The sequence below is a fragment of the Rhinolophus sinicus genome, linkage group LG02 (assembly GCF_036562045.2).
Source record: "Rhinolophus sinicus isolate RSC01 linkage group LG02, ASM3656204v1, whole genome shotgun sequence".
In the NCBI taxonomy this organism is placed as follows: domain Eukaryota; kingdom Metazoa; phylum Chordata; class Mammalia; order Chiroptera; family Rhinolophidae; genus Rhinolophus; species Rhinolophus sinicus.
The window spans coordinates 68,748,594-68,820,307 of record NC_133752.1 but is presented as its reverse complement, the minus strand read 5'-3'; the positions used below and the strand labels follow the sequence as shown (position 1 = coordinate 68,820,307).

At 41.4% G+C, this 71,714-nt stretch overlaps 1 protein-coding gene, 1 long non-coding RNA gene and 1 pseudogene across 12 annotated transcripts; 2 read left to right on the top strand and 1 right to left on the bottom strand.

The window, feature by feature from the left end:
- Positions 1–11,997: 11,997 nt before the first annotated feature.
- Positions 11,998–13,758, top strand: LOC141570002 (small ribosomal subunit protein eS12-like; annotated as a pseudogene).
- Positions 13,759–15,373: 1,615 nt separating this feature from the next.
- HOPX (HOP homeobox) lies at positions 15,374–44,185 on the bottom strand. 4 transcript variants are annotated; one of them, XM_019740139.2, is made up of 3 exons: positions 43,796–44,185; positions 22,534–22,690; positions 15,374–16,187 (listed from the first exon to the last, which is right to left on the bottom strand). In XM_019740139.2, the coding sequence occupies exons 2-3, from the start codon at positions 22,675–22,677 to the stop codon at positions 16,110–16,112; spliced, it is 222 nt and encodes a 73-aa protein (XP_019595698.1). In that variant the 5' UTR covers positions 22,678–22,690; positions 43,796–44,185; the 3' UTR covers positions 15,374–16,109. The 4 variants fall into 4 exon arrangements, with proteins under 4 accessions (XP_019595698.1, XP_019595702.1, XP_019595699.1 ...); XM_019740143.2 differs by lacking the exon at positions 43,796–44,185 and adding an exon at positions 43,536–43,685; XM_019740140.2 differs by lacking the exon at positions 43,796–44,185 and adding an exon at positions 40,096–40,250.
- LOC109451704 (uncharacterized) lies at positions 44,078–66,723 on the top strand. Of its 8 annotated transcripts, none has more exons than XR_012493711.1 (5): positions 44,079–44,217; positions 49,933–50,088; positions 55,743–56,006; positions 56,585–56,665; positions 66,182–66,723. It is a non-coding gene; the product is annotated as an uncharacterized LOC109451704 (long non-coding RNA). The 8 variants fall into 8 exon arrangements; XR_012493709.1 differs by lacking the exon at positions 66,182–66,723 and adding an exon at positions 61,675–66,174 and having other exon boundaries at positions 55,845–56,006; XR_012493712.1 differs by lacking the exon at positions 66,182–66,723 and adding an exon at positions 61,678–66,174.
- Positions 66,724–71,714: the final 4,991 nt, after the last annotated feature.

Sequence of the window (71,714 nt, the reverse complement as noted above, 5' to 3'; positions counted from 1 at the left end):
ATTACCACCAAACCAGTATTACAAAAAATGTTAGAGGGACTTCTTTAAGATGGAAAAATATCAAAAATATGAATAATAAAATGGCAATAACTACATATCTATCAATAATTGCTTTCAATGTAAATGGATTAAATGTTTCAATCAAAAACATAAGGTGGCAGCAATGGCAACTGGACCTGGAGCTGAGCTGCGCCCTCCACAACTAAGATTGAAAGGACAACAACTTGACTTGGAAAAAAGTCCTGGAAGTACACACTGTTCCCCAATAAAGTCCTGTTCCCCTTCCCCAATAAAATCTTAAAAAAAAAAAAAAATAAGGTGGCAGAATGGATAAGAAAACAATACTCTACAGATGTTGCCTACAGAAGACTCACTTCAGATTGGAAGACACACACAGATTGAAAGTAAAGGGATGGAAAAAGATATTCCATGAAAATGGAAATGGAAGAAAAAAAAGCTAAGATAGCAATACTTACACCAGACAAAATAGATTTTAAAACAAAGGCTGTAACAAGAGACAAAGAAGGACCCAGTAATCCTACTTCTGGGTATTTATCTGAAGAAACCCAAAACACTACTTTGAGGGGACATGTGCAGCTATATGTTCATTGCAGCATTGTTTACAGTGACCAACATGTAGAGGCAGCCTGGGTGTCCATTAATGGAAGAATGGGTAAAGAGGAGGTGGTACATATATACAATGGAATATTGCTCAGCCATGGATGGGAATGGGTTCTTGCCATTTGCGGTGGTATGGATAGACCTGAAGGCTATGGTGCTGAGTAGAATATGTCAGACAGAGAGAGATGCAAAGACAGATTTCACTTATATGTGGAATCTAAAAAACAAAACAAACAAACAAAACAGAAGCAAACTCATAGATGCAGAGAATGTTTTGATGGTTGCCAGATGGGAAGGGGTTAGGGGGTATGGGTGAAAAACAGGAAGGGATTAAGAAGTACAAATTGGTTGTTACAAAATAGTCATGGGAATGTTGGGTATAGCGAAAGGAATATAATCAATAATATTTTAATAACTGTGTGTGTTGTCGGATGGGTAGTAGATTTATCGGAGTGATAGATGGGAGGGAGTTTGGGGGACAGGGTATAAAAAGTGAAGAGATTAAGTACAAACTGGTAGTTACAAAATAGTCACAGGGATGTAAAGTAAAGCATAGGGAATACAGTCAATATTATGGTAATAACTATGTATAGTGCCAGGTGAGTACTAGACTAGTCAGGGAGATCATTTCTTAAATTATACAAATGTCTAACCACTATGCTGTACACTTGAAATTAATACAAAATGATACTGAATGTTAAGTGTCATTGAAAAATTTAAAAAGGGGGCAGAAAGGTGAGGGGAAATAAGATTTTCAAATTTCCAGGTATACAACAAATAAATCATGGGCATATAACATACAGCATGGGGAATATAGTCAATAATATTGTGATAGCATGGTACGGTGTCAGACGGTTACTGGACTTATCATGGTGATCACTTCTTTAAGTACATAAATGTTGAACAACAATGGTGTACACCTGAAACTGATACAATATTGTATGTTAGCTATATTTTTAATAAAAATCTTTAAATAAATAAATAAGCAACTGCTCACACTGGGAAAAAAACAACCCAATGAGTAACACTCCATACACACTATAATTAAAACAAATAAAAAATAATTTTTGACAAGAATATAGAAAAAATTGAAATCCTCAGACACTTGCTGATGTAAAATGGTGCAGCCATTGGGAAAGAGTTTGGCAGTCCTCAAAAAGTTAAAAATAGCACATGGCCCAGAAATGCCATTCCTATATACCCAAGAAAAATGAAATTATACATTTACAAAAAAACTTGTATGAGAATTTCATAGCCACATTATTCGTAATAGCCAAAACGTGAAAATAATGCAACTGTCCATCAAGTGATGAATGGGGAAAAAAAAAATGTGGTATTTTCATACAAGGGAATATTATGCAGGCATAAAAAGGAATGAAGTACTGTTACATGCTACAAGATGGATGGACCTTGAAAACATTATGCTAAGTGAAAAAAGCCTGACACAAAAGGCCACATATACTATGATTCCATTTATATGAAATGTCCAGAATAGGTAAATCCATAAAGACATGAAATAAGTTAGTGTTTGCCAGTGGCTTGGAGGAAGGGGGAATAGAGACTGGCTGTTAATAGGTATGGAGATTCTTTTTGGCGATGATGTAAAATTCTGGAATTACATAGTGTTGCTGGTTACACAACTATAAATATACCAAAAATCACTGAATTGTACACGTTAAAATGGTGAATTTTGTATGTCAATTATATCTCAATAAACATCTTTTTCTAGATCACTATAACCTATAGCAACAAATATTTATTGAGTGTTTGGGAACCTGCTAAGTATCCTGCTAGGTTCTAAAACCTCAGTCAGTGGTTTTTAACCTTGGTTGCACATTAAAATCACGTGAAAACTTAAAAAAAAAAATGCTCATACCCAGGCCACATCCCAGGCCAATTAAATCAGAATCTCTGGGGTGGGATCCAGACTTCAGTGGTTTTTAAAGCTCCACACACAATTCCAATGTGCAGCTAAGGTTGAGAACCACTAACCTAGAGCATCATGACTCCTTAGCAAGTTGGATTCATTCAAGAAGTAACCACTATCACTCCCTGTCTGCTTTCTTTCCATTAACAGCAACCAGCAAGGAAAGCTGTATGCCCTGAAGGCTCGAAGAATAGGCTACTCTTCCAAGTCAAGATGCTGCCGTAATTTCTCCTAGTTCACTGCTGTTTTCTCTTCTGTGGGTGACTAGGAATGTTCAGTACTTTAAAGAGAGTATATTTTATGCTTTACAGTTTTTTTTTCTTTCTCTCATTTTGGATTAGGTTGCTGTGATTCAACTGTTGGCCGAGAATCATTTGTTCCACTTTGGAACAAAAGTTGGATTCTGTTCAAATGGGTTGGCACTTTTGCCCTGAAAAATCTGGAGTTTATAGTTTGTGAAGTTCTGAGCAAAAATAACTAAGATACAAGGAATTAGAAATGTGAGGACTTCTACTCTGGGCCTGCGCACTCTCTTTTGTCTTTATCATCTAATTGTAACACTCGGGTTTATTACCCATCTTTGATTTTGCCCTCCCGGAGACGTGGCCTCTGAGATTGTAAGCCCTTCATTTACAGCAGCTCACCAAGCTGCTCTGGCACCACATTCACTCTTGTTGGCAACCCTATCAGGGCTTACGTCCCAAACCACAGTGGTCCTAATTAAATCCACCAACCAAAGTATTAACTTGTTTTCATTCATCCCCAGAAGCTGGAGACAATTTGTGAAAACGATAGAAATGGGTGAAGAAATAGAAATTAGAAGACTTAAAAGAACCATAAAGAAAGGATTGGTAACGGCTACATTAGGTTACAGAAGAGTCAGGCCTGCGAGGTTCTAGCTAGGCACTCTCCCGGGTGGTAGGTGATGGGAGCAAATACGCAGGCTCAGCTGTGGCCCCACTTACAGCAAGAGCAGTGAGGGAAAACTCTAGAAGGAAGACTAGGCTGAGACGGACAACTGCAGGAAACTTCTGGTAAGTAAAACACAAAAAATTGCAGGGGCCTGTGGAGTAGAGGAAGCCCAGACAAGAAAGGGGAGGGAAGTAACAAGCAGAGGCATATGGACCAGTAGTAATCAGCCATCTTTCTAGAATAAAATAAAATAGAATGCACAAGTCTTAAGTAGATAGCTCGGTTAATTTTTATATGTATATACCTGTGAAACCACCAGCCAAATCAATACTGAGAACATTTCCGTCTTCCCAGAAAATTATCGCATGCCATTTTCAGGTCAAGAGCCCCCCTCATCTCACTCAAAAGTAGTCTTGTTCTTATTTATGTCACTACAGATTGGTTTTGCCTGTTCTCAGACTTCATATGAATGAAGTCATACAGCATATATTCATTTGTGTATGGAGTCTTTTGCATGGCATACTGTTTTTGAGGTCCATCCCTATTGTTATGTGTGTCAATAGTTGATTCCTGTATTATTCCTGTGTAGTATTTCATGACATAAATATGCCATTATGCTTATCCATTCTCCTGTTAATGGACATTTGGGTTGTCTCAAGTTTGGGGCTATTATAAGTAAAGCTGTTATGAACATTGCACACATGCCTTTTTGTGAACATACATCTTCATTTTTTGTGAGGATAGATCTAAGAGTGAACTTGCCGGGTCACGAGTTAGGTGTCTGTTTAATGTTAGTAGATACTGCCGAACAGTTTTTCTGAAGTGGTTGTATCATTTTACACTTAACACCAACAGTGAGCATTCCATTGGTCATTTTTGAGATAACAAGGAAGTCAGCAATGACCTTAACCTGGGCCAAGGTCCTAGCAGCATGAAATTTGCAAGGATCTGTAAGATAGGGAACCAGCAATGCTTTGCAGCTGAGTGATGAAAGAAAAACAATAAAAACAGAGGCCAGAGAGAGCACCTGTAACTGTCCCACACCAGTTAGTGCCAGCAGGAAGGAAAACCTGCAGCTATTTTTGATCGCTTCCTAACATAGATATTAGCTAGTTAATGGGGAGAGATTTGGTGGAGAGATTTGGTGGAATGGGAGACGTTAAATTGTTTCCAGTCAACTTACTAAAAAACAATAATACAAAGAAAAAGCAGGATAGATAGCAATGTTTCTCATAGTTCACTGAGCAGGAGAGCTGGTTAAAAATACAGATTTTGCATTTTTAAAGAGATACCCTAGGTGATGTCATTGGTTTTCAAAAACCACTAAAAAGTTTAAGAAGTTGAGCAAGGCTTGCACATGTATACTGTGAGCAATAGCAAGAATATTCCTATTTCACTTGACTTTACATCATAGCACCTTGTTGACACTGTCCTTTTTGACCTTTAAATGTTTAAAAAGTGAGAGGCATCTTTTTCCTTCCTTCTTTGTTGCTACGGCGGACAATCACCACAGGTCACCCCTGCCTTCTTTTAAAGGGATTTACTGTTCATTTCAATGTTGAGCTATGAAGAGATAACAAAAATTACCAATATAGCATTACAAAGTTAAAGCTATTTTGGGACATAATAGGTACATGTTGAGAGAATTACACTTATTTCATTTAAAATGTATTAAGTGCCTATTATGTGACACTATGCTAGGACAAGGAATACCATGGTGAATAAGATGAAAGAGGCTTCTATTCTCAAGAGATTTTCATTCTAATGGGCAACAGTGTTAGAATGGGATAACTGCTGTAACACACACACACACACACACACACACACACACACACACACACACACCTAATTCTCAGTGGTTTAGCATAATAAAGAATGTGCTCTTCACACATTTCATCCCAATCTAATTCAGACTGGGAAGAGGACAGGTATTCTGCTCAATGTAGTCATTTTGGGTCCCAGGCTCCTTCCACATTCTTTTCTGTCTACAAAACCCTCCATTCAGCCAGAAGATTAAAAAGAGGGAGCTAGGATATTAGCTAGCCTTTAGGGCCCAGTCCGGAACTGGCATACATCACTTTACCAACACTGCATTGACCAGACTCAATCAGATGGCCACACCTAACTGCAAAGGCAGTTGGGAAACGTGGCTCAGTACATGGAAGGAAAAGAAAACAGACGTTAGTGAGCACATAACAGTCTCTACTACAGGGGAGAAGAATAACCTGGTGTGGTAAATGCTGTACTGCCGAGAGGTAGAGAGTGCTTGATAACAGATTGACAGACACCTACCCAAGACTGGGTTTGGTCAGAAAGAGAATATCCTGAAGGAACTAATATTCTGCTGGGGCAGAAAGAAAAAAAGGTTCATTTCTCTTTAGAATATAGTAACTTGTCCACTACTGATATACCCCCTTGCATGAACAATTTGTTTAAATCCCAAAACATTTCTTTTCAAAGTTACCATTAGAAAATAATAAGCCCTTACTTGGGTTGCTGTCATTCACTGCTTTAAGAAGAGCGTAATGTGGCATACACTATGGACTGACTGCCCAACAGCCATTCCTTCCTTCTTCCTGGATAAGAAAATACCAAGTTTCTTGAGCCATCAAGCGACATCTGTTCTAGGAAAATGGGTTCTAGGAAATGGATTGGAATTAGTCTAAGGTAACCATGGTAATCCAATTCACCTTTTATTCATTCAACAAAATTTAATGATCTCCTGCTCTGTGTCAGTCTGTTCTAAGTGATGATTATCTTTGCCAGTTCTAGGAATGGGGTGGGCCATGGGGCCCAATTCCAGACAATGGAGAGTAAGGAGAAGGCTACTGGGGGCTTCTGGGAAAAGGGTTTCCTCCCTGATAAAATAAAATGAAAGTTGTCTGAAGAGAAAGCCAGGGCTTTTCCTTCCGACATTTGGATGATGTTATGTGGGATGTGATGTTTGAAACTGAAGCAGTAATCCTGCTACCATAAGAAGACAGAGAAGACAATCTCAATGAGGATAACCTAGAGCCATGGCCTAGTTAGGTGGCTGAATTATCCAAGCCTGGAATCACCTACATTTGTTATATGAGAAAATAGAAAGCCACTTTCAGTTGGGTATTCTGTCACTTATAGCCAAAAGCATCCAAACACATACACATGGTTTTGTTGGCGCTGTTTATTTTGGATTAGGATGGGTGAATATTTTAATAAATGGATGAAGACTCTGATATTTTTCATTTTCTTCTCAGCTGTGTTGTTTGATCAAAGAGGAATTCCTATCCCAAGTAGCTCTATGGATAAATATCATCTTCCATGGTCTTATTGGTTCCTCCTTTGGCCATTGCAGATCCCCCATAAGAAGGTGACGTGTTTGAAAGCAAAAGCACAGTTTCTTCTAGGTCTCCTACCTGGATATCCCTTGGGGAGAGCTCCCAACTGAAGGTATTTTTTTTTTTTTAGAGTTTGTTTTTAATGTAGAAGAGGCAGTTCCTCATTTGAAAAATCATCTTTCTTTCCATGAACTAAAAGGTAGGTTTAGCTCTCCCTTCCTCTCCCCACCCACACCCTTCATTCTCTCTATTTTTTCCCTCTTTCACCATGAAATGAGTTGAGCTATAGGCTGTACTCCTGATGGACTATGAAACTTTCGGAGTCTCCCTGAATCTTGTTCAAACAGAAACTTGGCAAACTCCATGTTTTAATTCAGAGCTTCCTGGCTGAAACCAATGGAACTCCAGCTAAGGAATTAAGTTGGTAAGCCAGTGATATTTGAAATGAATAATGGAGCTATTTGGGAATAAGCTTTAATTCTTGGATAGTTATGTCAACTAACTTTTCCTGGAATGATTTGACATAAAGTCACAAATATTTAAGATGCCACTTGGCCTCTTATCATCTAGACAATGCCAATAAAGGGGATTTCTTTCCCATGCTCTGTAAGATAATGCCCGTTTGCTAATGCCCATTTGCTTTGATTATTACACTGTTGATTTAAAAGGTCATCATCATCCTTTTGGGTCTTTCACGTCTGCCCATTTCTTATGTCATTGGTTGTTTTGACTAACAGCTGTAATTTGAGGGAGAAGTATTGTATTGCTCAGGGTATGACAAGAAATAGATGGCAGAGGTAACTGAAGACAATTTAATGAAAGAACTCTACAAAGATGTGGGGAAATGAACAAAGGGTAGAGAAACATTGGAGCCAATAACAGGCTCAGAATGGGTCAGAATGGGTCAAGGAGAGGGAAAGTTATTGGAAGCTGGAGAGACCGATAGCTGTGCAGAAGTCCTGACTGAGGCTGTGGTCTTGGCTAGAAGAACATAACCACTGTCAAAGCGTGACATCTGTTTGGACATCAACAGGGAAAAAAACACCCCAACCTTATTCTACTCTTATTCCCCAACCTCCTGCTAATGACTGTCATTGGCTAAACACAACCAGAATTCAGAGGGCGAGGGAGTCTGGTTGAGGCAATCTGAAAATGTCACCTTCCTTGGCCACAGTGGAGGGTAGAAAAGTATGGAGAGTGGCTATGGAAGGGCAAATGGGACTATCCATTTATATGCCTTCATTTTCCTGGTGAATATTAATAATAACTGTAGAACCAGTTTGTAGGTAGGCAGGTCCTAGATCCATTCTTTTATCTAGATTCCTTTATTGCTCAGGATATAGGCTAGGCTCTAAATTAAGAGATCCCCAAACCCTGTGACTTACCCAAGATTGAAGTTCATTTCTCTATTGGGTATCTTCCTGTAGAGAAGTCCAGGGCTGGTGTGATGACTTGGTGTGGAGTACTTTGGTAGAAATTAGTTCTGCTAAAAAAATATTTCCAGTCTCCTTCCTCTGGGAATAAGGAAGGATTGTTCTTCTCTGTCCCCTTTGGGTTAGATAGGATCATGCAACTTGGTTTGGCCAGAAATGTGAGTGTGAGATGTGTCACAGAAGCATTTAGTGGCTACTACATGGCTGTCTGCTCTCACTTTCTCTTTCACTGAACTTTGTGGAAGCACTATTGATATGAAGGACATCCATCTTGAGAAATTTCTCAGAGCTGCAACCGACTTGTGGGTGTAAGAGGGGGCTTAAAAGCCACTGAGATTGCAGGATGGTTGTTAGAGCAGCTAAACTTGGTATTTCCTGACTAACAGAGACCCAGGCTCTTTTATTTGTTGCCCTCCAAACCCTAAGGTGTTATCATCTACATGATCTAAGACAGTTCACCGCCATAGTCACATTCTAGTTTAGGAGATGTGGGAAGAGAAACAAGAGAGCACACTTACTCTTTTGAGGGGCATGACCCAGAAGAGCAGCTCAGCTGGGTTGTTGTTTCACTTATGTGAAGGCTGGGGCGGGGCGGGAGGTGTTGGCAGAACTTTGTTCTCACTGGCTGTTGTCAGGAGGCCTTGGTTCCTTGCCACGTGGATCTCTCCATAAGGCTGTTCCACATGGCAGCTGATCTCCTCCAGAGCAACTCATTTCAGACACACATGGAGAGAAAAGCTGCAGTCTTTTAGAACCTAACCTCAGGAGTGACACACCATCATTTCTGTTTTTTTGCTGGTCACACAGACCCACCCTAGTACAATGTGAGAAGGGACTATGAAAAGGTGTAAATACCAGGGGATAGAGATGATTGGAGGCTGGCTAAAAAAAACCTAACTATATGAGAGGTGAGAAAACTTAGTCTTTAGGGGAGCAGCAATCTTTTCAGATAAAACTACAGGAAGTAGGAGAGACTGAGTAAGGGACAAACAGAATGCTCTGCTTCGGCTTTCCCCTCTGGCCATATAAACATACATGTGCACTTTCCTTCTCATATGTGAATACACATTCTGTATCCTGAAAAGATTCTAGGCTTTTTTTTTTTAAATTAAAGTTTATTGGAGTGACAATGGTTAATAAAGTTACATAGGTTTAAGGTGCACAATTCTGTAATACATCATCTATTTATCACATTGTGTGTTCACCAGCCAGAGTCAGTTCTCCTTCTATCACCATATATTTGATCCCGTTTACACTTATCTACCACCCCCCACCCCCTTACCCTCTGGTAACCACTAAACTATTGTCTGTGCCTATCAGTTTTTGTTTCTTTGTTTGTTTGTCTTGTTCCTTTGTTGTTTTCAAACAACAAAGATTCTAGGCTTTTGATTCGAGTTCCTATGCCCCTGAGGATTCTTATCTTTAGGGTCACTGTCCCCAGAAATTTGCCTTCTTCACTCCCACACAATGCCAAATTCCCGTTTAAAAAGCTTTTTAAAAAAGGAGTGAGGAGAGGGAGCTTTCATTTGAAAGAGAGAGGAAGAAAATCCTCTGTACTACTAATCTGGAACTCTAAGGATGAATCAGATGAACTATGAGTCAGTTTGTCATTGTATTTAAGTAGTTAGATGAGTTACATAAAACTGAAATTCAAACCCAATGTTTCTTATGTTTTCCTAAGTGTAAGTGGTACACTCTTATCAGAAGCCACATTGAATTTAGGTGTACACAAGTGCAGCAGAGCTCAGGTAGTTGTCAGGGTACAACTGATGATGAAGGTGAAAAAGAGAAGGTCTCTAGAAAACTTCACTTCTTCATGCCTATAATTGTTTTTATTATAGACCACAGCATCAATAGCACCAGGCTTCCTAAAACCAAACAATCTTCTTCTCCTGCCTTGCCATCGTAAACAGTGGCTGCTGTCCCAGATCCTTGCTTGACTTAGGAGTGCATCACTACCTCTTAGTATTTCTGCCATGGAAAAAGAATGTGAAGTTTCCAATTATTTTTCTTATTACCATTGTTATTGATAGTTACTTTGGCATTGAGTTTGGGCAGAGATATGTTTGAAACAGTTGGAATGAGGTTTTTTAATGACTTTTTAGTGGACAGTGGAATAATGTGGAACGCGATTTCTAAATGGAGATGGTAAGGGTGAAGAGAGGGTAACAAAATGTCCTCACAAAAGTGACAAACTCCTATCTACCACATATTTGCACTTAATTAAAAAAAGTATGTATTTGAGAATACTTGAGATCTTGCATCCCGGCATATATCATCATGTTGGCTCAAATAAACTCTTATAAAAGAAAAAAAGTATGTACTTGATGTCCATAAATTATCTACTTGTCATCTTTTCCTTTACTATGCAAAAATATTTTTTCTCAAGTCTCCATCTAGAAAGAAAAGTCTGGTTCTCTGGTTCTCTGCCCATCTATTTTCAAGATTTGTTAGCTTATATATTCCTGGCTGTCTTTTGCTCTGAATTTCTGCTTCTCCTGGATTCTTAATTACTCCAGTGGCTGATATTCCTCCTTCTATACACTCATCTCTTCCTTTCTTCGCTCTGCCATTAGTCAGGACTCTTTTTGCTACAAATGACAGATATACACCATGAAGTGAATTCACTGGTTCCCAGAGCCAGGAAGGCTGGGGTAGCCCAAGGGAAGAGTGAGAACCAGAGCCTCAGGACCTGGCTTCTGTGTCTTTTTGTCTCCAACTCCCATTTCTGCCTGGCTTCATTCTCTCACATTACAGAGTGGCCTTCTCTATGTTGGCTGGATAGATGGCTGCCTGCAACCCCCCTCCATGCATGAGTGAAATAGAGAACTAACTCTTACTCCTCCAGCTACAATTGGGAAAACCCTGGTAAAGGACTTTGGCTCAGCTGAGGTCAAGGGCCCATTCCTTGGTTCCATCCCTGTGTGCAAAGGGATATGGCATTTTGATTGGCCAGCCTGGGTCACGTGTCTAACTCTGAATAGGGTGGGGAATCTGGGGCACTCTGATTAACTGCTCTTCCAGGACCACATGAAGCAGAAGGAGTTCCCCAAATGTAAAGGGGTGCTGTTACCCTTTTACACGAAGAAGACAGCAGACAGAAACAAATGCTTCTGCAGTCCACTGCATGCCACATGCATAGCTCAAGCAGCTCCTTCCCCATCCCACCAATGCTAGGCCATTTTGTGTCATAGAGCTTTCCTGAAGGCTGAGGAAAACAAAGAACAATGGCAGCACGACAACTGCAGGCCCAGCGCTGCACAAATATTAATTTGAAATAGAACATTTGATACTTTACAGTTCCTGAGCCAACTCCACCAGCCCTCTGGGGCAGCTGACATGTCGACCCACGACCTCTGGAGCCTGCTCTCCCTTACCAGATCATCTTCCTCCGAGTGGCTGAGGATCTCAGGTATCCTCCTACCTGAGTTTCCATGGGACACAATTCCTTCTACTTTACCATGTACAGCCACTGAATTCTTTTTTTATCTCCTTCTAGACCTGTTTCATAGAAGAAACAAACAAACAAACAACTCATCAAGGTGTTTTCAAAAACAAAAAAGAAAATTTTCTCCTTAGGAAGAATCTGTCCATCCTGTGATATTGTGATTTAAAATAAGAAATATATATATCTGCTTTTTTTTCTGTTCCTGGCACACAGCTCCTAAAACCCTTGTAATTTCCTAAATAAGAGCAATGGGAGCATCTTTTATTATAATGTTTGGTCTTTTATCCAGATATTATATATTATCCAAATAGCTCCAGTTTCTGAAATAGCTTTAGAATGATGAAGGTAAAAGGAGTGACTTGTTATTCATAACAAGTCCTTTCAACCACACCTGACTTTATGGTAACAAGGTGATTTTTGGAAAGCCCCTAGACAAGATGGGGACCTGTTGCCAGGAGAACCAACCATGTGATTAGAGGGTTGGAATTTTCAGCCCCACCTCTGTCACCCACAGCCTCCAGGGAGGCGAGCCAGGGGCTGGAGATTGAATTTAACCCTGAAAGGTAGACGATTTAATCAGCCATGCCTACATAATGAAACGTCCATAAAAACCCCTAAAGTACAGGATTCCAAGAGCTTCCAGGTTGGTGAACACATGGAGGTGTGGGGAGGGTGGCTGCCCAGAGAGGGCATGGAAATTCCACACCCCTCCCCCCATATCTTCCATCTGGCTGTTCTTGAGTTATATCCTTTATAATAAACTGGTAATCAAGTAAATAAATTGTTTTCCTGAGTTCTGTGAGCTGTTCTAGCAAATTAATGAAACCCAAGGAGGGAGTCATGAGACCCTCTGATTAAAAAAATAAAAATAAAAAACATGCCTCCCCTCAGTATGGTATATATTAATATATTAAGATTAATATTAAGGTTACCTCTGAGTGGTGGGATCTTGGGTAATTTTTATGGGTTTTATTGGTTTTACAGTCTTTCTATCTTTCTTTCTTTTTGCTTATGGCTATTTCTACAATTAACAAATGAAACTAGTTCAAGGTAAGACAGGAGAAAAGTACAGAGCCTACTGCCTCTGTACCTTTTACCAAGAAAGGCAAAACCCTTTCCAAAAGGCTCCACCACCACCACCACCACCACCAACACCCAAGTCTTCAACCTAAACCTCCTTGGCCAGACCATGTCACATGACCACCACAGCTTCCTGTGATGATGAAGAAGGGAGTATTCCAGCTTTCCAGCTTCTATAGCCTTGATAGAGAAAGGTGGTAACAGAGAAAGGGGTTGGGAATAAATATCAGTCTAAGCAACCAACAATGTCTGCAATAGCAGAATTGGGACACAAGGCAAAGAAAGAGAGATTGTGCAGTTTTTCTCATTCTGGGGTGGGTATTATCACGTTGGTGTATGACCCTAGGTATCCAGAAGAGACTACTGAAAATAAAACTAGAAGACCTCTGGGATCAAAATGAACCTTGCCCTGTCCTCATTAGTACTTTGTAGCAGTAGTAATATTATTACTCTTTACGAAGTGCTTTTTTTTAGAATATTGCTATTGTTGTATTACAGTTGAAAAAGTAAACTCAAGAAGGTTAGTATTGGTAACAAATTCACATTTAAAAGACACTAATTCTTTCACTGCTGCTGTCCAGCCACACAGACGTGGAAGCTCGGGGACATTCGATTAGGCTCCATCTGTAACCCACTGTCAAGGCTGAGGAAAGCATTGTAGCTGGTGATATAATGGATCTTAAAACTGCTTTATAAAAGGTGCTGACCAGACTCACCCATGATGGCCTAATGTGGAATTTGCTGCCAAAGCCTTCGACAAGTACCAAGCCCATCTTTGTGAGCGTGCATCCATCTGTGATGAATCTGTGTATGTCAAGTTGGTGGAGACCCTCTGTGCTAAACACCAAATCCACCTCATTAAGGCCGATGACAACAAGAAACTAGGGGGATGGGTAGGCCTCTTTGAAATTGACAGAGAGGGAGAACCCCTTAGAGCAGCTGGTTGCAGTTTGTGAGGTAGTTAAGGACTGTGGCAAAGATTCTTAAGCTAATGATGTCATCAAGGAGTACTTCAAATGAAACAAATGAACAAATACAAAACTTGACTCTTATTTAAATAAATAAAATAAAATGGACACAAATCCTCATTTCCTCCCAGCACGTGCCATTCAACGACTGACTGTTGGGCTTAATATGCACAGGAAATGATCCTTCTGTCATAAATGGTTCTTTTCAGCATCCAGCTAAGGTCACACTCTCTGCCCAGCTGGTTAACTCTTCTTGTCCTGGATGGATTGTTCTTGAATCATGTCTCTAGTGTGTTAGAAGGACTTCTGATCTCAGTCTTAGTCCTGGTTTAGCATCTCTCTCATTGCCTGACATGGGCAAATCACCAACCTCTGTGTCCACTTTGCCCACAGTCAGATTAGCAGCACACTTTTTCCATCCTATCTGTTCACCAGTGTCTATTACATGCACATATTCCTGCCTCATCCTCACCTTCTCCCTTCTTCCTTTCCAGAAAGTGATGTCAGCATCCAGCCCTGGGTGCTGACAGATGCTCAGACCACCATTAACGACAACGCAGGGGAGTGTGCCAGATAAGGCTGTTCTGTCCAGATCCTGGTTCACTGTGTATTGTTTATAGAAGAAATGTTTTAAGGTAGAGGAAGAGGAAGCTTGCCAAGGATGTTTAATGGGATCTTGTAAACATTTGTATTCTGGATAACTGTTAGTGTTTCTTATTTTGGACTCTTTATTTTAAAGAACTGAGAAGACTGTAGGTAAGAATTCTGAAGTATACGCCAGCATCATTCCAGGGTATGTTGACAGACACTGCTTAGGTAAAGACTCCAATTTCCATAGCCCACCTTCTTTCTTACCAACAGAACCGTGATTTTGCTCAAGGCAGAAATATGCCCAATTTAAAATACCTTCCCAGATGCCCTTGCAGTTAGGAGTAGCCATGTGACTCAATTCTGGCTAATGAGATGTAGGTGGAAGTTGCTGGGTGGGAAGGCTCCCAGGAAACCTTTTCTAAAGGGAAGAGTCTTAGCTGGTATTTGCCTTTTTCTCTTTCCCTCCTCTTCCTTCCTCCTCTTCCTCCTTCTTTTCTTGAAATGCAGATTCCGTGCCTAAGCATCCATCTTGCATCCATGAACACAACAGTTATGCTGAAGATAGCAAAGTAGGAAGATAAAATGACTGTGGTTCCTTGACAACATTAGGAGCTTCCTACCTGCTGATGTCTTACGTAAAAATAATGGATCAATTAAACAAATAGACAAAAAGGTCTATTTGGTTAATCTATTGTAATCAAGTTACTGTTCCATGCAATCAAACACAATCTTAATTGATAGACTATTAAGACGCTTAATGTGCCATGAGAGAAAAGGACACAAATTGATTGCAGAGTCCTTTAGAAATGTGCTGCTCAAACTTTCATGTGCATATACACTGCTTGGGGACCTTGTTAAAAATGCAAGTTCTGATTTAGTGGGTCTGGATTGTTGTCTGAGAGTCTGCATTTCTCACAAGCTTGCAGCTCGTGCTGATAATGCCAATCCTGAATCACATCTTGAGTAGAATTTAGGAAATGACAGCCCTTTTGTCAGTCTGTTCCTATGTTGTGGCTAGTCTGTTTTTCTTTGATATAATTGTTATTCAATTAAAAATCTGCAGAGGACTCATTCAGTACATTTTCAACAAAAAGTTAAGGTTTTATTTAGAATATCATTTTAGAGACAAAAAGCAGTTTGTTTTGTTTAGCAAAATAAATTTATCAAATGCATTTAAATAAGGTAAATTCAAGACTTCTGTGGATGTTTTTCTTGGTTTCTTGCTTTTCTGTCTTGTCACTTGCAGTTTCTACCTTCTAACCTAACTGGATTCTTTCTAAGTTAACACAGCTTTAATCCAAGAAATTACTTTATGAAATCTGAATGACTCAAATATTCATCTGTATTCTCATTCAACCTCAATGTATTAAATGAAACACAAGGAAAACAAGTTAGAGAAGTAGATTCAGAAAGAAGTGTGTCTCCCGCTTGGTCAGGCTCTCTTTTCAACAGTTGCTTTGCCTGCTCTGAAATGGATGTTGAAAGTAAATTGTTATCGGGAGGTGATGATCAAAAGCAGACTTCAGTGGTTTTCACACTATCTGTCATTAAGACCCAAAGGGAAATACAAGTCACACCACTTCCTTAGCCAAGCCACTGCTTTACACAGAAGCTGCATGTAGCTTCATATTGTTATTTTCATTAGTTATGTACATTAAAAAAATACAACATTGTGTTAAATAGCAGGACAGCTAACAATGGAATATACAACACTGAACTGAAAACAAAACAAAACAAAATAGCTTGGTTAAGCTGAGGTGAGAAACAGCAGATGGTCTTCATGGAGCGAAGCCACCAATGCCCACCATCTCCTTAGTCAGTAACGGATCTGCATTCTGAGGGTAGTCCTTCCGACTTCCGCCACTGGGCCAGGCGCTGCTTAAACCATTTCTGGAGGAGGGAAAGGTGCAAAATTACCTGCCACATACTGAAAAAAAACAAAAAGTCCATTCTCTTCGGAAAGGTAGTCTCTGTGGCCCAAATGGAAAGGAGGAGAGCAAGGAGTGTATCCAGGGGGATGGTTCTTCTCACTGTCACACTTAAATCTTTCCTGCCTCAGGACCTTTGCCCACGCTGTTTAGAATGTTCTGTCTTCATTCTTTATCTGATGATCTCCCTTTCATCCTCAGGCATCAGTATAAATAGAACCTTCTCAATGAAGACTTCTCTGACCATTTTATCTAAAGTAGGTTCTCCACTCATTTTAGTACTTTATTATCATCACAAGACTTTTAAAATCTGTAATTGTTTATTTGTGTATTCATCTTTTAATCTGCATTTCCCTCTGGAATATAAGATTCATGAAAGCAGTGACTGTATTCATGTTGTCATCCTTTCATCCTTAGCCCTTAGCACAGGGTTTAACAGTTAGAGTGTAATCAATGTTTACTAAATGAACAAATTGAAGCATCTCTTCAATGGCCCACATAGATCTCTATGCTGCTACATCTCATCAATGTGTGCTGATCTCACCAAGGACCTTCCTTACTCATCAGTAGTGCTTAGTAAGTATTTGTCGAATAAATGGAATGGATAACTGAGCGCTGGACAACCTCGAAGAACTCCATGAAATAGGCTAACTCAAATCTCTCCTGCTCCAGGGCGGCTGGGCAATGAGAGAAGATAAAGTGGGCCTACCAGTTTACTCAGAATTTTCTAGTTTTTTGTGACCCAAATATTTATACCTCACAAAAGTGACTATGGATTTAGGAAAGGCCCCAGATGGGATGTTTCTATACATGGTACCACGTGAGGGCTAAAATATTTTTATATGCTGAAAAGCAGTGGCTGCCTTTATTATGCTACTGCAGGGGTGGGGAACCATGCAAAGAGGAGATAGAGACTCATGCTGGGGAAAAGACTGGAGTATGGACCAAGTTCACCAGGAGGAAACTGGGATTTAAAAAAAGAAACAAACAACATCGAAGAAGGACTGGTGAGAAATAGAAGCAGCAAGCACCGATCCACATGGGATCGGATGAGTTAGAGGGCTCTATGAGAGGCTGGGATCTCCAGACTTTATTCTCCTTCTCACCTTTCACATATCATGGTATACATTGAGAATGATAATATTATGTTGGTGCAAAAGTAATTGCGGTTTATTTTCATGTCCCACTGGTATTACTGGGCAAGCTGCTTGGATAGGTGACCAGTGGGGGCTCCACAGTCCTGGGCCCTGCCAACGGGAAGCTCTATTGTATCTCATATTGTCTATGAGAACATGAGGAAGTCCATACAAATAGAGCACCAGTCAGCTCAACTGTAAATGAAGAGGTAATCTCAGGGGATCGCTATTGTCCCTTCTGGGTTTCCTAAAATTTACTTCTTTTAGGGGTAAGTAGATGAAGGGACAGAAAGGAAGCAGAAAGAGCACAGCTATGGGATGCCAGACCTGGGATGTGCTGATGGAGATGATGCGGTGAGAAATGTCTAGAGGGTTCTGACTTAGCATAGGTGGACACCCGCCCAGCTGCACATTTAACCTCAGAATAAATAGGCTGGGCTCTCGGGCCATGCTGGAGAAGATCTCATCTCTGCAGAGATCTAGGGAGCTGAAAGGCAGTTCATCCTAAACCCAAGATCAGAAGAAAGAGTGAGGAGCACAGGAGGAGTGCTTCTAAGGATCGAGTCCTCTGGAGCTAGAAGGGAGTGAGGCCTCAGGGCAGTTTAGGGCTCTGTAGCAATGCTAGGCTGGTTGCACAGCGTGGGACCACACCTGCAACTCGCCCTAAATGTACAACAGAATTTACACCCTGAAATGCCACACACAGCTGTCAAGATCAGCTGTCTTACACACCTTTGTACTGCAGGGTAGCAGCAGAGAAAAGTACTCTAAAGCCAGGGGCAGCAGAATACCCTTGAGGAAGCCTTCTTTTTGGGGGTTGCTCTCCAGGTGCCATGTTTCATTCCTGGGGATCATTATCCGTAAGGGGAAGAGAGAGCTCACCCCGGTGGCTTTAACCAAAGTTCTACTGCTAACGGTGGACGCCATTTTCTTCTGTAATCCGTGTGTGTGTCTCACTAACTCTGAAATCTGGTGTGAGAGCAGCATGGCTCCAATTTCATTAATGAGGTAGCTCTGTTGGGGGGAGTGGGCGGTTCAAGGCTACAAGTCTGATTCAATAGGATTTCCAGTTAGTAGAGCTGAATAAAGGACAGAGTTTTAAAGACTGACTAATTAAAACTTGGAGGAAAAAAGTCTCATTTTCTATCAGGATTCATTTAAGACAAAGTGATTGAGCTGGCCTCATTCAGAAGAGCCACCCACATCTTTACACTAGTAATGAAGCAGAATATTAACGTACAGTTACTGAACATAACTTTAGCAAGGACCACATTTGTGAACTGGTGAATTGGCACCCAAATGCTTAACAAATTGAATCCTAGCACTGGGGGATGGAACGAGGTTCAAGAAAAGCTCGATTATTTTCTGAAGATACCTATTTTAAATCAACTATGTATATAATAATTTAGCAAACCAGTTGCTGTCCAACAAAACCTGGTAAACACCTTGCTTGCTTTTTTCCCCTCTACTGCTGAATCTTATCACATCTCACATCAATACTAATTTTCCACCTGGCTTTATCTGTCTCTTTTTTGTTTCAGTCATCCCCTGGGAAAGACATTCATTCCTCGCTTGCTTATAAATGAATGCCCTCGTTACCCTCACCCATTGATGGAGATTTGTTTACTTCGAGTGAACAGATGATAATTAGACACTGTGATGGAGAGGGGTTAAGGCAAAATAACATTGTTCCTGTCCTTTTCTCTAGTAACTAACATTTCATTCTTTTCAGGAGGAGACCTTTAGAGGTCTTTATTCCACAGATAAAACATCCAACAACTAAAACCACTGAGTTCTGGGAATAGTCCCAGGACATGAGAGGAGATAAAAACACTGGAAACTTCTCTAAGCACCAACGCCAGCTACACTGGGCTTGAATTCATGATAGAAAATGCCAGATCATCTCAACCTCCCAAGGGGCTAATGAAAGAGCTTTCCCAGCCTCTTCTAACACTGACTTCAAAACCATAAAAGATACAGCGGTCAGTATTCTGTAAGGTTTATCTAATTTAATTGTGGGAGCTATCTAATTACTGTCATGAGAAAAACCCCTTCTAGGATCTCAGCATATGCAACTTAAAAGTTATTTCCACTGAGCACCCTTCACCTCACTCCAGTTCCTATAGGTGTCCTCCCCATAGCAGAGAACATTGTCCTACAGTGGGACAGTTATAAAGAAGTCATCAAAGCCCCCAGTCAGAGAAATTTTAGTCCCTCTTTCCCCTGCCAAAGTATCAGCAATGTGAATCAGCTCTAGTTTATTATCTCACAGGAACATCTCATGCTTATTTTTCTTGTACTAATGTATCAGTTGTTATGGAAAAATAAAGAATACTGGAGGAGGGGGGACGTTAGGGATGAGGGAATCAAGCATATGAAATACATATTATTTTGGTTACTTTTATCTGTGGAAAGGGAAAACTAATGAAGAATAGAAACAGGGGATATGCTGATACCAGACACTGCCTATATGGAGGCCCAGCACACCCTGGTTTCCCTGAGTTATTTAAAGGGTCCCTTTAAAGCCTTGTATACATGAAAATAATTTTATTTATGCCTCAAAGTTCATCATTGGGCATGACATCTCCAGAAGATACTTTCTTTTTTTTTTTTAAAGACACTTTTTAAAATGGAAGCGTTGTTTGAGAAAATTGAAGAAGAAACCATTCTCACCCACCACTGCACACTGGGGTGATGAGGGTTGGGAAAGGGTTGAAGGGGGCAGGAGGGTAGGGATGGAAAGTCAGAAGATGAGACTCAACCGAGTAAGGGGTGACAGAGGGTTACCTAGGAAGCTTCTTTCAATGAACTTGCTAAATGTTGCCCCTCTCTGTACTCTGGGGTCTCAGACACTTCCCTGTAGTCTATGCAGGAAGACTGAGAGGAAAGCCCAGCTGTGGCAGCCTCAGGGAGGAAGGAGGTATTGGCTTCAGGGCAGGAAAAGGAAGTCAGGGGCCCTGCTATGAGGCTGACTCACGCCCACACCCAGTCAGTTCAGGGTTGGGTCTACCATTTGTTCATTTGAGGAAGGTAGAAGAGGGGAAATAGGAGTAGCACAGCCTGGAGGTTGAGATGAACCTACTGGGCAGGGGTCTGAATTGGCTGATCTCAATCACAGAAAGAAGCAGCTGCCCTTTCTTTCTTCCTGCCCCTCGCTTGATTTCAATACTGTAATATAAGATGAATCTTGAGGAAAGATTGAATACAACCCAGGATGACTATCATGTAACGCATGGATTTTTTTCAAGAAAGCATATAACCTAAGTTGAATTTTCAGTCCTTTCCCCCCCATCCCACCCAGCTGTTCATTCTTCCTCTGTGGAGATAACACAGCATCCTGCTTAGGAGTCTGGATTGTGCCCAGACTTCCAGCGTTCAAATCCTAACTCTGCTACTTCTTAGTTGTGCTCTTGAGCAAGTTATTTAACCTTTCTGTGCCTCGGTTCCCGTATATGAACAATGGGACTAATAGTGCCAACCTCACAGTACTGTTGTGACTAATAAGTGAGTTAATACTTAAAGGGTGCCTGGAACACAATACCTGGCAAGTATTAGCCATGACAAAGGTCAACATAATTATGCTGCCTTACAGGTAAAGGAGTAATAGTAATTTACCACAGGAGAATCAGGGCGGAGAAGAGCTTAGCCCCTAGTTGGTTCTGTGCCCGCAATAAATCCACAGGCTTCTATTTATAAGATGACTAATTATTGTTTCTGTGATCACTCCTCTTTACTAAATATAGCGTGGGATTTTAAATGATAAAACTTTAGCAGGCTGCCTCCTCAGGGGGTTCCAAGAAATGAGTTGTAAGACTTGGATTACTGCAAATCACCTTCCATTAAGTTCTGGTGCTAGTTAACCCGACATCTGTTCCCTTTGCTAAAAACAGGTATGCTTGATTCTCTATTTGACCTAGCAACGAGAGCATTTTTTAAGGACAAGTTCTGGTTTAATTAGTAAAAAGCATTTTGGACTTGGAGCTGGGGGTCTTGGTTTGAGGATCCATGGGAGCAACCATTACAAACTTTTAAGCCTCAACTGAATATCACTCATGGTGAGGAGAGAACCAAGTGTTTAATGGTCTACACATTGGGAAGAATAAGAACGTCTCTGCTTTAGAGCTGAGACTAGAGATGTGAAGTACTTTGGGATACCAAGGGAGAGATGCTAGAGCAGTTCCAAGTAGTACTATCATGCATAACTAATTGTCTTTCCGTGACCCAAGGGAAAATATAAGTCAGAGTTTAGACAGGGTTTTAAAAAAAAGTCAGTTGGAGCAGCCAACAACTGCACCTGGAGGTTAATAATCATGGATAGTGTTGCATTCTTTACCCTAAACAATTTTCAGGATCTTATAGCTTTTAAAAACAGATAAATAAATCAATGCATTTAAGGGGACATCTGTGTCCACTCCCTTCAGCTGTCATGTCTGATGTCTACCTTCTTGGAAAACTCCAGAAAAAGACTCTAAACCTTAGAGCAGGGGGAAATTTAAAAAATCTGAACCAAATCTCCCTGGCTAATATATGCAATTTTAGCTCTGCTGCTAAAGGAAGCAGCAGTGTGAGGTAGTGGAAAGAGCATGCTTAACGACCCATGCCATCCGGGCAATTCCCTCCCGCTGGGCCTCAGTTTCCTCGTTTGCCAAACTTGAGGTCTGAATTTATAGTTGATCGCTAAGGTCCCCTCCAGCTCTGACATTCCCGCGAAGAATAGATCTGAGGACACTGGGCTCAGCACTTTTCAGGAAGGTTTTGCTCACAGCCCAAGGGAGAAACTGAGCCCGGGATCGCGAGGCAAGAGTGGGTCAGGGACGCTGCTCCCAACCCAGAGGGAGGAGACAGCGTTTACCCAGGGCTGTAGCGGACAGTGGGAAAACAAGAAGGAAGAAAGAACGTGAGGTTTCTACGCAGCTCTTGGGGGAGCCCCCGCGGACTGGGCATGGAGGGCCAGACCGGGCACCCATGGAGCCCCGAAGCTGGGGTGCAACGGAGGGAGAGATGCAGGGTCCTGGAATGCAGGCAGAAGCGATGAACGATCGGGAGAGGGCAGCGAGAGGCGGGAGGCGAGGGCGAGCGGGACCTCCACATTCGCGAGCTGGCCCCGGCGAGGGTGGGCGCGGCGGTCCCGGGGGCAGGGCTCGGGGCGCGCGGGGTGCGTGCGGGGCTCACCTGGGTCTCCTCCTCAGAAAGGCCGGCCTCGGCCGCGATGAGGCACAGCGTGGTGGGGTCCGGGTGCTTGTTGACCTTGTTGAAATTGTACTCCAGAATTTCCACCTGGTCCTGGGTGGGGCCGCTCGCGGTCTCCGCAGACATGGTCCCGGCGGGGCTGCGGGAAGGAGAAGCGGCTGCGGTGAGCAGGCGGAACGCAGGGAGGGACGCAGATCCGGGCGCGGCCCGGCGCCCTCGGCCCGCGGGGTGTCTGTCCCCTCCCGCAGTCGTGAGGCTGCGCGGGTCCCAGGAGGCTGCAGGCTGCGGCGGGACCTGCCCGGCAAATTTTACAGCGAGTTTCCTCCAGGCCCCCGATTTGGGGTGCTGGGAGGAAGATGACGCCGCGTGCCCTCCCAGCCCTAAGGCTCTAAGGAAGGAGTGGAGGAAGCGCTGCGAGATTTTGAAAAACCGCCGTCAAAGCTTCGTCCGGGGAGAAGGCTCTGCCCCGGGGACCGGCTTGACAGATGGCGTGGGCGGGTACACCCCAGTCCGCAGCGGGGATGCCTCACCGGTATCCGTGGTTCTGCCTCTAAAGTAGCTTAGTACTTCGGGGCCCTCGTGGGGGAGGGTTGTAACACCCACACCTCTTCCAAAGAAATGACCCACAGGACAGAAGTGACTTCTCAAAGTTGGGGAAATGGGGGCGGCGCTTTTAATCTTTCCCTTTTACAGAGGTGGAGATAGGTCCACAGAGACGGGATTTACTCTGGAGTTCCTAAGAAAGACCGGGAACTGAGCATCAGGAGAACTTTCCACCTGAGGGTTTGTCTGAGTCACTCTGCAATCAGCGGGCTCTGCCTGCACTTCTCCACCCGGCGATTTTTCTAAGTCCGAGGCCTCCAGCCTACACGGCTGTTCACTGCACCACGTGGCCTGGTCATTGTTGCACAGCGTGTGGTAGGTAGCCCACTTCACCTACAGGTGGTCCCTCTAGGTGAGGACTTCCAAGATAAAGCCAAAGCCCAACTGAGAACAACCTATAGCAACTGTCTTCTAAAATCTCAGACTTCCCTCGGATTGTATTAAAATATACTGCAAAGTCAAGAGAATGGGTGTATTACAAGCTTCAAGGTCTGTTGTACTTCGTTACTTTAGAGTCAAATACTGCTCTAACAGATTTTGGACATGATTTCCAGCTACGTGTTCTCCATTCCTAAGTAGCCTCTGAATGGGACTCAAAAAAAAAAAAAAAAGGGAGCTGTGTACCCCTCCTCTCCCTCCCCCCAATTTAAGATATATCAAGGTATAAGAAGTTAGAGTCTTCAATCTTGGCTGTGGATTTGGTACAAACAGGTCAGGACTTGACGCTGCTGACTGTAAAAGACAAGCGCAAGTGTGGGAATCATGTTGGTTTGTTGTTTTAACAAACAATTGCAAAATCATCCAGTACAATCCTGAGCGTGTTTTGATGTGGTTTGTGTTTGGATGTGAGCCACCCTCCACTGGTCTGCCTGCATGCCTAATGTTACCTTTTCTGTTGTGACTGCATCCTAGGCTCCCTAAATAAATGTCTTTACCTCTCCTCTAGGTCAATTGAAGAGGCTTTCAGAAAAGACAAGAAGCCATTCTACTGTGAGAGTCTGGGGCTCAAGCCACTGATCAGGTCACTATATAATCTCCCTGCATTTTTCGGGAGCTCTGTGCTCCCCCTAAAACCTTTAGCAGTGATTTTTGTCACCGTGCTGAGGCAGGATAGGGTCAAGCCAGGTCAGAAATACCTCCTCTCCTGTTGGCATCAGTCTCTCCCTTACTTTGACACAGAACTTCAGAGCTGGAAAGAACCTTGGAGATGAACCCCTCCAGTCCTCTCCTGGAACAGCCCAGGAGAATGAGGCCCAGGAAGCCTTACTTTCCCCACGTTGTACTAGTGACCAGGACCTAGAACTGAAAGCCTTAGCTTCAGTTTCAGTCCTGTGCTCTGCTAGACCTTTTCCTTTTTAAAATTTTTTTTATTTTTTAATTTATTTTTTAAATTTATTGGGGTGACAATTGTTAGTAAAATTACATAGATTTCAGGTGTACAATTCTGTATTACACCATCTATAAATCCCATTGTGTGTTCACCACCCAGAGTCAGTTCTCCTTCCATCACCATATATTTGATCTTCCTTACCCTCATCTCCCACCCCCAGACCTTTTCCTTTCTTTTCTTTTCTTTTTTTTTTCTTCCGGGGTGGGGCCCCAAATGTGCATTTCTAATGAGTCCCCAGGTGATGCTGATGCTTCTAATCTGAAGACCCACTTGGTGATCCCGTGATGTAGGTCTTTGAACATGGAACAGCAAATTTGGATTTATTTTGTTGTTTCTAAGTGTAATAGAAAGCAATTAGGTGATTTCAAGCCACAGACTCTGAATAAAAAATGTATTGGAGGAAGGGAGTAGAGAATGAAAGTACAGTATACTCTCAACCTTTTTGTATCTTTGGATCTAAAATATGCCTCCTGTAGAAGGCATATAGTTAGATCTTGTTTTGTTTTTTTCTTTTTTTTAAAGCAGTCTGACCACCTCTGCATTTGATCAGATTGTTTTATCCATTCACATTTAATGTTATTATTGATGTAGTTGGATTTATATCTGCATTCATGCTTTTTTTGTTTTCTATGTCTCATTACTAATTTGTTTCTCCTTTACTAACTTCAATTAAATGGATGTTTCCTACTATACTATTTTAATTCCTTTAAAATTTTTTTCACTGTGCTTTTTGTTTTGTTTTTTATTAAATTTATTGGGGTGACAGTGGTTAGTAAAATTACATAGGTTTCAAGTGTACATTTCTATAATACATTATCTGTATTCTGCTAGACCCTTTTCAACAGGCCATTCTGTCTCTAGGTTGGCAGAAAAAAATCAGGAGGGCAACAGCCTAAATGCAGGCCATTACCATTTTGAATGGGTATTGACTATCTATCTCTTAGGATGGCAATTCCAGCCACAGCCACCCAAGGGACCCACGCACCACTGCTCATTTTGCCTAAAAACATGGGAGAGAGGAAACTGTTGCATCTGATCTTATTACTTGCCCTAGAAATGTTCCATCTATTTCCATTGACATAGTTATGCTGCCTCTTCCATGAAAATTTTTGCTGCTTCTTTGTGGAATTCTTAGTCCTTCAGAACTATTAATCAAATGTACAGATTTCTAAACTGGACTCATATTCAAGGACTGTTATGCAGAACTTCTTTTCCTCTTTTTGTTATTTAATTGCTAGTATATAATTCAAAGGTGACTAATGTTCTTCCATTTAATCAGGTGCATTTTCTCTTATTATGTTTTTGTGGATTCCTGTTACAGGACTTTATATGAGGTTTCATGGACAGGCTCCTGTTGACTTTAAACTACTCTAGTTAGTTGGCTGAGGGCCATTGGATTTGGCTGCCTGCTAAGGAGATTTCTGGGAGGACCATTTGAAAGCACCTACCTCTCCAAGGTGCACCAAACAAACAAACTTGATTTCTAGAAATGAGGATGAAAGATCTAACCCCTACAGTCAGATCTACCTGTTATTTCTCCACAAAGTTCAATCTGTTAGTTCAACCCTCTTTGGCTGACAAGGGCTTGCTGTTGATGCTGCTGCTGCTACTGCTACTGCTTTGTTTCTTCTCTCCTTCTCTTAAAGGAAACTTATAAAGCAAATCACCCTAGTGACCTTGGCTTTATAAAACTTCTCAACTCTTTCCAGTAAGGAAACTGTTGAAAAGTTTCTCTGAAGGTAGTCTAAACAATTTCAGATGAAAAGAACTGAAAATATTTTAAAGCTTCTTAAACTTTAATTTTAGCACAAGTTCTATTGTTGCTGTGGTTATTAATGTCTTATGAAATTTTCAAAGAGTAATTTGTCTTGTGATTGTGTTTTCTTTTGTGGATAGGGGAAGACAATGCATAAACCTTTTCAAAGTGGTTAAATGAAAACTGGTGGCTTTTTTCTAAATTAATTCCAATGCTTGGGTAGACAGCTTTACCTTTGTCTCCTAATCCTATAGTTACTTATTTTAAAGATGTTTTACCTATATGAACTAGCCCACAGAGAGTGCTACAACTGGGAACCTGCAGAGGTGGCTGTGCACTCATATTTCTCATCTTCTTCTCCCTGTTCCAGCCATTCCAACCTCTTTGTAAAGCTACCAATATCAAACCAAGAGAAAAAGGTTATTGGTGACAGATATTCCTCATAAACAAAGCCCCATGGTAAGCTGGCCAAAAGCGAAAACAGCAGATGGATCATTCTTCAGAGCCATCTCCCACTTTTCTTAAGCCCAAATTTCCTTTATGTTCACCGTGGACTTGATGAAGCTATGGGCTCCTGAAGCATTTTGTATTTTCTTAAGTGAGACAAATGATGTGCTGCCATTTCCCTAAGAAAAGTGGTGGGTCTTTAGAAGGGGTTAGGGTTTCCCCACTTATCACTTACAGAACTACTCTGGACAGAGTGGGAAGGGGGTCACCCAAGCTGTCAGTGTCTCTCAGAAATTGACCAACAGGAGTGGACTATTGATCTGCCTCCCCAGGCAAACACAGGGCTGGTTGAAAAAGAGAGAGTTTCATTTTGTGTTGGTTTTTGTTTGGTTGCTGTCCCTAAGCTTAGAGCAGTAGTTCTGCCTGGTTGGGCCTCAGAATCACCTGTAGAAATGTCCAAGCCCACTACAGACCTCCTGAATCAGAAGCACATTTTAGGGATCCAGCATGGGAGAGACACAAAAACTATTTCAGCTCTTATGAGATTTAATCATTAATATAAACTATAAGTATTTAGAACTTCTTATACCTTATGCCTAACATGTAAAGATGCATTAAAATATCTTCTAATTTTGATGCTGTGTGTAATATCAACACTTGAGTGGAAGGTAGGTTGAGGTAATTTTCTAGCAATAAGCTTTTAGAAATACACATTGGAAAAAAAATTTAGACCCCCTGCTATTAATCTTTTGTAGATGGTCAGGAATGGGGGAAATGCCTTTAAAATTAGGAATTATCAAGAGAAAATTTCCCATGCTTTCAAAAATTTATAAATAACATAAAACCCTTTTAAAAATCTTTCAGGAAAATGCGTTCTTGTGTTGAGATCAGAGTTGAAGAAAGCAGGTTATTGAAAGAAAAATTCCTTCCACTGCATCGTACAAATTTCCATAATTGATTTAGAAGCTAAAAATTACAGTGGAAAAGATTTGGCAACCTTGAGTTTGATCATCCTTCTCTAATTTCTTAAATTTTCCAGTGAGGGAAATGTTAAAATTTAAGTTATCATTTATTTGGACAACATATGTAATATGACTTAAAACTGAACATTAGGCTATGTATATACCATGTTCACATAGCATCATTGCTGTCTTCAGGGAAACAGGATTTCAAACCTACATGGGAAAATACATTTTTAAGCACTATATTGATTGCAATTTTACATAGTAAAAAAAAAAAAAACTGGAAGAAAATATAACAAAACATTAACAGAGGTTATATCTAGATTGTTGAACTATAGGTGAACTAAATTTTTTATGTTTTTCCGGGTTTTCACGTTTATTACTTTGAAATTAGAAATTTTATTAAAAAAAAAAAAAAAAAGACCTCCTTGATCAGACCAATGGTGCATTTGCCCACAGTTTAATCTGAGTATTGGTACCAAATTACATTTTCAGGATAAGTATGTGCCAGGAGTTGTTTCTTATTAAGTCTACCTAGATGATTAAGGAAGTAAACATTTTCATTTTCCACTGAAAGATCATTAGGTATCAAAGGATATATGTAATGTACATGTAAGCTATGAAGCATAAATTAAATAAACACTAGTGAACCCCACCCAATTTAAACATTAAATCATTACCAAGACTATGGGAGCTACTTACGCGCATGTTTCCTTCCCAATCTACCCTCTGACTTATCTGCCTCCAGAGGAAACCAAGGTTCTGATTTTTGTATTAATCATTCCTTTGCTTTCTAAAGTAGTTCCATCATATATGCATGGATCCCTAAAAGCACACTGTTTTCAGTTTTGTATATTTTTGAGATGTATCAAAATGGTATCACTATGTACAATTCTGTGAATTGCTTTTTTGCATCAATATGCTTCCAAGATTCATCCATATATCTGCATTTAGAGAAGTTCATTCATATTCAGTGTTGTTTCTGTTTTGTGAATACACCACACTTTATGTTTTTTTCCTGTTGATGGATATTTAGGTTGTTTCCAGTTTTTTGCTATGGTGACATTGCCTCGCTGAACATTTTTGTATATACCTTCTGAAGCACGTCTAGGAGGGGTTCTCTAGGTTATATACACGAAGAGGCACTGGTTATAAGGTACGTGACTGTTAACTTTACAACATAATATTAACTTGTTTTCCAAAGTTGTTGAATAAAACTACATTTCTACCAGCAGTGCATGGTATTTCCTTTGCTCCACAGCCTCGTTAAACACTTACTTGTATTGCCAAGTGTTTAATTTTTGCCGTTATTTTTAGGTACTCTTTTTATCCATGCAAAATATCTAAACCTTCTCGAAGCTATTTATGTTTTCAGCCTGCTTAACTTCTTGGGGCTAAAAGGTTCCATATGTTTACTGTTTACTGTGTGAACGTATTTCCTGTTCCAGCCCAGAAGGAGATTTGAGGTATGTTTTGAGAGTTTAGATTGTCTCCAGGCTAGCTTGCTATTTCCATTGGTCACCAAGAACAATACAAAAGATATATGGAAAAGTCATTACAGTAGGCCTTGTCTGTATTCTGCTGAAAATGTTACAATTTTCCCCTTTACAGAGCTCCTGGGAGTCAGAACTTGATTCTGCACTTTCAAAAATGTGTTAACCGTATCAATTATTCCCTCCCCTCGAAATGAATATCAAAGTCTCCAAAGAAAAACACCACAGTTGAATTTTAAATGGTTGAGTAAAGAAGAAGAAAGGATGTAGGGATAGATAGGAAGTGTAAGAGAGACTATTAAGCCACGGGTTTAAAATAGGATATAAACATGTAAAATCAAACAATGGGCTCAAGTGTTTGGACTGCAATACGGTGATCGTAGGGTGCCGAGCTCCAGATCAAAAGCAAGTTGGTATTACTCTTTTAGTGCCTCTCACAAGCCTATCTTAGGAATCAGAATGGAATTAGTCCTGTTTTGTGGTTAACTCACGTGTCTACAGCATCAGAAGAAGACTCCGAATTCTACCTTTTATTCTGGCTACAGCAGGAAAGGTGGTTTGTGATGTCATGGGCGTCAAGATTGATTTATACATACAAAATGCTATGTATTCTCCTTATGCTCTACGGGTGTCAGAAATCCTAAGATACCACTGAATCACCTATTGGGATCACTGAGCTCTAATATTAATTATTGTCTCTCACTTTGGAATCACTGAGCTCTAAATTAATTATTGTCTCTCACGTTAGTGAAGAATCGGGACTGGAGGCAGCCAGTCTTTCCCATTGTGGGCTAGCCCATTGCTGACCTACTGTGGTCTCTCCAGCCTCATTTCCTTTGCTGCTGTTGCAGCCCTCTTGCAGACCTCCACACGTCTCCTGGTGTCTACTTGACACCAAGGCAACCAAGAGATAATGGAGTCGCCCCCTTCAAGTTTTGTTCTGACTCCATTTTTTGAGGTGCAGATAAATTGGGGACATTTGTTCATGTTCGTCCAGTAAGATCTGAGCTTTTAATCTTTGACCCAGTGTAACATCTACAGGCACATGCAGAACAGGCCTGCCAGCTCACAGTGACAAGCACACTGTTCTTCCAGAACAGGCTGCACTTGACTCATTGAGGCAGAAAGACTGGGATGCCAACTAACACTTGCAGTCATGCCATTCCAACTGGTCTCCAGTGACCATAGCATCCCAAGTACCTCTGATTCCCCCAGGCGAAACTGTGATGAGGTTTGGTGTTTGATGTTTCAGCCTTGCTCTGGCATTATTTCTCAGTAGCTAATCCAAGGCTTAAAAATATGAAGTGTTGCCTTCTTTTAAGTTCTGCATATCTGATGTGCACTTTTATATGTGCTCTGTGTAGTTGCTAACTCAGTTAATTACTTTCCAGGTCCTCCTCTTTAGATTTACTTTCCTCTTGCCTTAGAAGCCCGCCTGTCTCAGGAAACCCAGCAGAATGAAGAGCAAAATGAAGTTTGAGGTAATGTAGTAAAGAGATCAAATAATTAGAAGTCCTGAGTATTAATCATTCAAAACCTCGCTTTGCTGAACCTCCATTTCTTTCATGTGAAGAGGGAATATAATAATACACACATTTGCCTAGCTCTCAGCTTTGTTGTAAAGTTCATACATTATTGCAAGGAAAGCATTTCTAAACTGTAAAGTGCTTGCTTACAAAGGAGATTATCGTTCTTTAAATAAGTGTGAGCTAGGCATTCGGTCTCCTGGTTGGCAAACTGGTAAGAACAGTTTAGAAGTTTCACTCTTTCTAGGTTACAGTCTCTCTTTTTTAATCTTTCTGGAATAGTAAAGCACAATGGTTGAAATCAGAACCTTAAAAGAAAAAATCAAATGCTGTATATATTGCTTCATCAGAAGATGTATCCCTGGATGGAACTTCTCAAGACTAACAAGGTTGGGGGAGGAGGTGTCACATCTTTTTTTATTTTTTAATTTATTGGGGTGACAATTGTTAGTGAAATTACATAGATTTCAGGGAGTCACATCTTAAGCACATTTTCTCTCTACATTGTACATTGATTTGACCTCAGTTGTGGTATTTTCACTAAGATAATGGTTTCTTTCCTCCGCACCACTCTCCAATTTATCTTTTCCTCTTACCTGTTAATGAGGAAACATTAATAGGAAAGAAGATGAGTAGTGAGAAAGTTAAAAATAAGCAAGAACAAATAATCTATGAATTGGTTGCTAGATTTTTTCTAGGCTGTCTTGGCCTATGAGAATAATGACCAATTGAAACTGTTTTGAAATAATTTGTTCATGGACCTGTCTTCCCCACTAAATTTTATGTTCTCCTACAGGGGATACGTCATGTCTTATAAATTTATATCTCTCCGGCATTCATTAGCAGTATCTGGCACTTAATAGGTACTCATTAAATGTCTGTTAAACTGAACTTAACCAATGGCATCTAACATGACTTGATTTAGGACATAATTTAGGAAGACACAGCTCTGTGTTTTCAACAACCAGGACTGGCCATGTTCAAAACCAAAACATAACATTGGGAAAAATAACCTTTTAGCCTTATAATATTTTTTGGTCCTCACTGCTTCAAACAGCACAGATTTGATTCATAGTTTTGAGTTACATACGGAAACCTTACCCCTATTATGACAATAACTACACCATATTTATTGAGTAATTACTATGCCCCAGGCACAGTCCTAAGTGTTTTAGATTCATTAACTCATTTAATTGTTAGAGGAAGCAACACTATGTGATAGGCACTCTTATTGTCTCCATTTTACACGTGTGGAGACTGGTATAGATGGAAACTTACATACCTTTCCCAAAGAGATGGATGTAACTTTCCCCAAACTCAGTTCTAGTGAGTAGCAGAAGAGGGATTCAAACCCAGAAAGTCTAGCTTCTCTATCCATGTTCTTAACCACTACACTGTATTTTCTCTTTGTATCAAGTAGCAGTGTAGACAGAAGAGCCTGGATGGGGGTTGTGGAAAGAGAAGCAGTAAAGCTATGTGGTTCCACCTGGGACAGGAGTGAGGTGGTGTCCTGTGTGTGCTCTGCCTCCCTGTGGAGTAGGCTAGTCTGGGAGCAGCACCTTCCCTTTCTTTAGCATGTTTATCAACCTTGGTGACCAGACAGGGTTCTGACCCAGCTAAATGGATTAGCCGGTGATTTCAGTCACTATCACCAGCACCACCAGCCAGGCTGACTTTCTTTTTTTTTTTTAAATTTTATTTTATTAAATTTATTGGGGTGACAATTGTTAGTAAAATTACATAGATTTCAGGTGTACAATTCTGTATTACATCATCTATAAATCCCATTGTGTGTTCATCACCCAGAGTCAGTTCTCCTTCCATCACCATATATTCGATCCCCCTTACCCTCATCTCCCACCCCCCGCCCCCCTTACCCTCTGGCAACCACTAAACTATTGTCTGTGTCTATGAGTTTCTGTTTCTCATTTGTTTGTCTTGTTCTTTTGTTGTTTTTGGTTTATATACCACATATCAGTGAAATCACATGGTTCTCTGCTTTTTCTGTCTGACTTGTTTCGCTCAGCATTACTCTCTCAAGATCCATCCATGTTGTCACAAATGTTCCTATATCATCTTTTCTTACTGCCGAACAGGCTGACTTTCTTTCCCCACATACCCTTCTTTATTTGGTGCAGACATCATTGAAACATGGCATTATGGGAATGATAGAGTACACAAATGGGAAAAAGATACAGCATCTGACAGAATGGAATAGAAAGGTTGGCTTCAACCAAACCAGCTGGATCTCAGTGACTGTTGCTCAGTGACTTAATGCCTAGATGTAGAGTTTGTTTGAATTGATGAAGCAACCTCTTGAAACTGTTGTTGGAACAAGTCTCTTAGTGGTGCTGTCTTTCTATGGCAACTTACAGAAAATAGCAAGATATTTTGAAAAGCTAATGGAGGGGAGCGTGTCTGTGAATGACTTCCAGCAGTGATTTAATCATTAATTAACCCCAGATATAAAATTCTTTGTATACACACTGAGTTATTTTTATTGCTAGCCCAATTCATGTTGTAATCCCAAGTTTTGTATGTGAAAATACAGGAAAATGGTGAAAGACAATAATAAAATTTTAGGCTTCTTTTTGAGTGTGCTGTGAGATAAATGGAGTATTTAGTCTACCTCCTTAGAAATAAATGGACAAATGAAAGAGGGCAATCTCATTTCCATAATCTCCTTATAGGAAATCTCCATATTGTAAACAGGTTGCTTTACCAGAGGTCTGTATCTGTGGTGATTGTTTTGAATTCAGAAAACAGTTTTCTCTAGAAAGAACGTTACAAATTGTAGACAGAATCCCAAGCTAACTCACAAAAAGGGAGTGTAACTAAAACACTACCTATTGGTTACTGAAAAAAAGTAGAAAATAATCCTGTTGAAATACCTTAGTGAAATTTAATAAGAAAACATTTCATTGTGAACGTAAATGCTTAAGAAAAAGGAGATTTAATTAAAATTTGGCCTAGAGAAATGAAATATAGGAGGGGTTTTCAGGGAACTTTTGCTGATGTTAGAGGTTTACAGCACAACTCTAATGTATCTCGTGTCCAGACCGTCTCTGACACATGGTCGAATGTATGTACTTATTGAATGTGTGTAGATTAAACTTTATTTTCACTTCAAAAAGTATGACTTTCCCTTATCTTATAAAAGCATAATAATTAGAGCTGTATTTGTGTCATAGATTAAATAAAGGGGGAGAGAGGAAGAAGGGGGGTGTTGAAAAGTATTGATGTGACAAGTAGGTTGTTTGAGACATAATTAATGAAAATAAAGAGAAAGCCAGCGATTACTTTGCATGGTCCTCTCCTCCTCATCCTTCTACGCAACGGACAAGGAAGGAGATAGGTTCTGTGCCTACCCAGCCACCATGTAGCGCTGTCAGACAAGAACAGTTTCGTTGTGGGCTGGAGCTCTTTATAGGTGGGAAAAGAAAGAGAGAAGCAGAAATAAAGTTCTTTTGAGTAGATAGTATTAGGTACAGGGAGAATGTTTGTATGTCTTCAACGGATACATTATAGGTAGGGGATATATTGTAAATCCTCATTACTAAATGAAAATATTGAACAGGTACGGAGTAATAGAGCACTGTGTAAAGAGTCAGACCTGGATTTCAATTTTAACTCCTCTACTTAACAGTCACATGATTGTGGCTGAGGTTTTTAACGTTACTGAAAACATCGTTCTCTATAAAATGTGGCTGAAAACTTCTTTCCTTGTCTATTTACTGCAGTTGTGGTCTAGTGAGGTTAGCTCATGAAACATCTTAGAAAATTAAAATGACATACACATTTCTAGGAGAGTTATATTATTTTTTCATCCAGAAAAGTGAAGATATTGGGGCAGATGACCCCTGAGATCATATCTCCTCTAAAATTCTGACAATAAGAATGGCCTGGGTTTTAAATCATCATGTTATTTCTCATCAACAGTGTGCTGATATCATTGATCTGAGAAAGGGGAATACAGTGGTCTATTCTCAGCTGTGTCCCTGATCTGCCAAACCTTTCATGCCTGGTTTCTACTTCAAAGGATAACTGAGGAGCCCATGAAACATTTTGAATCAAAGTGCTTTTTAATATTCAGGCTGTTAAATTAACATGAGCATATAATTTGTCGTCCAACCTGCAAAAGGGGTGCTAAGGCACCAGCCATACATCAGATGTGTCCCAGGCAAACCTGGACATCTGGTCCCCTAATATGTAAGATGTTCAATTTCTCACTTAGGGGTGGAATAGCAAAAATGTTCCTGTTGAATGTAGGCCTCTATACTGCTGTTATAGATTGGCAAGATGTGGGTCTGGTAGGATCTTAGAGGAGAGAACCACATACCCCTAGCCACAGTAACAAACAGGAGGCTGATTTTTGCTTTTAGGAAAGCATATTGTTGCAGTTTTGTGGCTAAAGGTAAGAGGATACAGTATAGCTTCAAATTTCCTGAGCTTTCATTTTTATTGCAGTTTGAATAAGTAGGGTAGAGATTTGTCTGGTGGGATGAATCATGCTTGGGCCTCTGCCTGCCTTGGGTATTGTTAGTGTGGTTGTGCTAATGCTTAGTAAGTGTGAATACCCATCGCATCTCATACCGAGTTTGGTCCTATGATCAAATATAAACAAAGGAACAAAAACAGCTTGTACTAGAGATTTCCATGGAGCACAGCCATGTGCTCAGGGTTTTTCAAACCAGATAATACAGGAAGGGTGAGACTTGTAAAGTAAATTGAATTATCAGATGTCTTCTTTGAAAATGCCTGATGCCCTAATACACCAAGAAATTAGACAAATAGATTTCTAGAAGGGGGTGGGGTGGGGTGGGAATCTCAATATTTTCTAAAGAAAACATGAAAGCATAAAGAAAAGTTTGCACTATTATGCTAAGAAGCAAATTAAAAAATCAACTGTCTAAACATTTTGTGGAGAGAAAATATGGCACAAATAAGTTAAAATGGCAGATAAATATTCTTTTTATATTTTAGAGTATGTTATTAATTTTTAGTCACCCATTTAGCTTCCTAATTATATTTTATTTTGGAGAGAATTAAGTAGATTAATTAGATCAATAGACTGTAGGGTAGGGAGATGTATGTGTTTGTTGCATTGAAGAGGAAGGGTGCTCAAAAACTTAAATGCTGATGATAGAAATCAGTCTGGTATTTTTAGAATGTAATACAGATATGCCATACACAGATGGTTGAGAATCAAGTAGATAGAATTGTCATATTGCTCTGTAGCCATTCAGTCACTTTAGAGTGTGAAAAAATAGTTTCTTTCTGAAAACGTTCTCATTCCCAGTGCCTGAGTCTGAAAAGGACTGCTCATTTCTAATTCTGAAGACAAGTCATCATGATTTATTTTTTTTGAAAGATGTGTGCTGGTTCTATAATATTTTTGCCCCATCCCTAATTACATAGTAAAGAACAGTAGTTAGAGACCTTCATGGTATTGCATGTGCGTGAGCAGTGGATGCTTCGGTTGTCCTTTCAGAGGCTGTTGTGACCCGCCTAACGTAAGTAAGCAGGCACCACTTGCTCAGGCTGTGTGTACATTGTGAAATGTACAAAAAAGGCTCTTTGAGAAAATAAAATGATCACTTTGCACAGATATACTTGAATCAATTATTGTTTTTTATGGTCCAACTACCGTTCTTATTTTATGACTGTAATTAAGTAATGGGGTTAGATGACACACATCTGGTACTTTGTAGCGCTCCAAAGTCCAACTACGCATGTTGCTTGTTGCCATGGGACTCAGTTCTACGGGGCTTATTTTTCCCCAGTTGAATTGTTTTTATGAACAGGTGTTCAACTAATGAGACAAACAGGCTGTGCAGCGTTAGCCTACTCATTAATATCACAAAATCATTGAAAAGGACAGATACACCAAAAAGTCCAGCTCAGGGGATAACTCTGAACCTACACTAGATTGTTTCTCTGAACCTCAGACATATTGTTGCAGAAAGAGGCTGGATGGAGCCTCAGAAGACCTGCACTCTCCTTCCAGCGATGTCACTTAAAACTTCAAGTGACTTTGGACAGCTCACTTAACTGCTTTGAACCTTCCTTTCTTCATCTACAATTGAAGCTATAACCCTACCCCAATGTATCTCACAGGGTTCAATGAGACGGATTATGTTTATGAATAGCACTAGAAATTATAAACGCTATATAAATACAAGAGACCATTATTAATGGTCTAATCCGGCTTTCCCAGTGACTCAGTATATAATGTTGGGCAACCGAATGACATCAGGTTTTGAAATCATTAAAATAGGGAGACATTTTTAAAACTTCACTCAACCTTATAACCAGTAAGATTGCTTTGCCCAGGTCATCAATGACCATTGCGGAAAAATGAAATGCTTCTAAAACTGAATAGCCCACGTTTAAGAAAATGATATTGAGAAGGGGAGATCATGGAAAATCACACTCTTTAAGTTCTAGAAAATTATTTCACTCACTTATAAAGTACTAAGGAACTCAGAGAGGCTTCTAAATGTTTGAAGTACTAAACTAGAACTTGTGATATCATGTGTGTCCATTTCTCATGGACAATTCAATATCCCATATTGTTTAATGAAGACGTAGGCTATCTAGCCCACCCCTTTCCCTTCATCTGTATCCCACCGGCCAATCTAAAAGTAGTCGCGTACACATAGGAGGATATTCATTTGTGAGCATTAGAGGCAGTAGAAATGTCCAACACTAGAGGATTAGATAGCAGACTATTAAAAAACAGTTAGAAATAATGCATTAGAAATAGTAGACATGTCATCAGCAGCATAGGTAGATCTTAGTAACGTGGTGTTGAGTTGAGAGAGAAAGCAAGAGGGAGAGTGGGAAAGCAGAAGAAACAGACTGAGATGTAAAACATAAGAAGGGTCTTGTGTGTATTATGAATTAAGGAACATGTTAAGTCAACATGAGCCTGAAAACAAACAAAAAAAAGAGAGACTTTAAAAATCAAAAAGCTTGTTAAACTGCCCCACCTTTCAGAGCTTGCTGGTGTGATTCTTTCCAATGTATTTTTTGCACACTTAATGCTCTTCATGCTGCAGCCTATACCAATCCCTGGGTTTGGCTGTTTTCCCCTCAAAGGGCAAAGTGAATAGCTGGCCACTGACCTCCGTGACCCCCCTCCATCCTTCTCCACACCATTAGCAAATGGCTTTCTACCTTCTCTTATCCAAGTTATATAACATTAAGTCCTCTTGCCATTCCTTATAGATCTGATTTTATTAGTATTTAGTCATCCAGGAACCTTTCTGAGCTACTTCCAAAGACTCTCCTCCCTTGTGAACCCTGAACCAGGTACACTGGTAATGAAAGCAGGAGATGACCTCCCGCTTTTTTCACTCCTGCTTTCTAAAAACCCAGGTCTAGTCATTCCCTAAAGGAGCTAATCTGCTCCCGGGAAGGGTGTGAAGAATACATAATAAAGTGATATATATCTTCAGGCATAAGTTATTGAATGGAAGTTTTTTTCTAAAACAGATTTCCCTCCTGGGCACCAGGACACTAGAAATTTGGACAGGAGTAAAGGGACATAAGAGCTAGGGAAGATTATTTCTGTAAACTTCCTTAGGGAGAAATCACACAGGAAGCAAATGAAAACACATCAACAAAGGCTGGACTATCTAAGCACATCTGTCATGTCCTTAAGAATTCCAGGAAATTTCCATAGTAATCTGTCTAGATCTAATTGCTAGAATGACTGCCATTAGTTTCCTGCCAAGTCAACACTAAGAGATTAGAACTGATCAATGTCTGCAATGGGTTGTTTATGTCTTAGTTTTTGTTTTTAACATAAAAAGACAGAGTAGCTCTGAGGCATCAGGTGAGGTTTTCATGTTTGGTCACATTTTAGCAAACCTACTAGAAGCAACTTACGAGAAATGATATGAGGATGGGTAAAAATTAACTGGACTACTTTTGAAAGGGTTTCTATCGCTGGCCAAATATGGCCATAAGCTAACATTAGAACCTGAAGCAAACAGAGTAACTTGACCTTGGGAGGAACAATTCCTTGAACCCCCAGCATTCATACTGAACTTGTTTGGAGCAAGCCAATAAAAATATTCCAGCTCTCTGTCCGAGCAGTACAGATACAATGCTTCCCACAGGGAACGTGAATCCCGGGGGGAGTGAGTGACTTGGCAGAGAGACCAGATGAGGTGTGGACAGGCCTGGGTCCCAGAGTCAGCCACCAAGTAATTCTAAGTCCTAAAATTTAGGGCAAACTCACTTTACTCTCTTGTACCTTCATGAGTTGTGTTCGTATGAGACTATATACTTTAATGCTCTGGCCAGGTATTTTTGAGAATGAAAGGGAGGTGCTATTAATAATCCACTGGCACAACTGATGTTTTGGGCTCACTCTCGCTTTAAAATTCCTTTGCAGCCGAATTAGAGCGGAAAATAAAATACAGGTTCCTGATTAGCAGACCCATACTCTGCTCCCCGAGCCAAGCAATCTTCGGCCAGGACCAATCTACACTGGGGTTCTCTGGAAGGGTGTTCAACACAAAGATCAATGACGGCACTGTCCCAGCAAATAAACAGGACGACCTGTACTGCACCTGCTGGGTCACGTACTCACACACCCCACACCCACGTGTGTTCAGAATCAACAGCACTGGAGTGCCAAATCCACATCAGGGTCATTGAAAGGCAGGGGCGGCAGAGGGAGCCAGGGCCAGGATGAGGGCGGATGCATCACCCCCCATCAGGAGAATCTCTTCTATTTGCAACCTCAAGACTGTTCTCCACCAGCCCACCCAAGGTGAGCAGACATGGGTGCAGTCCAGGCACTGCCTTAGGATCCTCAGGGGTTGGTTTTTAAATAAGTAGGTTAGTACTTTATAAATCACTCGAGGCCACAGGTCACCCTTCTGTCAACAATTTCATCTTTGCGCAGCTCTGTCCACCATCCTCATTCACTTGGCTTTTTCAAAGCTTGAGGGAGCCATCAACAATTTCTAAAAATTAATTAGGTTAGGTTATGACACAGCCTTAAAAAAAAAAATGTCCAAGGGAACTAAGCCATTCCACACTAAGAGAATTTGGAAATAAAGGTGACTTTTCAAAGAAAAGTCATCCAAAGGAGGCAGAAATTCTTTCACTGTTATATAAACCTGTTGTATCAGCTGTGCAAACCTGTCCCTCATTTTTAAATTATTATTATTATTTTGGTGAAACTTCAAATGGCAACAAGAAGAAACATTCGGCTTCTAAACAGCAGCATTAAGCCAGTGTACTAGCCACCACAGTGATGCCAACAGCCTAATCCTCTCCCCCAGAGCTTGAGTCCCCTGTCTCCCCATCTCCTGGTCTCCAGGTCTCCCGGGCTCAGCACAGTGCTTACCTTCTTCCTCCCTCCTCACCACTGCTCTCACCAGTCACCAGTGAAGACTCTGTGCCCTCTGCCCAGCTGCCCTGGACTCTAAGCTGCCTACAGACTCTGCTTCCCCAGAGGGAGGTTAATTACTCCCCTGGCCATGCCCCTCTTCAGAGGTAGGACATGCCACATGCAGCTGCCACTTGCTAACAGGAGCTGCAGCAATCTCAGCTCTCTCAAAGGAAGAAAGGTTCCAGAGTCACAGGAATAGAGGGGGGCCCTTCCCCCAGGCTGCAGGACAGGGTCCCCAAGAAAGGAGGTCCCTTGTGACTAAGGCTGGGCAAACTGCTCTGCCAGTGGCAGCCTGCTGCTCTGGAGAAGGAACCAGGTAATATTTATAAAGCCTTGTGAGCAGAATTTCTTGATGTTTTATCTCCACTGTAGTGATCCTAAGGCGGGTCCCCATATTTCAGAAAGGTAAGTGAAACGCAGCCATCTACGATGAAGATGAATGCATTTAACAACAACAACAAAAAAATTTCAGAAAAATAAAGCTCTCAGGGCCCACAATCTATAGGGAATTCCCTATGAGACATATGATTTGAGGAATTCTACTGAAAATCCCAAATCTTGGTATATTTCTCCCCCTCCCCCGGGACGTTGCTTGGAATTCTGACCTCTAGGTCAGAATTTTTGTCTGAAACTTTGAATCTCCTGATTGCCCCAAATGATAATTATATTTATATAACATTCCAAAGAATTCCCAGACATGTTATCTTGCTGGAACCTATTTAATATACTAGGGAGGGACATAACTCGTTAAAACAATTACTGTCTTTAACATTATAACTTTAATTAGTTTTCCAGAGTTGGTTAAGCAAAACCTTGAAGGGATGAGACCCTGGAAATCGGGGATGTTTGGATTGGAGGAGAGATGGGAAACAACCTACAACATGGCCAGCTGGCCATCCCTGCACCCTCACCAGTGCCCAGGTGGGGGACAGACAGGAAGAGCAGAAGCCACACAGACAGACTTCGCCCACTCACACTTCTGCCCGGGGGTGACCTGGGAACCGCAATGAAAAGACCCTGTTGTGCAAAGTACACTCATCCCAATGCTGAGAACTCACTCTGGTTCCTGAAGGAACAACCTGGCCATCCCCCAGAGCAGAGCGCCCGGTGCATCTGCCGCTATTCTTTTCAATAATGATAATCCTCTGGCTTAGCGTAGATGTTATGTAAGGAGCAAAAGGAAGCTTTAGTTTGAAACATCCTTTCTCACCATTCCTTCTCACGCGTTAGCACAATCTTTAAGTAATGCACCTTTGAGGCTCTGAGTAATTCCTCCCACTGGCCACCCCAGAATATATCTAGGTTCCAGAATGTTCTTGAAACACACTATCCTCACTAGAGTTGGGAGTATGATTTTGGGCACCCTGAAGCAATGGTTTCAGGGGTGCCTCTTCCTCCGAGGTCCTGTTGCTGCCCTCCCCAGGGGTCCTGTGGCCAGAGCAGACAACGCCCTCTCTCTCAGCCTCACTATCCTCACGGGTAAACTGAGGGTTTGGGTTTCACTGGGTTTCCTCCCTGGCGCACAGCAGAATCACTTGGGGCGCTTTAAAAAACAATGCAGGGCACACACCCAGGGGGTCTGATTTAATTGGTTAGGGTGGGGCGCAGTTTCAGGTAATTAAAAAAAAAAAACAGGTCAACTGGTCTGAAACGGAGTCAGATGATCTCTGGGACCCACCCCGTTGTACAAAAATCCGCAATCCTGACTGTCTGGTCCTCTGTGTCATTTATTGAATTAATCTTTTTCTGGACATACTCTTTTTTTATTTTCAGTATGTTGTATAAGCTGACTTTTCAAAATGCTTGTAATTATTTTTTTAAAAAAGATATACTGCTATTATTTGTTTTTAAAAAAAACAATAAACAATTATTTGTTTTTTAAAAAAACAAGACACACTGTGATTGGCATATAATATTGTACATGTGTACAGTGTACAATCTGATAAATTTTTACATATGAGAAATGGTTGCCACAATCACAATAGTATACATATCCATCACCCCTAAAAGTTTCCTGTGCCCCTTGGTAACACCCCCAACCCTCTTCTCACCACTCCCCTTCCACAGGTATCCATTGATCTGCTTTCTGTTATTATAAATTTATTTGTGTTTTCTATCATTTTACACCAGTGGAACCATAAACAGTATGTACTATTTTTCACCATAATTATTAGTTATGTTCTTGTACTTCAGATTTTAAGCTCTTTGGGAGCAGACGCCACCTTCTATTTTTTCCCTCTTCCTCCTGGCCCCAACTTATCTTTGCTCAGAGAAGCTCTCTAATCATTATTTTCTTGATTGAAATCAGACTGTTATGACCTTACACTGAGCTTCAGTTTGGTGGCCAAGAAGTGCCTACAATGTTAAGAATCTCAACTTCCTCCAACTTCTCTGTAGATTCCCAGTCAACAGCTTCAACTCAATTGAAAAAAAAAAAAAAAAAAAAGCATTAGCTTAAACCAGAGGGCTTCATTTAGGGTCATGGACTTCTAGGGATCCAGAAAATGAGCATCAAGGTGTATGTTGGGGAGTACAGAGATGGGGGAACTACCAACGAAAGGCTCTTGGCTTTCACTAGATTCTTAATCATAAGATCTTGACCCAAAGGGAGAAACTACAGAATAAAGTCATGCTTTAGCCCATATTATATTCCTTTATGCATTTTGTGAATATGATGTCTACTTATAAAACCTCTACTATCTGCTCCCCTTCTCTTCCCTGCCTTCCTCCCCAGTACCTTTATTTTGTTCTCTGCCTGCTCTGGTTATACTAACCCTTCTTAACTAAATACACTGCAGACTGCCGAGTGAAGTGTTACTTTAGGGAACTTTTTGCATTCCTCTTCTCTTTAAGACTGTCTCACCTAAGGGATGCGGTATGCTGTGCCTTTTTACTTAATAATTCTTATTCCACTCTACTTAAGAGTTTACCTGGATACTTGGATACCATTCTGCCCAAATATCACTGACCTACATTTCCTCAAAACCCTAGAGCATGGGGATTCCTTTATATCTTATACAAGGTCAATGTTTGCATTGTCACAACTCACAAGTATTATGAAAACCGGCAGTAATAATATATAGCACTGCAAATTCACAATCGAGCCACCACTACTCAATCCAGAAACACATCCCTTCCCCACCTATGTATTAAGTTGGTACAAGAGTAATTGTGGCTTTTGCAATTATTTTTAATTTTTTAAACCTCAATTACTTTTGCACCAACCTAATAGAACACAAAAAATATTCTAAATGATATTATGTCTTATTTTAGACTGAGATGTAGAATAGCAATATCGGCTTCTAAATAATAAATTCATGTGCATCTGGCAAAGTCATACAAGCGCTGGTTTCAAAATCTTTCAGACATAGGAGAGAGCAAGAAAAACATCTTACCTGCTGGCCAAAAGGCCAGCACAGACACCGCCTTGCTCTAAATCCAACTCAGCCCCACGCACGTTTGGTAGGAGGTGATATATCTTACACCCAGCAGCATTCTCTGGCTCCCTGCTTGGGACCGGCTCTTAACTTTTATTCTCCCTTTCACTTCCACCTTTCCCAACAGAATAGCAAATATAGTAACAATAGCACTTCAGTCATTTCTACGCAAAGTCCATTCCTCTGCATCTGCAGACAGACCTCTGAAAGTTACTTACGTGGAAGTGGCAAAGGCAAGCCCTGGATTTGGAAGCCGAATCCTCTGATACCAGCCTGCTTAAAAAGCTGGGCTGACTGAAACAGGCTGTTGATAGCACGCTATTTATGCTGTGAGTACACACTCAGGCAAAGACCTGAAAAACCTGCAGCGTGGGCAGCAGGAAAACAACTGAAAGTATGCCGAGGTTACATCTCTCGGTTATTCAGGTTTGAAACTCAGGCGGTGACTTCTGAGAGTCTCATCCAACTACCTTCTTGTTCTGAATATCTTTCTTAGCCACGTAAGACTCTTCACCAGGATCGGATGAGAGAGATGCGGCTGAGAGAAGGAAGAAACACCGGACCCTGGACCCTCGTGCCAAGTTCCTTATTTTGAACAGGCTTCCAGCTAGATGTTTCCTCATTTCAAAGCATATGCTTGGTAAGGCTGGTTTCACAGCACTGGGGGCTGGGTGCCAAGCTAAGAGCCTGGACAATTGCCCAATCAATGAAAAGTTGTTTTTGTTTTGTTTTGTTTCATTTTGTTTCAGGCACAGAATGTACAAATAAAGAACAGTTATAAGGGAGGTTCAGGCTAGGATGATACAATTTTAAGTCCCTTTCAAAAATGACAGTAATTTCTTTCCCCTGGCATCTGTACTTTCCTTCTGATTTTCCCTCCCCTTTCTTTGTTAATGAAATTCCCATCTAAGAGTTGAAAGATTCCCCATGAGAGCTCGAATAAAAAGCCAGTGTGTGAACAAGCCTGTGGGAAGATGCTCTCCAAGTGTGAGAGAGTGTTCAGTGGTTTGTGTGACCATCAGTGGAAATGTTTCTAAGGGTGAGGGTGTGTGTGTGGGTGTGGGGACCCGGTTAGCCGATGTTTATCTGTCTTTTATAGCTAGATACGGTAGTTAATAGTCAATTGCCGAACACTAAACACATTAAGTGGGTATGATTTTGAGAGGATGACAGAAGGAAAACAGGGTTTGGTGAGATCATTTGTGGGAATATCTGTGTGCATTTGCTGGTACATAGCACAGACTGGTAAGTGCCACCCAGATATACACATCCTATATTTTTCACTTCACTGGAGAAAGAAAAAGCCCACTTGATTCTCTTGGGAACAGAGGCTGTATGTGAAAGAGCAGCAATCATTCAGAATATTTCTTTCTGTCTTGGAAGAAGGGATAAATGGATATAAAACATGTGTGGGAGAAAAGTAGAGACAGGGGGCCTAGCCTACTCTAACCCTGGTTACCAGAGGAATTCTTTTGTCTTCTGCCTAATTCATTGCCTAACTTTTGACTGTTCTACGACCAAATCTGAATTCTTGCCTCCCAGATTTCTTGAATGCGGAGTCTACGTCTTGTTCATCTTTTGACACCACAGTGCCTGGAATAAATTATTAGGGTGGTGGAAAAAAATGGTGATTATCATCCTCATCATCATGGTCGTCATCATGTAGGATGTAGAGAAACTGACTATGTGCCAGGCTCTATGTAAAGCACGTTACAGTGAGTTTGTTCATTTATTCAATCCTCACAACAGTGTGTGTTAGTTTTGTGTTATCTTCATTTTACAGATGAGGAAACTGATGCTCAGAAAGATTAAATGACTTTCCTACGGTCACAGTAAGTGGTAGAGGTAGAATTTGAATCCAGATCTATCTGGTTCCAGAGTCTGGGTTTATACTCAGGACTGATTTGAATCAATCTTTAGGAAATTGCCTGAGAACGTTTTTCACCTATCCTTATTTCTTTAGCTATTTCTCATCTGTCTTCCAGAATGTGATTTCCATGACCTCAATGACCTTCTCTGTGTTGTCCACTCTTTGACCCCAGAACAGTGTATGTCACATGGTAGATGCTCAATAAATATGTGCTTTTTGTTCAGTTTCTAAATTCCTTTGAAGGCTCTGTAACCCAACAGACAGAGGGCTCTGGCATCAGCAGAGTCTCATTTTGGTTCAGACACATTTTTTGGCTCTTGTATAATGTGTTGGCTTCAAGCTGTTTTCTCTTTATCCAGTGTGTCATGGAGAGGAAACTACAAGTGGTGAAAACCATAGGTCATTTTTACATCATTTAAGGACTCTGCAGGTGTGTGGTTTCAGGTTGTTCAGCATTGCAGTGAGTTCACCAAGAACCTAGGCTCTTCCTGTTCTTCATTCTGTAGCCCTCAATGTGACAGAGCTACCTCCCCTCATTGTGGCAAAGTTGTTGCTGTAGTTCCAAACATCACATCCTTAAACAAAAACATCCAAAGACAGGTAAGAAGAGACATGGACTTTCTCCTTAGCCTCTCTTTTTATTTGTTAGAGAGGAAAATCTTTCCAGAAGCCACTAGCAGTCTTCTAGTTGTGTCTCCTTGCTGAAAACCATATCAAATAACCACCACATCGGCAAAAGAGGAAATGAATCAGGTTGATCACGGTTCATTTTATGGACCCTAAGGGAGGATCCACCTTCCCCAGACAAATTTCCCTGATAATCTGAACAAAATGAGGATCCTTTAACAGGGAAGAAGTAGAAAAGCACCATCAACAGCCAATCCAAGAAATCTTTTAAAGTATGATAACCTAAACTGCCTTAGTACTTGGGCACTAATCTCAGCCATGGCTATTGGGTTTCACTAAATCAGTTCTATATTTATGTACACTTATTCTTAATAAGAAAAGCTTGCCTTGGCTCTCAGCAAAATTACAGCTATTTCAACAACCCACAAAAAAGGGAAGTAGCTGGCTATAGTGATTCCTTTTTTCTCTATAGATTTATATTCTAGGTCTTTATATCATTACTGATTTTCCATATATCCAAGAAATAGCACAAAATCTATCAGCCTCTTTTCTTCTTCTATGTCACATAGGATTGACAATGCTGTTGATTTCTTAGAAACATCAAGTCTAATACTGTAACCAATTATAAAAAGATTGCAAAACAGTTTATAAGCTTTAAGACTCATTTTCCTGCTCTTCCTGTTGTTTATGATATTTCAGGGGAATTCCACAATCCTACCTGTTTGCCTCTGTCTCTGCCTGGGAGCTCCAGCTGGTGCCTGGGATGCGTAAACTAAAAACATATGGCTGATACAGTAATTCTCACATAGTTAGTTTTCTCCTGGTGGTTAGGAGACTTCAAATTAACACCTGCAATTAGGTAATTCTTTTCCTTCTCTTTGCTGTTCTAGACCTTTTCCTTGCAGTGGGCTTCAGAAACTGTCTTCTCCACTGTCACAGATCAAGAGAATTAGGATGAAGGATGAGGTGAGCTAGATGTTAGGCTCCACAAGGAAAGAACACTGTCTGGGAGAGGTAGGTGCTCAAAATGTGTTCGCTGAGTGACTGGAAGAATGGTACAAAGGAAACAGTGTGGGCTTCTCAATCATGCAGACTTGGATTCCAGTCCTACCTCTACCACGTACCATCTATGTGATCCAGAGCAAGTTAAATAACTGCTCTCAGACTCAGTTTCCTCATCTGTAAAATGGGAATAATGATGCTTATCTCCCAGGTTTACTGTAAGGGCTAGAGATAATATATGTTAAGCACTTAGCATAATGCCTAGAACATAGTGTATGCTCAAAAAATGGTGGCTCGTGCTAAGTTACAATAAGAAGCTAGATGTTCCTTAGTCATCTTGGTGGAGTGCACACATGGTAGGCACAAAACAGTTCAATTTAAAACCCTTGGGGTGGCCAGTTAGCTCAGTTGGTTAGAGCATGGTGCTGGTAGCACCAAGGTTGCCGGCTCAAATCCCACATGGGCCACTGTGAGCTGCATCCTCCTTAAAAAAAACCCCTCAAGTTCTACAGCAAACAGAGGTGTTTGATAGAGCCACATAGAAGGCAGTGATACCTGGACAGTGAGGGCAGCTATTCTCTTCCTGCCCAAATATGGAGATCACTGAAGTGCAGCGGTCCACTTTCTGAATGTGGAACATATGGAACCAAGCAATGGTGCAAAGAGAGAAAGGCCATTCCTTGGGGGACAGAACACTACCAAAGGCATTTAAGAAAATTCACAGTAAGGATATAAAACCCCCAAAAGCGAAAATCTGACTTACAAAGAAGCAAATTTGGAACAGGGGTAGCTGGAGTATAGAAGCATGCTTGCTGAAAGTTCTCCCCCAAAAATAGGAATTTGCAGTAAGAGAGACTGAGCATTCTCTGCGAATGGTATGGAAATTCTGACTCCCTGAGTGCCCTTCCTGGCCCAGTTCGGCTGAGATGCGGAACAGTGTAGGAGGTAGAAAAGGGTCAGCAGATGAAGAGAAACTAGACACAGAAGAGAATGCCCGCTGGCCTACGTCAGAGATGTTTCCCTTGGCTGCACTTGGCAGAGGGTTTCACAAGTTCCCTGGTGGAGAGGGATTGGACGTTTTAACATCATCACTCTCTGTATTCTTTGCAGGGTTTTGTATACCTAGTAGTGACTGGATCATTCTTTCGGTGAACTGCAGGTATTTCATTCTAAGCGTGGATTCCATGATCATACCTAATCCATTTGTTGTCCTCATGGAGTCCTGAGTCAGCTGACCACTGGAAGTTAGGATGCTGGGAGCCCATTACAGAAAGTGCCTAGGGAAGGCTCTTCCATCTGGTGTGGCCCATGTTGCTTTTGCTCTTTGACTTAAGAACCACAGTTTCTTCTTCTTCCATTTAGTTTCATCCAGAGCCTAATGAACAAGGAGATCACAAGCACTGTTTTCCCTAGAAATCCCACTCATACTACCGATCAGAAGAGAGAAAGGCTCTTGGTAATGGGGAGTATCACCCCATCTGTGGAAGGAGGGAGGAGGAGGCATCTTCCTTCACCAGGAATGCCTCATTTTTCTGTCTCAGCATTAGGACTTGCTGTCGCTGGCAGGAGCTGCACCAGAAGCAGCGTGGCAACACTCTCAAGAGGGGTGGGGGTGGAGTCTCACCTAAGAGGCTGCCTCTTCCATGAATGATGAGAAGCCATTGCAGGTTGGGGCCACTTCTGCCTGATTGTAATCCCCTAGCACACAGGGTGAGGACACAGCGTCCCCACACCCACTGCTGAACTCTTAGGGATGGGCCCTGCGCTTTTAGAAAGCAGGGGGTGGGGACCTGGGGTGAAAGGAAACAAAACCGTCCAGTAGAAAGCTTGCTCGACTGGGTGTCAAACTCAGGCACAGTCCATGCTCTTAACTACTGCCTGGCATGACAGTCATGGCCACTTCTATTGTGTTTCCCCGAAAATAAGACCTAGCTAGACAGTCAACTCTAATGCATCTTTTGGAGCAAAAATTAATATAAGACCCAGTCTTATTTTACTATAATATGAGACTGGGTATAATATAATATAATATAATATAATATAATATAATATAATACCCAGTCTTATATTAATTTTTGTTCTGAAAGACGCATTAGAGCTGATTGTCCGGCTAGGTCTTATTTTGGGGGAAACACAGTAACAGTGGCTTCTAATGGTGACTCCAGGAGAGGAACAGAAGGCCTCACCCCCGGCCCATGGGGTGCCCGCAGCCCAGAGCTCCATCTGTGTAAGACACTTGACTTCTGTAAATGGTTTCAGTTGGGAACAGAGAAGAAGAAGAAGAAAGGAGGACTGAGCTAACAAAAATATAGAGTTTGAAGCAAAATCAAAAAAGGAAAATTCGCATGCTTGACATTAGAGAAAGGGTTCAAAATAATTTGGGCCAAAATCATGGATCAGCTGAAAGGGGAGAAGTTTTAATTAGAAGCTACAGACTTTTTTCTTCTTCCCTCCTGCTGTCCACCCCAGAGGTGACAATGTGGACTCGCTGTGTGACTTTGGAAGCTCACATCTTCTCTCCATGCTTCAAGTCCCTCTGTATAAGGAGGGAGTCGATCTAGTTACCGTGTTTCCCCAAAAATAAGACCTAGCCAGACAATCAGCTCTAATGTGTCTTTTGGAGCAAAAATTAATATAAAACCCGGCCTTATTTTACTATAATATAAGATCAGGTCTATAATATAATATAATATAATATAATATAATATAATATAATATAATATAATATAATATCTGGTCTTATATTAATTTTTGCTCTAAAAGATTCATTAGAGCTGATTGTCTGGCTAGGTCTTATTTTCGGGGAAACAAGGTATCTCTCTGAGGTCCTTTCTGTTTTAATCTCTGTCCTTCAAGGGGAGAGGATCAGGGGCAGGTCGATGGAGCAGATGGACCCAGAGCAGACATAGTGGGATGTTGGCTCCCCCAACTTAAGGCTGCAGGAAAGCCTGAATGCACAGGACAACTTCACCAACTGTTAGAACATTGAAACACTCCACTCCCTTTCTATTGGTAAGTAGTCACTCCCCGAGGATCCTGAGTCCCCGCCCTCAACAACCTGGGCCTCCCCCAGACCTCCTAGGATCCAGCAACTAGAGGGTAATACCTGGCACTGTGGGGTGTGTGTGTGTGTGTGTGTGTGTGTGTGTGTGTAAGTGAGGAGCAACCAGGACAATGCTCCAGCCACAACACTTCAACCAGGTGGTTTGGTCAGTGCCTGGTCCTCCACTACAGTCCAGGGAGACAGTTTGAAAGATAAAACTCTCGGGGGTTGGTAGGGGAAAAAAGGAAAAAAGGAAGGGAGGGAGGAAGGAAGGAAGGAAGGAAGGAAGGAAGGAAGGAAGGAAGGAAGGAAGGAAGGAAGGAAGGAAGGAAGGAAGGAAGGAAAGGAAAAACTATAGGTCATCCCTAAAAAATTGTCTGAAGGTCTTGATTTCTGCTTTTGGCAAAACTATGCCATGGTCTGATTTTGTTAACTAATTCAGTGCAATTCTGCTCTGTGCATTTCAGCAAAAACCTGTCTCCTCCTTGGCTGTCTCCGACATTTCTGTAGCGAGGCCTTGGCAGTGGAGTGGGTAATGATTTGTGGTCTGTTGTAAAATGTCCTCTGGTGTGGTGAATCACATAAATGGTGGTGTGCCCTCTTGCATCTGGCTTTCACCTCTCTGGAGAGTCAGCTCCTGGACTGGTCTTTCCAGTGGGTTCTGAGTAACCTGCCGGCAGGCCTGGTGTCCAGGTTAATCTCCCAGAGCCGACACCTTTAACTTTGTTCTCTGACTCAGAGGGAAATGAATTCTGCATTCTTCAAGGTGCTGCAGTAGCTGCCCCGTCTGTCCCTGGGCCAGAGCTCAGGCTGAGAACAAGTTTGGGTTGTGTAAAGGTTCAGAGGAAAGGCCAGTGTGGACCTGGTTCAAACCGAGGGTGACCAACCTTCTGGCTTCCTCAGAACTGTCCTGGTTTTATCACTAAAAGTCCTGTGCCCCCAAAGCCCTCCAGTCCCGGGTGGTATGTCACCCTCTCCTAGTTCTCTCAATTCATAGCCAGTAATTTAACCTCTTTGAACCTTAATTTCCTCATATGTGAAATGAAGATAATGATAACCTCATACGGTATTTCAGGACTAGTGTCAATATCTATCCAAAGACTGGAAGAAAAGAGAGGATCCGGTGACAAAAATAACGTGTTTCTGCCTCTGTTCCAAGAAGGAGTAGGCGTCTCCCCTTCCAATGTGTTTGATTTTTCCAAGTATAGGTGTGAGGACAGCACTTGAGGATTCTGGAACAGTCTTCAGAAAGCCTAGCAGGCCCTGGCTAATGGAGAAGGTTGGATTAAGGCCTCTCTCAGCCCTATGATTATCTGATTAAGTGTAAATGGCAGAAGCAGCTGTCTGCCTGCAGAAGTCACTTTTAGCAGCTACTTGGGAGTCACAAATAGGAGATTATGAAGCCTTTCTTTTCAGCATCTTTGTTGCCCCTCAGCTATTGTCTGCACAGATGCTTAACTAATAGCCCTGTTCTGAATGACTATTTGCCAGTAACTACTGTTTCGGGACTGAAAAAGGAAAAGAAGTCAACGTTTTCAAAGGACTCCCTTGCAAGGCATTTGCAGTGCAAGGGTGAATTTCACAGGCATCTTAATCCCTGGCAGTAAAGGGAGAGGGCTGTCTTGGAGACCAGAAGCAGCAAGCAGGAACTCCGATAACAAGGAAGGGAGGAGGGTGTCACTTATTCACATACCCTGATAGAAGAAGGCCTTACTCAAAGACGCCATAGAAAACAAGCCACAGGCTGATAGGCAGGATTGGGAACATGAAGGTGTCAGAGGGATCAAGTCTTTTTCTGAATGGAAGGAAATGACCGGGGGAAGCAGTCCTTCATAACTGAGCAGAGCTATTTCAGCACTAACCACGGGAGGGGGTCTTATTTGGAGGATGCCAAGGGCTGGGGATTATTCAAAGGGCCAACATCTTCACCATCCCAGCCTTCTCACTCCATCACAAATGAAGTAAGAATCTTAAGAACTAGTGCCAGATTCTAATTGAAAATAGAAGGCTTTAAAAGTTGGAAAATTCATCATGCAAGACGGGCACCAGGGATTGCGAACTAGTTCATGTCCAAGGCAATTGATTGCACAATTTTGCATAATTAGGACACCTTTGGGAGTAGAAAGCAAAAAAGGACTCTCCAACCCATTTACTGATTTACATAAACATTAGCGTGATCGTGGTTTCAAAGCCTGTGGTGCCTCCTTCACATTTACATTCTAAGTTACCCACGGGGCAGAATGCCAAGGACAGCAACTCTGCTGGTTTTGGTGGAGCACAAAACTGCCCGCCAGACTCTGAGGAAATCTGCAAAGGAGATGTTTCTAGGTTACCGAATCATCTTTTCTTCTGGGCTTCCCACCCTTTTGTAAAGAAAATTAAGTTCTGGGGTAGTTCATTTAAAATTCAAGAAATTTGATTATCAGAGTAATGCATTAAAGCATGCCCATTAGCCATTGCTGCATAATAAATCACCCCAAAGCTTCATGACTTAAATCAACCACAGTCATTTTATTACCCCTCCCCATTTCCATCATCAGGAATTTAGGGACCATGGGGAGATCCTGGTCTGAGTTCCCTCAGGTGGTTGCAATGAGACAGCAGCTGGAGCTAGAGCAGCAGAGGGGCTGGAGCAGCTACAGTCTTGTTGGGTATCTCTCTCTCCATGTGGTCTCTCCATCAGAGCTAGTTTGAGCTTCCTCACGACCTGGCAACCTCAGGGCAGTTAAATGTTCCAGTGCAAGTATTGTAGCTCCCAACACAGCGGCTGTATCAACTCTTATGACAGGGCCTCAGAAGTCACTTCTACCGCACTCTGTTGGTTACAAGTGAGTCAGAAGTCCATCCAGATTCAAGGGGGTTTAGTCTTACTTCATAACGGAGAAATGGTGAGGTTCTAGAAGAGCAATGTGGGAAGGGAGATATTGTGGCCGTCTTTGGAAAGCTCAATATACCATAAGGTATAAATAACTGAGGATCATAACTCTGAAAGGAAATTTTTGTGTTTTAAGAAAATAATGCGTTAAGCTAAATACATCTCTAAGTTAGTGGAGTAAGTACTGAAGAAACTTGTGTTAACTACTTTTAATCTCTTCTTCTCCACCGACCTCTGATTCTTTGGGGTATGATGTGCCATATTAGCTTGCTAGGGCTGCCATGATAAAAGACCACTCACTGCGTGGCTTAAACAACAGAAATTTAGTGTCTCCGTTCCGGAGGCTAAAAGTCTGAGATTAAGGTATCAGCAGGGTTGATTCTTTCTGAGGGCTGTTGATTCTATCCCCTGGCTTCTGGTGTTTTGCTGGTCATCTTGGCTCTTTCTTGTCTGGTAGAAGCATCACTCCAATCTCTTTCTTCATCTTCACCTGGTGTTCTCCCTGAGTGCATGTGTTTGTGTCAGATTTCCTTTTTATACAGACCCCAGTCATATTAGGGCACCCTCCACATGCCAGTATGACCTCATTTTAACTAATTACATCTGCAATAACCCTGTTTCCAAATAAAGTCACATTCTGAGGTACTGAGGATTTAGGACTTCAATATATGAATCTTGAAGAGACACAATTCAACCTATAACATGCCCTTTATTTTCTGAAGGAAGGAGCTTCTTTTCATATAGTTTCTGAGAGAATAAATTGGGAGCAGGGTCTAATCTCAGGTAAAATTTTCAAAATTTTTATGTGTCTTCTCCTTCCCATGGTCCTTGTCATTCTCTCTTACCTACTAAACATCTTTAAATTTTAAGATTTTCATTAAGGCTATTAATGCCATTAGAGTAGTCTAGGATTAAATGTCCTTTTAAAAATGTAATTATCAAATGTTGGTTATGGGGTCTCATTCCCTCCGAAATTTTCTCTACTCCTAATGCCCCTAGTTACATAACTTCAAGTTGCATAGGATTTTCTAAAACTGTATCCTCCTTGTGACCTGGGGCTTACCTATGCAGCAACCCTGTTCATTAAGGGGGCTCAAAGGACAACTTTTTGACTTTGAGGATTTAAGATCATTCTCTCTCAATATTATACAGACATTTTAAATTTTATTTCTTTTGGATGTTTAAAGAGAAAAGGAAAAAGATAGGCATATCCTGCTGCCTCATTAAGGAAGCCACAAATCTTTGGCTTTCTTGCCCTAGCACTTATTCTGCTCTTGATGTTTTCAAAATACCGTCCAATCATTAAATAGCCAGTTCCCACTACATCTTTGTGAAATGTGAGAATTCTTGCCATTTTCAGTAAAGGAAACTGAAGCAAAAAAAGCACCAAGGTGACCCGTGCAAGGTGATATACCAAATCAGGAGCAGACCCGGGTCTCTGCTGTCTCATGGACAAAACCTTTGTCCTGTGCAAGCCCTAGCCCCTTCTCCTCTTTCCAGAAGCCAAATGCCTAGTCTACCTTGTACTCTCCAGTCATTGGAGGAGTAGCAGGAAAGGCAGGAGTTAGCAGATGCCCAGCAAACAAGGATGATGCCTAGCTGATACCTGCTGTGAACAGGCTTGTTACTAGTGTTTGCAAAAACACTTCCTGGAGAGTCCCAGAAATCTTAAGGGGAACCTTAGGATTCTGAAGCCCTGAGTCAGGAGCTGGGCATCCCGGTGCAATCTCTTTAGTACTGACTGGGTAGTGGGATCTGGGATATTCAGGTCACATGAACAATAGTGAAAAAGGTGCATAAGGTATTCCTTCTAGTCCTAAAAAACTAATTTTCAGGATTATAAGATCCATTAGAAATAAATCCCCTGAAATTATTTGATCTAGTCTTAAGCCAATAAACAATAACAGCAAACATTAAGGACTTTAAAATTGTAGGAATGTGCTACAGAAAGGTTCCCAGACAAGTTATGTGGCTGCCTCCCCAGGAAGACTGGGAGGCACCGTAACACCTTCTATTATTTGCAAAATTATCATTTTTTTTCTCTGGTGAGGATTGCATATAATTGACTGGTCCTATACCTGAGTCGAGGGAAATCAATGCAATGCAAATTATTTTATTTATGATAATTTAAGAGGCCATCTAGACTAGCATTTTACTCTAAGGCTGGCCATTGAAGCTAAAAGCAAATCGAAATCACATTCTCCTCACCTGAGATACCAAGCATACCCTTTCCCTGTTTTTCTCTTTAGTTATTCACTGTAAAGCTGTGACTGGTTGTTTTACTCAGTAGAAGTATAGCTAGCAAGGGATGTTTGACTTTGATTATATGATACTCACGTGGAGTAGCATGTGAGCAAGAATATAAAAGAGGCTTCTCATTTTCATATCAAAATGCCATCTTGGTCCTGTACACCTAAGCATTTAGGTCTATTTTCATTATCAGTTCTCAGAAACTCATTCTATTTCTCTTTTCATCTAGACTACTAGGGACCCCAGAGCCAAATTTAGTACTCAATTTCACTCTGTATTCTTAGTTTAGGTTTTCGGATATAAAATGTTTACATTCACAATGCTTATTTACCCATTTCTTAATGAGTTTATTTTTAAAGAGTTGTTTTAGTACGAGTTACCTCAAATCTTTTTAAAAAATAATTTAAGCACAGTATTAATAATAAATACATTTTAAAAACCAATATAATATTCCACACTGAGAATGCCCTTCAAAGTCATAGTTTGTTTTGTCCACAGGTCCGTAGTATCTCACGTTAAGAGATAACTAGTTTTGGTGTTTTGCTGGGACACACCCATACTGCCATACTGGAGGTTAAAATGTCGAAATCTCTCTGTAAGAATTGTTTAAAGCCACTGCTGTGAGCCTCCGGAGGACCTGCCACAGCTACGTAACTCTGCCTCTCACCTGGGACCACTGCACCACATCCCTTCTCCACCATCCATCAGCCAAAGGGGCCCAAAGGACCAGTTCCAAGCTGTAGCCAGCAGCCCTTCTCTCAGGTCAATGATCCAGCCATTCTGGTTTTGTATTTTAATATCCCCCTAAAAGAAGACGTTTTTGACACTCTTGCCTCCTTTTAGTGCAAACAATAGCATTGCTTATTAATATAAAGACAAGGTAGTGGTGAAGAATACAAATTCTGAAGCTGGACTTCTTGGGTTCTATCCCTGGTTCAGCCTCACATGGTCCCTGTGTCCTCAGTGAGTCCTGTATCTTCTCTATGCCTGCTTCCTTCAGCCATGTGTTGGAGGCAATGGTGGTATGTCCCTCATAGGATCGTTTTGAGGAATGAACGAGTGAATGTAGGTAAAGCAGTTAGAGCAGCGTGTGCAGTAAGCTCAATGCTTTAGCCATTCATTATTATTGAGCATCTACTATGTGCCAGGCACAATACTAAATGCTTTGTGTTTGTTCTCTACTTCCCCAAATACCCCATCAAGTGGCATTATCATCCCTATTTTAAAGAGAACTGAATCTCAGAGAAATTAAGAAACGTGCCCACATGCTGGTGACAGACAGAGCAGATTTAAACTCCTATCTTTTTGACCCAAAGCCCATGCTTTCCTCTCCATCTTAGAGTCTTCTCTGGTGGAAGTAGCACTTTACAGCAAAGAAGAAAGAGAAGATGGCCGGCTGGTCCAGGTACATTTGGTGAATGGTGAGTATGTGAAGATGCTCAGTGGATACAGAGACCCGGCAGAGGATGGATGGCAAACAGAATTCGCCTCTGACTAGAAGAGTCGGATATTGTTTATAACAATAGTCTCCAGTCACCAGACTTGGGCAGTCATCCCTGGCCCCTCCTTTTCCTGCGCTCCCAGATCTAGTCACCAAGCACCTCAATTCTGCTCTCGTGATGTCTCTCACATCCCTCCCATTCCATTCATGCCTTATGCTAACACTTCATTTTAAGTTCTCATTACCTCATGTCTAGATCATTTCAAAAGCCTCTGAACGAGTCTCCCAGACTCCATGTCGCTAAGTCAGCCCTACTGTAACTACCACATTATTCCTAAAGAAACTGGTTATATCACGTGATTTCACTGTTCAAAACCACCCAATATCTACTGAATGGAGTTCAGCTTTGCAGAATAATATTCAAATTCCTTCTTAATCTAATTCCAATCTTTACTGCCAAACTGGTCTCTCAGGACTCCTCTGTGAGAATCTTAAGATTTAGCCAGGATTGTTTCCTAGTTATTCCTTAACCATGCTATTTCCTTTCCCACCTCCAAGCCTTTACCCACTCCATTCCCCATACCTGGCACACCCTCCTCCAGTCTTCTAAATCCTGTATGTCAATTATGACCCAACTTGGTCACCCTCCCTGCTGTTTCACCTTCTTGCCCCACCTCCAGGGAAGTGGAACCTCTCCCTTTTCTGAATTATACCATTCATTTGCACTTAACCCCCACTGCCTCATATTACAAATTCTCTTTCTTTCTTTCTCTTTTCCTTTCTTTCTTTCTTTCTTTCTTTCTTTCTTTCTTTCTTTCTTTCTTTCTTTCTTTCTTTCCTTCCTTCCTTCCTTCCTTCCTTCCTTCCTTCCTTCCTTCTCCTTCTCTCTCTCTCTCTCCCCCCCCCTCTTTTTACATGCTTTGCTGTCCCAGTTACATCGTGACTGTTTTACTGTCAAAGGAGTGAAGGGGACAGATGATGGGGAGGGCTCTGATATGAGGAGGTGGTAGAATAGCCTGGTGGTTAGGCTTTAGGGCTCAGGACTCAGACAGGCTGGGTTGGAGTCACAACTCTGCACTAACTAAGTAACTAGGTAATGTTTATCAAGACACCTCATCCCTCAGTATCCCCATCCATAAAATGAAAAAAAGCACTGTCCCTTCCTCAGGGCTATTGTGAGGATTGAATGAGTTAATATGTAGAGCACCCTTATCCAGGGCTTGGAACATAAATAAGGCTCAGTTAACATTAGTTATTATTACTTTCATTATCAAACAAGAAAAGAGAGTTTATGATGTCTAGACACCAAATAAATTACCTTGTTTAATTTGTATGACAACCCCATGAGGTAAGAGGATCGCGCCGAGCCATGCCCTAGCTGTGGAGCCCTCTGTGCCGCCCTGAACTGCTAACGGGCCTCGGACATGAGAGAGACATGCACCCCAGTCACGTGGGAGCCGTGTTTACTGTCCCTGTTGCAGCTGCACTTAATTCTAACAAGTGTGACTCCTATCATTCTGGAAACAGTAGCACTTCTCTCTAGTGGCCGTTAGGAACCTCATTTCTAGCATTTTACACAAACTCTACTCACAGGGAATGACCCAAGTTGTCTTCCCCACACTGGTCAGCTCTCTCTTTACAGTGAGAAGGAGGATATGAGGTTGAAGAGCAAAAGAGAGAGCGAGGAACAGATAGATTCTTTCTAAATAGGTGGGGAGGAGGCAGGACACAGCCTGTGCACCCGAGGCTGCCACGACCCATAACGTCCTGGGGATGCTGCCACAGTCTCTTCAGAAGGTCATGGGGCTGGCATCAGCAGTGGATGTTTCAAGCTGTGTAGATCTTAAGCCCAACTCAGATCAGAAACATGTCTGGAGCTGCTATAGGTTTGTTTGTTTGTTTGTTTGTTTGTTTGTTTGTTTTGTTTTGCTTGGTCATGATTTAGCAATTTGCATTCAGTCAAAACCTTGATCTGTCCTTTGTGCATCTGCACAACAAAAACATAACCGGGGAGCGAGTAAAGGTCTGAACCTTAGTGATAAAGAAAAGTAAAATATAAAACTACTAAGTAGGTGGTAAATCACTGACACAACACCCCTCATCCCACATCCTTTCACTAGAGCTGTAAATTCTAGCCACTCACATCCTCTAGAGTATAAATATGAGACCCAATTTAATCCAACTGAGCTGCAAAGTCTGCTGAGGGTCTTATAGGAAACTCCTTACATATAATCTTGTTGGCACGTGGTGCCTGGAACTGCTGCAGCAAATTGCTAGTATAAGGGAGACATGGTTGATATACCCAGGAAGGCAGAGCCAAGAGCTGGACAATATTTCCGTCCTTGATGACATCATTGACCCAATCTTTCAAAGTTAGAATGAATCCAGACTTATTGCTATTTGAAATAATAAATGTCCTTATTGTTTAATTAATTTTGATTCTGTTACTTGTAGCCAAAAGCATTTTAACATTCTAAGCTGTAATGCTGTATCTTTATAGGCAAAATAAATGATTCTTGCCCTTGCTAGCATGTTCTTTCCCCATTTTCTAATTGGACACAGGCTAGGGAAATATGCTATAACCACTTACTGGAAGATTACAGCTAGGTAATCTGAGTTCAAAAACTGGCTTTCCCTGTGTGACCTTGGGCAAATTATTTAACTTCTCTGTGCCTCAGTTTCCTTATCCATTAAATGGGAAAAATAACCATCCTGCCTCGTAGGGTTGTACTGAGAATCAAATGCGCTAATACATATAAAATGCTTAGAACAGTGCCTGGCCTATAGTAAGTCAGCATTAGCTTTATTTTCATCCTCTCCAGCAGTGCATCCTTCTGCATGTTTCCGGGCATTTTGCTGTCACACTTTCCACCCACATTTTCCTTTGCCAAGCACTTCTGGGAATAACTGAAATGTGGGACAGACATGGCCAGCTCAGCCCTCTTGCTAGCATGCATACCACAAGATCATCAGAAAAGAAGTTTAACAGAAAGTAACAAATATGTTGTCTGGAAACACCATATAGAAGCCAACATTCCTTATGCTCCCCAAATCTCACGCTCTGAATGTCCTTCACCCCATGCACTGAGACAGAGGGAGCAAGGACTCCTCAGGGTTGGTTTTCCTACAGGCCTCTGTGGTGTGCCCTTAGCACTGAGTGTGTTCCTCAGACATCTATAGCCCAGGTGAACAGAAACAGAAAAACCCCACAGACCCTCCTACATCACTGTCACTTTTTACTTTGCTCCTGCCATTTCTCCCTCTCTTTAGGTTCTTTGCTGGATCAAGAATCTCTTCTTGTCTTCTCCTCTTGGGACACTCTTTTTCCCATCAGTGATGATTGTACATTCCTGTCTAGCTACCAACCCCCAGGGATTGCAGAGGCTGTTTCAGCTTCTTACGTCTGCATTATGCTTGTCAATCTAGGTCGGCTTGCAGCCAATACTTCTGTATATCTTATCTGGAGAGCCCTTGGCAGCTTTCAAAATACTTTGACCTAAGTTATTTAATCCTCACAAAAATCTTGTGTGGGGCATGTTTTTATTCCAAACCAGACTCCTTGGGGCTTTGTTCCTTTCCTGTAGAGATCAAGGACAGAGGGAGGTGAGACAAAAATACTTCACTTTCTTTATAGTATGTATCAGAGGTGATAAAGACCTCATTCAATTTGACCTCAGCGGTGAGTATTTCAGGTGGAGGGAGAGCAAAGACCCTGCAGAAATCACCCAAAGTCTACCTGAAACTTGAGGACTTGGCTTTTGAAGGAAAAACAAACACTGAAAAAGTCTCTGAGTAGAAGGATCTAGTTCTGACTTCTAACTGGCAGTCCAGTGCAGAACGGGGCGCGGCGGGGAGAAGGTTCTGGAAACTAGCAGACTTAACAAAGTACTTCCTACTATAAAATCTTTCACCATTTGTATGTGTGAACCTTAAGAAGGACTATATCTGTCAACAGGGACTCTGCATGATTAACTAGGCCCAAATTCATAACCAGGCATTGTTGACAGAGGCCTCTCACACATACAGCATTTTAAGGAAAAGCCACGGACTGAGCTTTCAATTTCCTGCTCTGTACTCTTGCCTTCTGAGTTGACCTTTATAAGACAGCGCCTGGTATTATCTTTCAGCCAATGGACTGAGACCTGCCCTGTCTAATCTGAACTGCGCAGCAATATCCTCATTGGCCATCTATACTGACCAATCAGAGTGGCTTCATAATGACCAATCAGAATGTGAGAAGCCAACTAATCAGGACTGTGCAATTTAGATCAATCAGAGTTGTGTGATTTGGACTCCTCATTTACATAAAAATGGACTCCTCATTTACATAAAAATGGACCAATCGGGAACCAGGGTGGGAACTTTCTCTATAAAAAGTGGCCTCCCCTTGGTCTAGGAGGAGTGTACTTGGTTTCCACTGGAGGCTGCTTTGCTTGGTGTGCAAACTGTTCACCTGAATAAAGTTTCTCCTCTTGCAGCACCTCAGATAGGAAACTTTTGTTGATATATGAGACCAAAAAAGCATAATATTTTGCCCCCTTCAGATTCCATTGCTGTATTGATTTATTTATCAGAAATCCACTCAAACACTTGTATCAGAAACGACTAGGCTAGAAACTGAGGAGCCCACCTTGTCCCCTTCAGGGGTGAAGATTTGAGATTATCTGTGAAGAGTTGATGTGCAGTTGAGGTTTTCCTAAACAGGATTGCAGGTTTGTGGAGCTCTGGTTACTGCATTCTAGAAGGTACAAGGAAATGGAGGCCTCCAAATGTAGGTTGGTACCGCACAGCTCTGCCACCTCAGCATCTGTCTGAGCTGCCAGACTTGTGGAAAAATTCCTTTCATTTCTTCAGTTTTTATTCAGTGCCAAGTTAGTGCCAGGTTCAGTGCTAAAGAGAGGTCAGGGGCCCAACTATTGTGTTAACTGGAGCAGTACAAGTGACCAATGCTGTTCTTCCCTTTTTGTTTTTTTCTTTTCTGCCTTCCAGAAGGATTTGAAAAAACAAAACAAAACAAAAGAACCACCTCGCTTTCTACTTTCAAGCACACCCTGTTCCTTCACAAGGAAAAAAGAAGTCCACAGAGCAACATTTATTCATAAAGTTTCTATTCAGCTCTCCTTGCTTGTTTTTGGCTCAGGGTTCAGCTAACTGGTTCCCACAGAGTGTAGACCAGCAGGGGAGGTGGGGTTCACTGTAAAGAACATTAAAAAGACCTGCTCTTCTAGAATGTAATGGAAAACCACAATAGTTCTGAATGAGTGGCATGGTGCACAGTGGTGACTTTTTTACCTTTAGATTGGAGGTTGCCTACTTCTGGGTGGGCCAGGCTCACCCACCCATTCTTGTCTGTTATGTCTTCCCCCTGAAAGGGGCTTTCTTGGAGGTAAATGAGGTATTGTCCCTCACTGTCACTTGGATGGGCTCTTTCGGGTCGCTTTCAGGGTAGAGCACTTCCTACCTTAGAAGGAGACAAGTGAACTATCCTTCTAGCTGCTCATGGTGAAAACCTTGGAATCGTCCTTGACTGCTCTCTTTCTCACATCCCACCAGCATGTTCTGTTGACTCCACATTCAAAACGTATTCAGTATCTGTATCAGTCTCTCTCTCTCTCTCTCTCTCTCTCTCTATATATATATATATATATATATATATATATATATATATATATATATATATGCAATCTAAATCACAAGATTTATTCAGTATATCTACATATGGTTCAACAAGAGAAATAGAACCGGTAGGATATACATATTAAAAGATTTCTTGCAAGGAATCGGCTTATATAATTGTGGAGGCTGGTTAGGCAAGTACAAAATCCATAGGGTGGGCCGTTGGGAAAGGCGGGTGGGAACTCTCAGCACAAGCTGAAGCTGCTGTCAACATACACACACACACATTTTTTTCTTATTAAGGAACCCTAAGCTCTTCTCATACGGCCTTTCAGCTGATTGAATCAGGCCCGTCCTGAATCTAGAATAATTTCCTTTACTTAAAGTCAACTAATTAGAGACTTTAATCACATCTACAAAATCTTCACAGCAACACCCAGATTCGTGTTTAATTGAATAACTGAGGACTGCAGTCTAGCCAAGTTGACCCATAAAACCTAGCATCAATTATCCAACCTCATCTCTCTCCTCCACAGCCCCTTCCCGGGTCCAAGCCACTATCATTTCTCTCCTGAGTTATTGCTGTAGCCTTTTGACCAGTTTCCCTGTTTCTTCTTATCCTCCCTACCCCTTTGTTACCCCTCCCCCAAACATTTTCAACAGAGCAGCTAGAGTGACCATTGCTCCATGGCTTAAAGCCCTCGTGGTGGGCAGAAAAATAGTTCCCCAAACAAAGATGTCCACATCATAATCCCCAGAACCTGGGAATATGTTACCTTCCGTGGCAAAAGGAACTTTGCAGATATGCCTAGGGTATGGACCTGGAGACAGGGAGGCGATCCTGAATTATCCAGGTAGGTATGATCTAATAACATGAGTCCTTAAAAGTGGAAGAGGAAGGCAGAAGAGTGGGTCAGAGAGATGCGCTGTGAGGACTAGACCCTCCACTGCTGTCTTTGAACATGGAAGAAGGAGCCACAAGCCAACAGCAAGGAAAGGGGGACCTCAGTCCTACAACTGCATGAAACTGAATTCTGCTAATAAAGCTGATGAGCAAGAAAACAGATTCTCCCCTAGAGCTTCCAGTACAGATGGAATGCAGCCCTGACAACAGGGCTAAAATTTGTATGCTGGTGAGACCTGTGCTGCACTTCTCATCTGTTGAACTGTAAGGGACAAATTTGTGTTGTTTAAGCCACCAAATTTGTTGTAATTTGTTACAGCAGTAACAGAAGATGAATACAGCCCTCCAGCAACTTCCCATCCTACTCAGAGTGAAAACCAAGCTCCCCGGAACACACACCTCCTCTTCTCTTGATGTCATTTCCTCCTACTCACCCCACTACTCTCTCCTACTCACCCCTTCACCCCCTACACCAACTCCAGGGCTTGGACTAGAGTGAAGCTCATGAGGCATTAGCCTTGAGACACCAAAAAACTCAATAACAAAAATAAATAATATTTTAACATACTATCAAAACTAATGCCAAAAAAAAATCCATGATACACAAAATATAAAAATTTGGAAGAAAGACAGGATCCAACCCTGCATTTTCACAACTCACCTTTCCCTAACCTCATCCCTGATCCTTGGTGCTCTCAAACTTCCAAGCTCACTCCACCAGCAGCATTTTTCATTTGCTTTTGTCCCAATTAGTTGCAAGGCTTCCTTCATTACCTGCTGTGGTCTTTGCCCAAATATCACTTTCCCAATGAGCCTTCCCTGACACTTTATTTGAAATCATAGTGCCTGTCCTTCATCAGCTCTCCCTGACCTACCCCCACTCATGTGCTTTGTATTTCTCCAAAGTACATTATATGTCTAACACTCTGTTTTATTTATTTACTACTGTAGCGGCGGTAAAATTTCTCCTCTACTTTCTTAGGTTTCTTGCCTGAAACTGTCCTAACAAATGAAGAGGAGAAAAGCATACACATTTTATTTTAATAAAAATTTACATGTACATGGAAGTCCTCAGAGGAAAATGAAGACCCAAAGAAATGTCTAGGCCTAAGTGCTTATATACCACGTTGAGCAAAAAAGTGGTAATTATGGAAAAGTAGCTAAAATATACAGAGGGACTGAAGGAAGATAAGAGTTATTTTAACAGGGTCTATTTATACAAATTTCTCTCGACCTCAAATTTGGGTTAGGTGTCCTCACCTCTGGTGATAAGAATATTGTCTTTCTTCTGATACAGAGAGGGCATCTTTCACATGGGAGTTTCATCTCCTGTTTTCAGAAAGAAAAGGGGAGGTCAGAGTGCCCTACTTGCACCTGTTGTTTTCAATGCCTTTAGCTCAAAATAATCAATGTGCCAAAGTAGCATATTTTGGGGTGATGTGTTCTTAATGCCTTCACTATTTTGTTAACTGCTGTTTCACCAAGGCCTAACAGTTTGTGGTGTTCAAATAAGTATTTATGGTAGGAATGAAGGAAGGAGAAGGAAGAAAGGAAGGGTGGAAAATGTCAGTGGGTGAACAGGATGTGCATGTGTATTCAAGGAAGAATATTCTCATTGATTTATTGAAGCCTAAAATCCCTGAAGAACTGTAGTATATTTCAGTCTGTCTGTTTAATGAAATATCACTTTATAAGCAGGGTTATATTTTTCTCTCCCAAAGGGAAAAAAGCCATCAAGAGCCAGTGTATTCTATTAGATTAACTAGCAAATTTGGGTTAGCTGTTTACTTTGTTTTAGGATGTCAGTTAAATTCTGTTTCCACTAAAATTCTGGGAAATGTTTGAATCTCATATACTTTGCCCCAAATCCTTTCAGATTAATAATGCCTAGAGATTTTATTCTCTTCTATTTCCCCTCAATAATTAAAAATGAAATTTTAATGACCTCCTTCCTGCAGTTTTTATGAGTGGATTCTAATAATGCTATTGTCAAAAATCAATGATAACTTGCATCATAAATAAATTGATTTTTCTACCACAATAACAAAAAAATTATAATAGATGTCTTTCAAGGTTAATTGGGATGGAAAATAGACCCAAGTTTTACAGCCATCCATTGACTGACTGGCACCGGTCTGACTTAGGGGTTGGCTGGAATATATGAGCTGGGATTTAAGTAAAGCAGTTGCAGATGGCGGCACATGCTAAACTATGTGGATTGTGGGCCAAGGTGGCCAGTGTGGGCATGTGCAGGACGATTAAGTAGAGGAGCTAGGTTAGAAGAGAGGAGAGAAAAGAGAGGTGCAAAGGGAAGCAAAGAAGAAGAAAGGAGGGAGGGAAGGAATGTGGGGGAGAGGGAGGGAGAAAGAGAGAGAGACAGACAGACAGACTCAGAGATAAGCCTGAGAGCCTTTCCTCCATTCCTGACAGTTCTTCCATTTCCTGTCCTTGAATCTTTGCTTCCTGTGCTTTAATGTCCATGGGCTCTCCCATGGCCTTACTTCAGCTAGTTTGAGAGGTTCTCTGTTCCTTATACTCAAAAGAACTGACTAGACTGTATATTCCTGAGGATGGTCATTGAAAAAGCAAAAAGTTCTTTGCGCAGATTTGGAACACCACAGCCAGAATTGTGCAGTGTTTTCCACTGGAATTAAAGAGTGGGTTTTGATGTTTTTAGCGAATGAAAGAAAAATGAGTTTCAACTAAAGGGAATATCTTAGATTAATACTGGAACAGAAAAAGGACATTAAAGGGGAAACTGGTCAAATCTGAATAAAGTCTGGAGTTTCGTTAATAACAATAGTCATATTAATTTCTTAATTTTGACCGTGTAGCATGGTTATGAAAGATGTTAATATTAGGGCAGATTGGGTGAGAAGCATACAGAACTCTTTGTACTATCTCTGCAACTTTTCTGTAGGTCTAAACTTATTCCAAAATGGAAAGTATATTTTAAAAATATGTTTCAATTCCTAGACAGATAAAGAAGTAGAATGATGGAATGGAAACAACAACTACAATAGAAGTCAGAAACACCAGGGTCAAATCTGGAGAACCTTGGGTTCAAAGTCCCTGCTGGCTTCTTCCTAGCTGTGCATCCTTGGCCAAGACACTTCACCTCTTTGATCTTCAGTCCCCTCATGAATTCATAGTGCCATTTGAGAGGCAAACGATGACACTGACGATGATAGCATGACATGGATGACCCAGCGTGATGGTGTAGGAAGGACGGGTCCTGCCTGGACCCCTGAACTGCATATGAATGGGTTCACCCCTCAACTCATGGTACTTGCTCTGTATACTTTGGCAAATAAAGAGACAAAGTCTCTGACATGCAAACCACAAATGCAGACTCTGCAGAGGTGCCTGTGATGTACGTAGAAAATCACACAGCAGAGTGTACACACATTTTGTGGGTCACCTTTTAGGTTACTTTATCTAACTGGCATTTTTCAATGTTTGTAATTGTTCTCATAAATATTTTAACTGCAAATTAAAACATATATATGCCTCCAGTATATATATGCATGTGTATATAATATATACGATACTATAAATACACATATATAAAAACATTCATATATTCATACGTACGTATACCTAAAACATATTCATACATATACCTAAAACATACTATGTAAAATATGCTGCTTTGTCACGTATAACATATATGCCAATACAGCACACTGGTCAAACCCACGACTACAAAGTCAGGCTTTGGTTTCAATCCTAACTCTACCACTTACTGTGTAAGGCTCATCCTCTCCTGGGCCTCATTTTTCTCACACAGGGCAAAACCATTAAAACTTGCTTAAAAGACAATTGAGATAACTGATGAGGTAATGCAAATAACAGAGTATGAGATATTTGGCTGCAAACAATAATATATTGGCTTTTATAACCAAATTTTTATAGTTTGTAATAATTTTTAAATTACGCAAATGTGAAAAGCTTCTATAATTCCACCCACAGCACCCAAGATACCCCCTACAACAGTTTGGTGCCTATTTCTCCTTTCCCTCTCCCCATTTGTTGTGTTTTTCTTATCCGTTTGTTTGGACTCTTGTGTTAAAAATAGTAGTTCTTTGTCTTCATGTTTGCTGAATATTTCCCCCAGTCTACTGTTTATTTTTTGGTTTGATTATTGGCTTCGAGGTCCCAACCCTAAGATCTCTTCAGGACCACCATCTGCCAGTGTTATATCTGGGACCCTCCTGACCGCACGGATGATACCAAACTGTGCTGGCAGAAGCTCGAGCCTGTGGGAAATGCTGAGGCCTGCTCGGGCCATCCAGGCTGCATAAACCACACTTCACTTCTCCTCTACGCTCCTGCACTAGTCCGAGCTTCAGCAACTCTTCGGGCCTCTCCAGTTTTCTTCCAGTCTTCAGTTTTCATACAAATCATCCCAGGAGGGGGCAGGGCCGCATGTGAGCAACTTTCTTAGGAAGATGAATATTTGTGTGCAAGAAGTTGGTGGGGGATGGGGTTGGGGAGGTTTTGGGAACAATTGCTATGCTATGATTGGGCAGAGGGAGAGATAGAACTGGCACAGTTGCAGCAGTGGCCACCACCAATTCCTCAGGGAGCGTTGAAGCTGGATGTCCCTTCAGAGTTATCCTAAATTAAGGCAAGGGGGCAGGACCTTTGTTCTTCCACCCAGAAAAATCCTTATTACTGGTTTTCTGTAGGGAAGGGCCATAACCTTGGACAAGGCAGCCCCCTGCAATTCCTCGAGAGGGACTCAGGTGACAAAGGTGAGAGCCCTCAACTGGCAAGACTTTCAGAAGCTGGAGCCAATGAGTCTTCAGTCCTCAAAGGGGAATGTGGGCCTCTGCAGCATTCACCACCCATGGCTCATTGGCCTATGAGCTTCCTTGGGCCCTGGCCACTCCAACTCTCTTTTCACTCCTCAGGCCCCAGAATCTTTATCTAGTCTGGAAGGGTAGCCTGACTTTTTTATATTCTTCTTAGTTCATTGCGTTTGCCCTGAGGCCTGGGATTTTGAAACTCCAAAGCCAAAAATAAACCTCCTTTGTTACCCACTTTCTGCTGTGTCATCCCTTTCCTGAGACAACAAAACAAAATGACTAGCTGTCTAAATGTGGGGATGGGAAAGGGTAACAGGAAATACCAGGAAAAAGGTTTAATATATTACCTGCCTCCTTTGAAAAGCAATACACATATGTATCTACTGTTTACATCATGCTCTACAGAGTCTTCTTACCTGGTGAGGAAAAAGAGAAGAGAGAGGGATTCTCAAAAGGGCACCAGAGCGCACTTTGCTAGGGGAAATATTTCAGGTTCTCCAGGGAATGTGGTGAGAGGGAATTCGTCAGATCTTTATATTTAGCCAAAGGGAGCATACATTTATTTATAAATTTGAGAATATTGCAGGAGAGTGAGAGCTTTTCAAAGGCCAGAAGGAGGGAAAGCTCTTCCATTTGAACTGGAGGAAAAGAAACGGGATGTGTGTTAGATCTATGGCAAGACGCTATGAAGTCCCCTTCAAGTGGCATCTTTTTTTAAGAAGTTGGAGGAAAGTTCATTTAATGAGAGTGACGGAAGAAATGCTCTCATGGAATGAATTTTGAGATGAAGGGAAGGGAAGAAAAGAGAAAAGAAGAGAAGGGAAGAAAGCTTTGAAATAGCCCCATGAAGAGCAAGAGAAAGCCCTTCCCAGGGACATACGGAAGGACGACCGGGAGCATGGGCGCCCCACAGACAAAAGCACCACTTGCTGAGAGGGTGAGGTTTTCTCCAGCAGCATTGAACAGCACAGGTGTGGGCTCAGAGAAGAAAGAGTGGTGACTTATTGATTTCTTTTTTTACTGTTAATTAAATTATCACATACACATAGAAGAGTGCGTACATATGTATAACTTGACGAATTCACACAGTAAAGGCACCTCTATACCTATCATCCTAGAACCCCCAATATTAGTTTCCTAGGGCTATTGTAACAAATTACCACAAAATGAGTGGCTTAAAAGAGCAAAAATTTATTCTCTCACAATTTAGAGGCTAGAAGTCTGAAATCGAGGTGTCAGCTGTAGAGGAGAATGCTCCCTTGTGCCTCTTCCTGGCTTCTAGTGGTTCCTAGCAATCACTGGGGCTCCTTGGATTATATACCTACATGACTCTAATTCCTGCCTCCGTCTTCACATGGTCTCACGCCTCTGTGTATGTCTGTGTCTCTGTGGCTTTCTGTCTTCACATAGCATTCTTATAAGGACACCAGTCATTGGATTTAGGACCAACCCTCCTCCCGTATGATTTCATCTTAACTAATTATAGATGCAAAGACCCTATTTCCAAAGGAAATTTCTGAGGTTCTGGGTGAACATAAAATTTGAGAGGACACTACCCAACCTAGTATACCCTCTTTGTGCCTCTTTCCAATCACTAGAGCCAAGTTTATTTGTTTTAATTTGTTTTGAGCTTTTTGCCAGTGTATAATGTAAGGAAAATAGAGTAAGGAAGGTGAAAGTATACACAAAAAATTGTTGAGATGATGAAACATGGAATCTCTATTAGGTTGGGAAGGAAGTGAAGACCAGACAAATAGATAGGGATAGATAATCAAAAGAAGAGGAGTCAGGGATTCAAGGTTTCCATAAGATTGAAGAAACAGTTCTACAGGGATAACTAAAGGAGACAGATGGCAGGATAGGAGATTGCACTGAAACAATGGCCATTTGAGTTTGTCTGTTTCTGTACTCTAAATGGTTCCACCTGTTTATTCCAGAATTTAATATATTTATTCATATATTGTTTTCATCTCTGTAACTTTGAAAGTTTTGCCCTTTAAAATGCCTAGCCCCGTCAGGGTTATTTTTTTTCCAGAATTTTCTTTGATGTTCTAAAACATTTACTCTTCCAGATTAATTTTAAAATAATGTCAAGTTGCAAAACAGCTTTGTATTGTGATGTTGAGTGGAATTGCATTAAACTTATAAAACCATTTAAGTAGAATTAACATCTTTATTTATTATTCCTATCTAGGAACATATTTTGTTTTATCACTTACTCAAGTCCTTCACAACTCTCAATAAAGTTTTATAGTTTTCTTTGTATAATACATACTTTGTAATAGAACAGAAAGATTCCTTCTGTCATGGAGCCCAGACACTAGAAGAGACTAGATGACCCTATATCTGAGAGGAAGGTGGCTACATGACCCCAGGGGAGTAAATTGTGCCCTGTCATCACATTCTCAAAAAACGGGTATCTTTCAAACGACAACTCGTTAATATTTTAACACTGTAAGAAAATATGTTCAAGAAAGCAGTATAAAGACTGCTATGAATGTAAAAGGAAATGAAGTGCTGATACTTGCTACTACATCAGTGAACCTTGAAAACATTACGCCAAGTGAAAAGAGCCGGATAAGAAAGGCTACATCTTGTATGAGTCCATTTATATGAAATGTCCAGAAGAGGGTAATCCATAGAGAGAAAGCAGTGGTTCCCAGGGGTTGGGGGAAATGGAAAATGGACAGTGACCTCTTACTGGGTAGAAAGCCTCCTTTTGGGATGATGATGAAAATGTTCTGGGACTAGATAGTGGTGATGGTTGCACAACATTGTAAATGTACTAAGTGCCACCGAATTGTGTACTTTAAAATGGTTAAAATGGTGAATTTTATGTTATGTGTATGTACTGTGTATGCACACATGCACTCACACACAGAAGACTCAGGCTGTGAAAAAAAGCAGGGAAAGCAGGCACCGGTGTTCCTTTACTACACAACTGCTCCCCCACTCCACCATGACCACCTGCCCAGGACACAGGCCCAGCCCCACACCCTGGTCAGCCTCCTTCCCTGATCCTTGACCTGGCTGTACCCCTGCAGGAAGAACTCATGTGTCTGGTCCACAGAGGTGGACTAGATGGCCTCTAAGGTGCCTTAGAGATTCCAAATTTGAGATTCTCTGATCTTTTGACTCACTTATGGGACACACCTGCTCCTTCCCACAGACTCTCCTACTTAGAGATATATCAGTATGACATACAGAGGAAGGAGCAAGGAATCTGAAATCAACTTGCATCCACATTCAAATTTCTACTTTGTCAATGCACTTGCTGTGTGACCTTGGGCTCATGATGGCACTAACGTTCTCTGAGCTTCCTGCTTCTTTGGCTTTAAAGGGGAGATTATGACTGTCACCTTGCCAGGGCACTGCAGAGATGAGCAACGGTGAGTGGGACTGGCACTGAGCACTCATTTATTCTTTTTTATTGTTATTAGTTTCAGGTGTACAAAACAATGTAATAGTTAGACATTTACACCCCTCACAACATGACAACCACCACCCCCAATCTATCACCCCTCCGACATCGCATACAGCTGCCACAGTTCCACTGACCCCATTCCCTAAATTTATTCTTTTTCATTGCTGTGTAACATTCCATTACACAGACTATTATCCGATCTACTATTGATGGACATTTGAATTTTTTCCAATTTTTGGCTATTATGCATAAAGCTGGCATGATGAGCATGTTT

What these genes read in the sequence shown, in the direction of transcription:
- HOPX (XM_019740139.2), bottom strand. Translation starts at nt 22,677, where the DNA reads ATGTCTGCGGAGACCGCGAGCGGCCCCACCCAGGACCAGGTGGAAATT. An exon ending in TTTCTGAGGAGGAGACCCAG is followed by an intron (nt 16,188 to 22,533) that starts GTGAGCCCCGCA and finishes TCCCTCCTCCAG; the next exon opens with AAATGGTTTAAGCAGCGCCT.